This window comes from Sminthopsis crassicaudata, chromosome 3 (assembly GCF_048593235.1).
Source record: "Sminthopsis crassicaudata isolate SCR6 chromosome 3, ASM4859323v1, whole genome shotgun sequence".
NCBI classification, from domain to species: Eukaryota; Metazoa; Chordata; class Mammalia; order Dasyuromorphia; family Dasyuridae; genus Sminthopsis; species Sminthopsis crassicaudata.
The window spans coordinates 498,916,141-498,988,229 of NC_133619.1; positions in this window are offsets into that span (position 1 = coordinate 498,916,141).

A 72,089-nucleotide genomic window follows, 5' to 3' on the forward strand; every position below is an offset into this window, starting at 1 on the left:
ACTGGAACTGAGGATCAATTTAACAAGTGTGATTTTAATAGGGATATATGTAAAGTTCTTCATTTAGGTTCCAAAAATCAACTGCTCTGGATGACAGGATGAGGAAAACCTAGGTAAAAAAGCAATTTATGTGAAATAGACATGGGTTATAATTGACTATAAACTCAATATGAGCTAATAGTATAGTTTGACAGCCAAGTCCCATCAGCATCTCAAACTCAGCACATCGAAAATAGAATTCATCATCATCTCTGCTAAATCATTCCCTCCTATTTCCCTTCCAAATGTTCAGGTTTGCAACCATGGACTCGATCTTGGCTCTTCTCTTTTCATTGCAACTCATATCCTATTAAGTGCCAAGTCTTATTGATTTGACTTTAATAATGCATCTGACATTCATTCCTTTCTCAAACTTACATGCTTATTATCTTAATTCACGCTTTCATCACCTTTTTTGTGGACTATTGCAATAACCCACTAACTGATCTCAATGCTTCCAGTTTTTCCCCTTTATGTTCTATCCTTAGCTTGGCTGCCAAATAGTGTCCCTTAAACAGAAGTCTAATCATGTCACTCCCTTGCTCAGAAATCTTCAGTGGTTCCCATTTGTCTCTAAAATAAAATGCTAACTTCTCAATTTAACTTTTAAAGTCATTCCCACGCTGGTTTCAGCCTAATTTTATAGATTTATTTCATGTCATTTTCCTTTGCATACCCTATATTCCCCAATCTAATCCCACAGTTCCCTAGCTATTGCTATGCCAGAATTCTCTCATTCCTCACTTCTTTTTCTCAAAGTCCTTAGCTTCTTTAAAGACTCATTTCAAGTACCAACTCGTGTTCAGTACAGTCTTCCTTAACCCTGCAGCCCCTTCCAGAGTTTAGCATTCTTCTTCTTCTCAAACTATCTTATATATCTTATCCTTTCCCTAATAAAATGTAAACTCCTTCGATACAGGACTATTTTGTCAGTATCTTTTTATCACAGATTTTTCTATGTAAAATGTTTAATGAAATCCATTGAATAAAAATAAAAATCTAATGTGATCTTAGACAGCATTAATACTAGTGCCCAGAGTAGAGAGTATACAATGACTTACCACTGTTAGTTGGGAAGTTAAAGGTCAGTGACAGCAATAAGACTTAGGAAGAGAAGGGAGGGAGGGAGGAAGGAAGGAAGGAAGGAAAGGAGGAAGGGAGGGAGGAAGGAAGGAAGAAAGGAAGGAAGGAAGGAAGGAAGGAAGGAAGGAAGGAAGGAAGGAAGGAAGAAAAGAAGGAAGGGAGGAAGGGAGGGAAAGGAGGGAAGAAAGGGAGGAAAGAAGAAAGGGAGAAAGGAAGGGAGGGAGGGAGGGAAGAAGGAAGTTACCATATTCAAATTATTTTTAATTTTTCATATGTTTTTCTAGAAGGAAGGAAGAAAAGGAAAGAAGGAAAGGAAGGAAAGAAAGGAAGGAGAAAAGTAGAAATTAAAAAAAATAAAACTATCTCAGGTTTACAAGTAAGGTTGGACAATAGAAAGAAAATATTTCACCATACTTGGATTTGTGCTCTAATATAGCTTCCTTTAAGAGTGGACCATCAAATACTGGCCATACTACCTCTTTACTCCTTAAACAAGTCTGTCATGAATGTAGATGAAGAACAGAATACTTTTTCCACTTTAAGCTCCATTAACATTCATTTTCTGAAACATTGTTCTCATTTCTTTGGACTTTATTTTAAAGAGAATGACAAATGTCCAAATTGGATCTAGTCTGGAAGAGCAGCCATGTTTATTACTAAAAATTATAATAATTATGGAGGGCCTGAGTTGAGAAGAAGAATTAAAAGAGGTTGATCACCTACATTTAGAAAGAAGAAAGAAGTTATTTGTGTATAGTTCCCAAGGAGATTTGAACTTAAAGAAATTGGTTCTGTTCCTAATGCTTTTGTGAATTTAGAAAAATCATTTCACCTGTCTTCAAATGTCCTCATCTTCAAAATGAAGGGAATTAGACTACCAAACATGGAAGTTCCTTTTCAGCTAAATAATCCCTAAAAGGAAGAACAAATGAAAGATTAAAATAGTTTGAACACAATATCTTGTATATTCAAGGGGAAGTAAAGAATATATATTTTGCTTTATTCTTGGAAAAGTTGCTTCAGTTACTTTATCTATAAAATGAGCGGAAAAGGTAAATGCAAACCATTCCAGTGTTTTTGCAAAGAAAACCCCAAGAGGGATTATTAAGAATCAAACATTACTGAAAATGACTAAACAGTAATAACAATAATAAGCATACGTATGTTTATGTATATGTGCACAGGCTCAGAATCAGTGTTTCCATACGGTGTGTGTGTGTGTGTGTGTGTGTGTGTGTGTGTGTGTGTGTGTGTGTATGTGATACTCAAAAAATTTCCATGGTGGACAAAGTACAAGGTTAAAAAAAGCAAAAGCAAAAGAAACTACTATGAGACATTATGTAGAAGCCCAAACAAATGGTAATTTCCCATTTTCAGGTAACCCTATTAGAACCCCATAAGGAGACTTTCTTGGCATATCTTCACTGAGGGAAGGGAACACAAAAGATGATTATAAATGGTATCCAGAGCAGATAGGCTTGATGGGAGCAAAATTTGAGTTCAATCCCTCTTCTGAACTCTTTTTCTTTAGTTCAAAGAGAAGACAACTTTCTCCTGCATTTGCCTGCCTGTTTGCCTTTCATTGTCACCAATCCAGGGTCCATGTGAAGGTTAATTCCCATGGGTCACAGGATCAAACGAAGCAATTTAGACCAAATTGCATTCACTTCATACTTTTGCATTAATCTTTGAACTTCTGGAATTCTACCATACAGAAATCATTATGGATGCAGTCCCAGGGGATTTGCATTCAAAAATTAGAAAGCTTGCACAAGGTGTCCCAAAGCTCCCAGTGCAACCTGTTGGAATCTTATGGGTGCTATCTCATTTTTGACAAAGAACCCTCTCCTCTCAGTCTCCTTCCTCTTTTCACCTTTTCTTTTGATTCATTTGTTGTGCTTTCTCAGATGCCTTCCTGGTTGGCTGAACTATGGGACCAGTGAGCACACAAGGTAACTGGCCTGCCAGGAAATCCTCACTGCTTTGGGAGACTTAAACTGCTGACATTGAGAATACCCAGTCACTGATTTTGAACTACTCCTGAGACTTTTCTGACTCCTGACAGATATAATTTGTCTTCAAAACAATAGCACACCCCACAAAGAAACCAGAGCTATCACAGGTTAGGAACACAGATTTCTTGGAAGCTTTTAGCCAGAATAATTCTACTTAAATTGGTTTCCATTATTCTGTCTAAGAGCAAGGCACAGAGGATTCATGGCTTACCAAGTTTGGACCTTCCATCTTTGAACCATACCTGTCAGGAAGGTTCAATTTCTAAGTCCTTTTCACTCTTGTGTTTGGAATAGGGTTTATCATGGGCAGATAGAAGATGTATCCCAACTTGTGTCAGGAGAGAAAATAGCTTGTACATTCTTCCATTGTGTCTGGCAGGCACTGAAATACTTCATGAGTGGAATTTTATTGAGAGAATCATTGAATCCTCTTTTTCCTTGTTCCAAATGAAGTAAGGTGGTAGTGGGGGGCGAGGAAAATATGTAAGAATTATGCTCTGAGGAGTTCTGTAACAACAAAAAAAAAACAACTTCTTCTAGAGAATATCAGTAACTGAAATTGTCACAAATTATAATTTGGAAAAATAAATCTCTACTTGATGAGAAAAGCACAGTATTTAGTCCTGCATTGCCCTCAAATCATTTTCCCCTACTCCCCAGAAATAACCATCATAAAGGACAGTCTACTGAAGAGTGTGTGCAAAATAGATACAATGGCACCTGGAGGTGAAGATTCCTGATTCCTAGAAAGTCTAGTCCTTGTTTCTATAAATGCAAGATTTTAAAGTTTCTTCAGGAGAGAGCAATGCAACAACAGGATCCTGAGAAGAATTGCCCCACAGAGCAGCATGGACAGTAGGGAACAGCGAGTTTAGATATAGTTTAAAAAATAATCTCTCTTACAGGAAGAGGAGCCTCCTAGATATAATGTTAGAGCAAAAACCCTTTTGGCTCATGATAGTTATGCTCCAGAAACGACAGCTAATGCCTCTTATCACAGTATAATGTCAGACTAGACTAGGAGATTGAAGACCTTCCCATGACAATGAGACTTGAAACCTGTGATCAACCTGAGGCACAGAAAAATGGAAAGGAACTAATTATCAGGGGATATCTTTTCTCACAGAGATATTTTGACTCCTAACATTTATTCAGACCCCTAACGTCATTAAATAACAACTAGCAAAAGTATTCAGGTGATTAAATTAAAACACTTGACTAAATTACACCATCAGCTTTCAATAAATCTGACTCAGAGTCTCTAAGGAAAGGTATAAAAATGGTGCTAATTGGACCTCTTACTGTTAACATCTAGAAAGGGGCAAGAAAGCTGAATTGGAGTAGGTATTCCTTCTGGAGTACAAAAAAAGTGGAAAAGAAGATTTTTCTTAAGTCAAGAGATTTTGTTTTCATTCCTGGAAAAATATGATATGAATGCAAATATGTTAAATGTTTCTACTACAAATGGTTCTCCACCTCTCCTTGCTCCTCTGTAATTTAAACTTGTGTCATCATCAATTATATTTTCTTTCTGTACTGAATTACGTAGAAAACCATTTTTTCCTTTCCTCAAAGGAGGATGGAAAAATATAGACAAGAAGATATATTCTGAATTTTTAGCTTGGAAGTGTGAACATTTCAAATTTGATTCTCATACCTTGATTTTTCTTTCTAAAGTTGGAAAGTGGTTTCATGCGTCCCCAAAGAATGAGATATTCTTGATGCATGGAGGAGATGTATAAAGCAATACAGAGATTACCTTCTGCATAGACTCAGTGGATAGCTGTCTCTGGAACCTGATTTTTGGCCCTAGGGAAAGGTCTTTCTGTCTCCAGAATATTTCATTTACAGGCATATTAAAAATTATTTTAGTAAGGCAGTACTCTATCATAGAAGATGCACTGACAGTGTGTATAAAGCTATCGATTCATATTCATAATTGACCAGTTATTAACGACATGAATAGGGGCAACTCATCTCTAAATTTCTCAGAGCATCATTCTTCTCCTCTATGAAATGGGAATAAAAAATTTACATTTCTTATTGAACAGAGTTGCAGTGATAAGAAAGCTTAGTAAATCTTAAAGTGCTCTACAAATTCTAGTTGTTACTGTTACAGTTTCAATTGGTATTGTTGTTGTTACTGCTGCTTTTTTAAAGTAAAGCATTCATCTCTGAAAAAATGCAAATATTCCCAGGACAAATAGCATTAATTTTTAAGAAGTCAATATCATCTTAATTAACATTATCTTGTTAGATCCTTTCCTGATACCAACTAGTCGATAACAAGTTTGGAGAAAGTAGATGCGAAAAAATATATGAGTTTAGAGCAAAGTTACATGAGCAGCAGAACATAGTTAAGAGTTTCATGATAACCTCTCAGCATTTAAGAAAATATGGTCCCATAATAGTGAAAAGTCCAGAAAGGGAGGTGAAAAGATATGTATGCCTTGACTTTTTATAGTTTTCCCTGGTATTATTTCTGAGGTTAATTTATTAACTGAAAAGTATTTATTGGATTCTCACTATACGAAGGCAACTATACAAAACAGAAGTATAAAATATAACCCCTGATCTCAAGAAGCCATATGGTCTGATTAGAAAAGCAAGATTTATGTACAGGAGATAGCTAAAGATGAGCATAAGATAATATAAAGTCCTGCATTGCATAGAATGGATTAGAATGATGCATAAAAAAAGAAAGAAAAAAAGGAACATGTACAGGTAATATTAAAATTTTAAAAACATCTTATAGAAGAGTTGGAAATAAGAGTTATGTTTTTAAATAAATTTAAATGAATAATTTTGCACTAAGTCATTCATACAGTTTTACATAGTCCCATATTTCAAACAAGAGCAAACAATTTCAACAGTGGCCCAGATTTGTTCTTCTGTCTAATCACAGAATCATAGGATCTTAAAGTTGAAAGGGACCTCGAGGAGTTATCTATTCCAATCAACATAATGAATTTGATGTCAGTGTAAAAGAGAAGAGAAAGTTGGGGACAATCTTAGCTAAAGGTGTCACTTTCTAATCAACAAGGTTTCATTGTGTATTTCAAGTGTAGTGAGTGAGGTAATTACTCTTTGATTTTAATGATTCAACAACAAAAATAACAACAAGGATGACAACAACAAAAGCAACAGTGGTGGCAATCAAAAATCTCTTTTTAAAATCCTGGAAGCAATTTCTCTCATATTTCAGTATATTCTGATACAAGGTAATGAAGATGTCCTGATTATATTTCTTTTTGTTATTGATTTTTGGCATCCCCCAAAGATTTTTGTTCATAGAAGCTGTTCAGAAAAGTTCTTGACTTCAAGGAAATAAACCTCTATTGGGGGCACAAGATGTGTAAGCAAATACTATTAAATACAAAGCACTATATATACTCTGTGTATAAAATGAAACTCAAGTTTTATGAGAGAATAAGAGAATGAGAAAAATAAATATGAGGAAGAGAAAAAATATAAGATCAATAAATAAAATACTATGAGATGAGACATCCCATTGATGAAACTCTTAAGGGAAATATGTATTTCAACGTCATATCTGAGATGTGACAAAGCTTCCAAAGATTTAGCAAACCCCATTACTTCTATGCATTTCTGATAATTTATGAGAAATCTATTGATAACCCTATAATGAACCTTCCTAGAGTTTTTCAGTCCTGACCAAAAAACTGAAAATAATATAAGCCCAGGACATACTTTTAATACAATTTCTAATTGCAGGTAGAGAATTAAATAAAAGGATGGTGACAAATTAATACTGAATAACTATCAAGATGGTATTAAAAATGGAATTTGTATTTCTGAACATATTGGGATAATAAGGTTCTTAGTCGGTAATAAATATATTTAGAAACAGGTTTTTTTGTTTGTTTTCTATATCTCTATAGTTAAATTCAATAAGAACTTATTAAATATTTACTACATTCATGGCAATATGCAAGGATACATACACAAGTAAATTAATATTAATTACTAATAACTGTTATGATCAGATAAGTTTTCATGTTGTGTGTGAACTGAACCTTGAAAGATAATGCTTTTGAAGTATGGATATAGAGTACTTTCCAGAAAGAGACAAGAGTAGGAGTCTGAGGGAAACTTGGTTGTGCAAATGCACTAAGAAAGAGATGGAATTCCAAATTCTGAGAACAAAAAGAATCCATTTTGGCTGCAGGGAAGGGAACAAGAAATAGGGCTAGAAAGCTATATTGTGGCAAATTCCAAATGCCAGACTGAGCATGTTATCATTAGGGAAACATTGAAGGTTTTTCAGTGGGGACCATGTGATCTGATCTTTGCCAAAGGGAAGATGATGTTAGATGGATGGAAGAATGGATAAATTGGATACAAAGGAGCCATCTCAACTTGATTCAATTCAACAATATTTACAACCTGCCATATATTTGAAAGACAAAAATGAAAGTCTTTGCCTTAAGAAACATATTATCTTGTGTAATGTAAAAATTTAAGAAAGTACAAAGTTATCTGAGGATGGAAGGAACACACACACACCCACAAAAAAAAAAAAAAAAATAAAGGGATCAGAAAAGACAGCATTGGAAATTGAGCTTGAGCTAAAAACAAAAGGAAACTAAAGATCTTATGAAGTGGGGGATAAAAAGGAAAAAATGGATTCCTGGCACAACAACTTGATTGAAGATAGAAAATGAATTGCCAAGTTTGGGTAATAGCTAAGATTCCAATTTATCTAGAACATACAGTTTGTGAAGGAAAATGGTTATAAATGAATTGAAAAATATATTATTTTAAGCCCCAATCAAAAATGGGCCCAATAAAGTAAAACCTTTATTCAAGGTAAACTTAAAAGAGTTCATGAGGCTCAATCAATGTGTGGTTGTTTTTAGAGACTAAATATGGGATGAAGACTTTTTTTAGAAAACTTTAATTAAATCAAATAAAATAAATAAAATAAAACAAGAGTACACTCTCTGACAGAATCCCACTTGATAAGTATGAGGGTAAACTGGCAGGGGACATTTTTAGATATCACATATAGCTAGGAACTCTCCAATTATATTATATTATTGCAAAGTCAGAAATTAGGAGAGTGAAATACCAAAGATTAAATAGTAGTTAGGAGGAGGGTCCTCTTCAAAGTTACCACTTTTAGTTTACCCAACTTAGGATTTAAACACAAAGCAGAATAACTTTTAATTAATGAGGAAATATATAAACTCCATTAAATAGATTGCAGAGAAAACAAAGCAATTACTGAGAACTTTATAGACTGGATGTTTAAATAGAGGCCCTGGGAAACAGCTAACCAACCAAGCTCAGTTGTCACAAAATAGCTCACTAAAAAGTATATAAAGCACAGGCAAAACAAAATCATCACCTCTTCTGCTCTCCAAGCCAAATATTAACCAAGAACAGAGAGATAAATACAACCCATCAGCCAGATACAGCAGGCCATACTTCAAGGCATTTTGTTACATAGGGTTTTTAAACTATTGTTTGTGAATTCAGTAGATGATTTCAATGAGTTTCAGATTATCAATGGTAGGCCAGGCATATGACTGCAATAAGTACCTGTGAGTTGCTTGAAATATTTTGTTCCACTGGAAAGAACTAGGATCAATGTATGAGTTACTAGGAGCAAAACTTCATCTCAATCTAAGAAAGGACTTCCTTTTATAAAGTTTTATTAAGTTTTTTATAAAGTTTTTGACATTTAATTATTTTTAACATACACTGCTTTATGAATAATGTTGGGAAAGAAAAGTCAGCAAAAGGGAAAAAAATAGGAGAGAAAAGAACAACAGAAAAAAGAAGTGAATATAGAATGTGTTGGTTTACATTCAATCTCCAAAATTCTTTTTTTCTGGATGCAAATGTCATTTTTGTCCAAAGCACATTGGGATTGCTTTGGATCATTGAACCACTGAGAAAAACCAAGTCTTTCATAGTTGATCATCACATTCTTGCTGTTATTGTGTACAATACATTCCCAGTCCTGCTTGTTTTGCTTAGAATCAGTTCCTGTAAATCTTTCCAGAACTTTCTAAAATCAGTTTGTTCATCATTTATTATAGAAAAATAATATTCTATTATATTCATATATCACAAATTATTCAGCCATTCCAAAATTGATGGACATCTACTCATTTTCTAATTTTTGATAACACAAAAATAGCTGCTGAAAACATTTTTGCACTTGTGGGTCCATTTCTTTCCTTTATGATTTCCTTGGGATATAGACTCAATAATGACACTGTAGGATCAAAGAGTAGGCACAGTTTTATAGCCCTTTGGACATAGTTACAAATTGCTCTCCATAATGGTTGGATAATTTTATAACTCCACCAACAATGCATTAGTGTCCAAGTTTTCCCACAACCACTCCAACATACATTTAATGTAATCTTAGCCAATCGGAGAGGTATGAGATGGTACCTCAGAGTTTTTTCAATTTGCATGATTCTAATTAATAGTGATTTAGAACATTTTTTTTCATATGCCTATACAGGGCTTTAATTTCATTGTCTGAAAATTGTCTATTCTTATCCTTTGACCATTTATCAGTTGAGGAAAGATTCGTATTCTTATAAATTTAACATAGTTCTTTATATATTTTAGAAGTGAGACCTTTATCAAAAATACTCTCTGTAAAGATTTTCCCAGCTTTGTACTTCCCATTTAATCTTTTTTCAGTTGATTTTTTTTATATAAAACCTTTTAAATTTAATGCATAGTTGTCCATTTTGTCTTTCATAATTCTCTCTACTTCTTCTTTGATCACAAATTCCTACTTTCTCCAAAGATATGATTGATAAATTATCCCTTGCTCTCCTAATGTGTATATGTATCATCCGTTGTGCCTAAATCATATACCCATTCCTAAGTTACAAAACTCCTAAGTAGTTCTATGCCGATTTTCTGACACATTATTTTCCAAGTTTTCAGTGAATTTTGTCAAATAGTGAGTTCTTATTCCAGAAGCTGGAGTTAGGGCATTTATCAAATATTACATTACTATAGGTCTTGATTATTGTGTCATGTGTAGCTAATCTATTCCACTGATGTACCACTCTATTTCTTAGCCAGTAGCAAATGGTTTTGATGATTGCTACTTTCTAATATAGTTAGCTTCTGTATCTCTTTTTTCATTTGGTTAATTCTAATCTTGAAGGTGTTGTTTCCTTCAATGGATTTTTAAAAATTTGGCCAATTGTATTTTTAAAGAGTTATTTTCTTCAATTTTTCCCTTCCTTTTCCAAGCAGTTGATTTTCTCTTGCATACCTCTCATTTCTTTTCTCATTTTTTTCTTTTACCTTTCTTATTTGCCTTTTAAAGTCTTTTATGAGCACTTACAAGAAGTCTCCTTGGGCTTGGGACCAATTCACATCACTCTGAGATTTTCTCTGTGAATATTTTGATCTCATCTGAATTGGTCTTCCCTGTTACCATAGTAGGTTTCTATGGTCAAAGTTCTTATAGTATTTCCTCATTTTTTTCTTTTATGGTTGAGCTCTGCTCCTGGAGTAAAGGGGTTCCTGTTCCAAGATTCCTGTACAATTTTGAGCCTTGGCTGTAATGATTAATGGTCAGATTAGTTTATGTGCCACTATTGTCAAATTTCCCCAAAATAACCCCATTCTTCACTTAAGGTCATGTAGTAATATGAATGCTTCATTACATTCCTGCCATGCTTTGCTCTTTGAAATTCATGAAAGAAAAAATTATGCTGTGGTAGAAATTACTCAATTTTCCTAAACTGTATTCCTTTGCACTATCCTCTACTGTCACTGTGATTAGATTTCATTCCTTAGGTCATAGTATTCTATCTCTGATTCTGTGTGATCCTTTCCCCTCACCTCTACCCTGGAATTATAAAACACTCTTTGGAGAAAGAAGAGTAGAATTAATAGAACCTGTCTGTGTCTGTGGATGAGTCATACTAATAAAAGAAAAATTATTAAAGTACTTATATTTTTAACAAATTTAGTGTTATATCAAGGAAAATATCAAAGGGTCATTTATTATATATAACTAGATTAAGTAATCAATTTAATAAATTAAGAATTGCAAAAGAAATAATGAAAATTTTTAAAAAAGAATAAAAGTGCCTAAGATTACTATTATCTCAAATTACATGGTAAAAGAATAACAATCAAAGTTATCTTATGCTGGTTAAAAATAATAGAAAAGTAGTGTTAGGATTACTAAGTGAGAACTGAGGTTGTCTGGACAGTGACAAGGTGAGAATTCAGGTTTTCTGGACAATTACAAGGTGAGAACTCAGGTTGACTTGATAGAGGGGGCAAGCTCATTGGCTGGGGTGGTTCTTCCCAGAAGCCCTTGCATTATCCCACGCCCATTCTCTGGGAGAATAAAAGAGAGGACTCCCAGAGATAGAAGAAGACTCTGCATTGCATCAGGCTTGACGGGGCTCCCTGCAGGAAGGGAAGTCACTTCTCTGGACAAGAGTTAACAGCAACTACATGGAGACAACAGTTCACTACAGGAAGAAGAATCTGTTGGAGAGATTTGAGTAGAAGACACAGCAGATCTCTTCCCAGAGAGCGATCCGGCAGCTTCTGGAGACGACAGCTCGATACATTTGGCGTCCTTGCTGTTGTTTATTGTTTGTCCATCATTCTTGAAGAGGATCATGATATCAGAGAAAGGGATACTATGACATACAATTAGATTTAAGAATTAGATTTAATGAAGAAGGGCTGTGCAAAATCTCCAACCTCACTTTCTCCTTCAAAATCATCTGGATTCAATGGCATTGATTAGGATAACTGGAGATGGCCCTGGATGCTATAGGAGACCTCAGCCTTTTAAGATGAGGTCTTTCACAATACTCAAAACAACTAAATTCAGATGAATTACAATGACCATTGTTGCCTCCAGATGAATATTGCTACACGCTTCTTCCTAAGTTACAAAACAAAAAAATTGTTCAAAGCAGAATTTTGTATCTTGTCAGATTAAATTAAGCAACACCTATTCAGTGATTAAAGCTAAGTATGCATCGAGTCAGATAATTGTCTCTTTAACAAATTAAAATTACCCATCAGAGCTCAAATAATGATCAAATGGGGCTTGACCTGGGACCTATTGTTGGGCAATTAAGAGTACCCAGGGCCATCTCCAGTTGTCTTGGATCTTTATCTGGCCACTGAACCAAGATGGCTCTGGTGGGGAAAATGAGGCAATTGATTTTGCACAGCCTCCTCTCAGTTAAATGCAATTCATTTGCCTGGCATGGCATCCCCTTCCTGATGGGTCCTCTCCAAGAACAAAGGACAAGACATTACTGGTGGACAAAGTACTGGGAGATGAATCACTCGAGACCCAACTAGGAACAATCAGTTGAGTAACACAGTTCTTTTCTTTTCTTTATTCTTTCCCTTCTTCCTGTCCATGTAAAGTATTATACTTTTATTTATAGTGCTCTGCACAAAAGAAAATAAATTTTGGTCACTGAAACTTCACAAGATATCTTAGGGTTTATGGGCTACATTTGTTTCCAAAAGACCCAAATCAGAATAGACTGGATAAATAAGATCAAAGAACAATTAAATATTATATCCCAATGCTTGGAAGGAAGGGAGAAAGAAATAGATGGAAGGAGAGAAAAAGGAAAGGAGGGAGGAAGAAAAGGAGGAAGTGAAGAAAGAAGGAATGAAAACATGAAGAAAGAAAGAAACAAGATTTTATACCTGTGGGAATTTCATAATCAACTAAGGGATCAAGGATATTATAAAAACAAAAAATATATATCATATAAAATTAAATATATATAAACAAAATCATTGAAAGCAGAAGAAAAATATTTGGGGGAATATTAGTTGTGAGAAAATCCTGGCTTAAAACATTTGTGATAAATGTTGGGTAATTAAAACCTTTAGGAAATTGAAATAAATATACAACTAATAGCTGAATTATAAACAAAATCATCAAAAAAGAAATACAAATTATTAATTACTATACAACAATGATGCATCTTATTAACTAATAGAATAAATATAAATTAAAACAAGCTTGAAATATCACTTTATATATATCAAGTTGGCAAAGATTTTAAAAAAATGGAAATAGTCTATGCTACAGGACCTGTAGGAAGAAATACATTCTAATACACTATTGGTAGAGCTATGGTTTAGTCAGATCATTCTGGAAAATAATTTGTAATTATAGGAGAAATTTATTTAAAAGACCCACAATCTTTGATTCTATGATCCCACTACTAGGAATAAGGAGATCAGTGACTCTTTTCAAAAAGGCCTTTGCATACCAAAATATTCTGTACAGCATTTCTTATAGTAGCAAAACAAAAACAAAAACAAAAAAATATATAAATAAATAAATCAGATTACTATCTATTGGTGAATGGCTGAACAAATTGTGTTTTGTGAATATAATTGGATATTATTATACCATAAGGAATGATGAATATGAGTAATTTAGAGAAACATGACAAGACTTGTATGAGGCAGTATGAAGAAACAGGCACAGGAGACAAATAACCATAATGATTGTAATGATGAAAATTAAGACAATACTCAAAACAACTAAATTCAGATGAATTACAATGACCACTGTTGCCTCCAGATGAATATTGCTACATGCTTTTTCCTAAGTTACAAAACAAAAAAATTTTCAAAGCAGCCATAGTGGCTGGAAAGATGGTTTTGTTGTGGCAGATGCTTTAAAGAAAACACTGTTTGTATCTGGGAGAGGGTATTTATTGGAAAATGATTGGGTCAATACAAAAAAACAAAAAAATAATTTTGAAAACACTCTCTCCTGGGCCATTACCATCTCATCTAGCTTATCTTAGCCTTCATTTTCTCTGTTTTAGTAAGTTTGGAATCTCTATTTATTCCCTATTGTTGACTAACATTTGGATAACATTTTTAAGATTTACCAAAACTTTTTTTCCTAATAACCCAATGAGGAAGGCAGGGAAGTACTATTATTTCTTTCATACAGAGAAGAACATTGAAGTTATGAGAGATTAATTAATTTGTATTTTCCATACAGCTAGTAAGGGAGAAAGAGATTTAAATACAGGGTATCTGATTTCAAGTAGAAAGTTCTCAGCTGCCCTTATGACCTTTTCAGGCATTCATAATACAGATCTACATATTTTTAGAAACTCACATTGGTCTTTGGAGTACCCCTATTGACTTCCAAAGCTAGCTGTACAAAAAAAAAAAAAAAAAAAAAAAAAAAATTAGCACTCCACATTCGCTTTTCTTTCACCATTGATACATTCATTTAATAAAGATAGAGTGCTTACAGCATGGGTGCCAATGTGTTCAGTACTAAAAAAAAAAAATAATTAAGAAAAAACAAAATAAATCTTATCCTCAAGAAGCTTTCATTCTAATTTACGGAAAATAATATGTATACTTTCCTATTTGAAGGGGTAAGGTCAGGTGAAATTTACTCTAAATTTACATTTACTTTTAAAGAAGGGGTTATTTAACATTAGAAGACATAAATTCAAAGGAATAATTAAAATGCAATCATTTGCCACGGCTGAGATGGAAGTGAGTAGTCATGTGGTATGGAATGACAAATCAAGTCAAGACCTATGGTGTCTGTCAGTATAACTCTTCTCTTCTATCTTCCTGATTGACCTTCTCCTCCATCTAGAGGTTTACTTGGAGCTTGAGGTTTCTAAAAGAGGAGATTCCTTCCAAAGCTTTATTAGTCTGTTGTTTCAGATACTTATAAACAGAAACAACATGAAGGATTTGCCTTAATATCAACCTTTTTTCTGCTGATTCATGATGTTGTGGCAGTCAGCTCTTCTTTTGACAAAAGAGACATAGGTCCATCTAGGATCCCTGCCACAAATCTCTCCACTTAGAGGAGAGTCTTTATTGCACACTCAGAAAATAACACAAATTTTTGGTACTATGAGACAGATCCCATGCTTTCTTGACTTGAAATTGTCTTCTAGTGAGTATTCACACAGCACTTTTAGATTTGTAGAGCATTTCGCAAAATAGCTTTAGATGCAATTAGTATTCCCATTTTTTAAGTCAAGGAAAACGAGGTACACAGAGCTTAAATAACTTATCTAGAACACACAGTTAAGAAGTATCTGAAGTAGGATTTGAACTCACATCTTCATAACTCCTACTCTAGCTTTCTGTATACCACCACATCTACTAGCTTTCTCAGTGTAACTAAGTTATTTGTCTTTTCAAAGGATAGCCAGCTGATATATTCATGCTAATCAAGAGACACTTGCCATTCAGGTTAGGAAAATAAATAACAGCAGTAATTTCCAGGAAGGTGTTATTTAAAAATCTAGCTTAGTGCATTTTACAAATAAAAAAACTGGTTCTTAGAAAGATGAAATGATTAGACCTGGGCCATACTTTTAAAATTGAAAGAGGTGGTATTCTCACTCATCCTCCAATTGAATTTTCCACAGACATCCCAAATTCTTTTTTTTAATTATTATATATATTTTTATAATATTATCCCTTATATTCATTTTTTTCCAAATTATCCCTCCCTCCCTCTACTCCCTCCCCCCGATGGCAGGTAATCCCATACATTTTACAATATAACCTAGATACAATACATGTGTGTAAATACCATTTTCTTGTTGCACATTAAGTATTAGATTCCGAAGGTACATGTAACCTGGGCAGACAGATATTAGTGCTAACAATTTACATTCAATTCCCAGTGTTTCTTCTCTGGGTGTAGCTACCTCTGTCCATTATTGATACACTGGAAGTGAGTTGGCTCTTCTTTATGTTGAAGATTTCCACTTCCATCAGAATACATCCTCATACAGTGTTGTTGTTGAAGTGTACAGAGATCTTCTGGTTCTATTCATTTCACTCAGCATCAGTTGATGTAAGTCTCTCCAGGCCTCTCTGTATTCCTCCTGCTGGTCATTTCTTACAGAGCAATAATATCCCATAACCTTCATATACCATAATTTACCCAACCATTCTCCAACTGATGGACATCCATTCATCTTCCAGTTTCTAGCTACAACAAAAAGAGCTGCCACAAACATTTTGGCACATACAGGTCCCTTTCCACTCTTTAGTATTTCTTTGGGATATAATCCCAGTAGTAGCACTGCTGGATCAAAGGGTATTCACAGTTTGATAACTTTTTGGGCATAGTTCCAAATTACTCTCCAGAATGGCTGGATTCTTTCACAACTCCACCAACAATGTATCAGTGTCCCAGTTTTCCCACATCCCCTCCAACATTCATCATTATTTGTTCCTGTCATCTTAGCCAATCTGACAGGTGTGTAGTGGTATCTGAGAGTGGTCTTAATTTGCATTTCTCTGATCAGTAGTGATTTGGAACACTCTTTCATGTGAGTGGATATAGTTTCAATGTCTTCATCTGAGAATTGTCTGTTCATATCCTTTGACCATTTATCAATTGGAGAATGGTTCGGTTTCCTATAAATCAGGGTCAGTTCTCTATATATTTTGGAAATGAGACCTTTGTCAGAACCTTTGCTTTTAAAAATGTTTTCCCAATTTGTTACTTCCCTTCTAATCTTGTTTGCATTAGTATTATTTGTACAGAAACTTTTTAGTTTGATGTAATCAAAATCTTCTATTTTGTGATCAATAATGATCTCTAGTTCTCCTCTGGTCATAAATTCCTTCCTCCTCCACAAGTCTGAGAGGTAGACTATTCTCTGTTCCTCTAATCTATTTATTATCTCATTCTTTATGCCTAAATCATGGACCCATTTTGATCTTATCTTGGTATATGGTGTTAAGTGTGGATCCATATCTAATTTCTGCCATACTAATTTCCAGTTTTCCCAACAGTTTCTTCCGAATAATGAATTTTTATCCCTAATGTTGGAATCTTTGGGTTTGTCAAAGATTAGATTGCTATAGATGTACCCTTTTTTGTCCTTTGTATCTAATCTGTTCCACTAATCTACCGGTCTATTTCTTAGCCAATACCAAATGGTTTTGGTGACTGCTGCTATATAATATAGCTTTAGATCAGGTACACTTAGACCACCTTCCTCTGACTTTTTTTTCATTAGTTCCCTTGCAATTCTCGACCTTTTATTCTTCCATATGAATTTTGTTGTTATTTTTTCTAGATCATTGAAATAATTTCTTGGGAGTCTGATTGGTATAGCGACATCCCAAATTCTTCATATCCATCATCAAACTAATCATTTTTACAGTCTTCCTATCCTCTAAATTTCCTTATTGTAGTTTTATCACCATCTTCCTAGCTAATCAGTAACAACTTCTATACTATCCTTTATTCCTCTAGTGTATTCACTCCACTTAGCCAAGCCATTGCCAGATAGTTGTTTCTACCTTCATGACATCATTCACACATGCACATATGTATATAGATATATGCATGCAAACATAGATATATCATTAAAGCATGAACACTCACTCTCTATCTCTATTTCTCTATTCACACATACAGATATACTATATATATATATGTCATATAGATAGATAGATATACTATATATATATACTATAAATATATATATATGACATATCACATATATATTTATAATTTACATATCATTAAAGCATGAATCAGTAGGCTGATATACACATTTACATGCATGCAAGTATGTATACATACATATATATGTATATCTATATCCCTTTTGCCTACTAATATTCTCTCTATGTGTAAACTCTAATTCAAACTCAATATCTCTTGTCTGGATTATTGTAATGGACTCCTAATTGACCCCTTGGCTTCAAATTTCTGCTCATTCCAATCTGACCTCTATTTAATTTCCAAAGTGACTTATAAAGCCTAGGTATAACTATATCACATCTCTATTGAATGATAATGATAATTTTGGGTAAATAATTTCTTTTGATTGAACTCCAGCTCTAGATTCAGAGGAAGCCCTCTTTAGGTCTCATTTTCCTTGTCTGTAAATTAAGAGGATTGAGAAAGATAGCCTTGGGATGCCTTCCAGCTCCAAATCTAAAATATTAAGATTTTTAGATTAGATGACCTTTAATGTCTCTCTCAACATAAAATCTCTGATCCTAAGTCATCAGGAAATGAGAAGTTGCCTGCAAACCTGCAAAGTAGAAGGGTCATCTCCAACACTATCAACATCTGGATTCCTCTGTTATATTCAGTATCTAAGGCTGTCAAAGTACCCTCATCTTGAAATCATTTTAGAGTCAGACATGACTATTCATCAAGCCTAGTTCAGTGGAAGTAATAATAGTATATGGAATTATAACAGACTATGCCCACACAATACTCTTTCTCTTGTCTACCATATACTTGTTAAATTATCTTCACAAACCTTTGTGACCAGAGTTAATCACCCTTTCTATTTCTCCTTCCTTCTTAATTCACTTAGAATTTAATTGGAGCTTCTGCTCTCAAAAATATTAATGATTAGCTATAACATGTGCCCTACATATAGCATATAGAACTGAAAATGTGGAGCTTCTTCACAAAATTAATGAAATTTAGATAAGACATTATGCTAATTTCTATGATCGATGACTCAAAGGTGTCCTGCTTTGCAATGTGAATCAACCATCTTAAATGCCTAGTTTAGAAAAAAAGAATTGAAATGCTAAACGTGTTAATAATGCTTGTGTAATGAATATGTTCATATTTTCCCTTTTTGAAAATTAACTAAATAGATAAAAGGATTAGTTTTTCAGCTCTGAGTAGTTGATGCCATATGGTATATATGGGGGTGAGATTAGGAGAGGGGGAAAAGGGGAAAAAATGGGCTACAAAAAACCTTCCTCAAGACCTAGAAATCCTAAGTTTGCCTTCCTGATATGTACACCAATTGGGTATTATTCTGGGTCATTACACCTATGCCCTTAGACTGTATATGATATTAAGGCATTGCCTATGTTTCTTTTCTGTTCCATGAAGCTGTACATTTGTGTCTGTCTCAAATAACAAGCCTGTTGTCAATATGCATTGCATGTATGGTATTAATCCTCTTTTTTTTCCAGGCTCCCTGGAATCAAATGTTTGCTTATTCCATCTTTGCTCACTTTGGCAAGTCAGGGATATTCCTCAAAGAGGCAGGCACAGTGCTACAACTCACTCTGAAGGTCTTAAGAGTAACCCTGAGAAAATGCCTATCTATAACATATGAGCACAAGTAATGAGCCCCTACCAGTGTACTTTTAATTCACATAAATAAATTACTAAGATACTATTACCTATTTCACATGAAATATTTAATAAATAAGAATGCAAAAGCAAAGATGATCATTTTTGTAATTATTGTTCAATTATTGCAATCTTGTGAGTATCTTCATGAACTCATTTGGGATTCTCTTGGCAAAAACACTGGAGTGTTTTGTCATTTCTGTCCTCAAAGAATGATCACATTTTTTCTGAATAAAAGAAGGAAAAATAATAATTAAAACATAACATTTCATGATCCAAACATTATGGAGATTAATTTGGAACTATGCTCAAAGGGTTATAAAACTGGGCATTCCCTTAGATCCAGTAATGTTTCTACTGGGTCTGTAACTCAAACAGACTGTAAAAAAGGTAAAGGGCTTACATATATAAAAATGTTTGTGGCAGCCCTTTTTTTTTAGTGGCAAGGAACTGAAAACTAAGTCAATGTCCATCTGTTGGGAATATGGCATATAACTCTTAGGTAATATTATTGTCCTATAAGAAATAATCAGCAGACTAATTTCAAAAAAACTTGGAAAGACTTATATAAACTGATGCTAAGTGAAGTGAGCAGAACCAAGAAAACAAAAAAAATAAAAACACTGTACACGATAACAAGATTATATGATGATCAACTGTGATAGACTTGGCTCTTTTCAACAAAGAGGTGATTCAAGACAATTCCAATAGACTTGTGATGAAAAGATTTATCCAAATTCAGGGTCAGAGAATGGAATGTAGATAACAGCATAATAGTTTCTTTCTTCTTTTTCTTGAATTAGTAATTTATTGTTATATAGAGATAGAGGAGAGGATATTTTCGACAACACTAAATTTTCAGACCCAGCTTTGTATAACCACATGGCTTTCATTATTGCAAAAAATTAAACTGTACAAATCAGGGAGATGAGAGGGTGACATTGGCCAAATCCGAAGGCTGGTGCTTTAAGTCTGCATAAGTCTCTAAAAGAAAGTACTCACCTGTGAGGAAAAGATAATATTCTGATTGGAGTGTGTGTGTGTGTGTGTGTGTGTGTGTGTGTGTGTGTGTCTTGTTTTACAATTTCTACAAGGTGAAAAAAAAAGATCATAGTATTTTCAATTTTTGTTTTTGTTTCCTTGTTTGTTTTTTCTTTCTCATTTTTACCCTTTTGATAATAACTTTTTGTGTGTGCAGCATAACAAATATTGAAATATGTTTAGAAGAATTTGCACATGTTTAACCTATATTGGATTGTGTAGAGTAGAAGGAAAGGGGGTAGAAGAAGAAAAAATTGATAAGCATATAGAAATATAAAATTTCCCCTAAGAACTGCTTTGACTGCAGCCCATAAATTTTGGTATGTGGTCTCAGTATTATCATTCTCTTGGATGAAATTATTAATCGTTTCTGTGATTTGCTGTTTGATCCACTTATTCTTTAGAATTAGATTATTTAGTTTCCAATCATTTTGGTCTATTATTACATAGTATTATATTACATGTAATTATTATTGCATCATGACCTGAAAAAGTTGCATTTATTATTTCTGTTTTTCACATTTGATTTTGAGAGTTTTATGTCCAAATACATAGCCAATTTTTATGTGGGTTCCATGTATTGCTGATAAAAAGTATATTCCTTTCTGTCCTCATTCAATTTTTTTCAAAGGTCTATCACATTTAACTTTTCTAAAATTCTATTTACCTCCTTACCTTCTTTCTTTTTTATTTTGTGGTTTAATTTATGTAGTTCTGATAGAGGGAGATTGAAATCCTGCACTAAAAGAGTTTTGCTGTCTATTTCTTCTTGCTGCTCTTTTCACTTCTCCTCTAGAAATTTGAATATTTTACCCCTGAAAAATAATGCTTAGTTTTGCTGGGTAGTTGATTCTTAGCTGCAGTCTAACTTCATTTGCCCTTGGGAATATCATATTCCAAGTCTTCAATACTTTAAGATAGAATTTACTAGATGCTGGGTAATCCTGATTGTGGCTCTTCAACATTTGAATTGTTTCTCTTTTCCACCCCTAGTCTCTTTTTTAAATCATCACAATAAAGTCAAAAAATACATACACTTTCTAAGTATACTCTTAACAAATATACAGTTCTCAAAAGTTAAACGACATTTTTTCATACATGGATGTAAACGTTTTAACTTTTAAAAACATTTTTTCTTTCCTTTTTATCATTTTCATGCTTCTATTGACTTTTATATTTGAAGACAAATCGTCTGTTCAGTTCTAGTGTTTTCATTAAAAAATAATTGAAAATCCCCTATTTCATTGAATGTTTATCTTTTTCCCCCTGAAAGGTAATGCTTAGTTTTGCTGGGTAGTTGATTCTTAGCTGCAGTCCAACTTCATTTGCCCTTGGGAATATCATATTCCAAGTCTTCAATACTTTAAGATAGAATTTACTGGGTAATCCTGGGTAATTACTGGGTAATCCTGATTACAGCTCCTCAACATTTGAATTGTTTCTTTCTGGCTACTTATAGCATTTTCTCCTTGATATGATAATTCTGGTATTTACAATATTTCTTGGAATTTTCATTTTGGGATCTCTTTCAGGAAATGATGATAGATTCTTTCAGTAGCTATTTTGTTCTCTGCTTCTAGGACATCAGGGCAGTTTTCCTGGATGACTTCTTGAAAAATGTCATCTAAAATCTTTTATGCATCATAATTTTCAGGTAGTCCAAAAATTCTTAGATTGTCTTTTCTGGAACTATTTTTCTGGTCATTATTTTTCTGATGAGGTATTTTACATTTTCTTTCTCTCTCTCTCTCTCTCTCTCTCTCTCTCTCTCTCTCTCTCTCTCTCTCTCTTGTTTTGTTTTGTTTTGTTTTATTTGACTGACTTATGAAGTTTTTTTGAGTCATTAACTTTCATTTTTTCAGTTTTAATTTTTAGTGAATTAATTTTTTTAGTTAGCTTTTTTACCTCCTTTTGCAATTGACCAATCAAACATTTAAATGAGTTGTGTTGTTCATTGAATTTTTTCCATTTTGCCAATTCTATTTTTAGGGAGTTGTTATCTTTTTTCATTTTCCCAATCTATTTTAAGGAATTGTTTTATTTTTACATTTCATCAGATATATATTTTAAGGAATTATTTTCTTCATGTAATTTCTGTTTCCTTTTCCAATTTCCTGCAAAGCTCTCATTTCTTTCCCCTATTTATCTTCTAACTCTCTGTTAAGATAATTTTTGAATTCCTCCAAGAGTCTTTTGAGTTGGAGACAACTCATATAATCCTTTGAGGCATCATCTAGAGGTATTTTAGCTTTATTGTCCTTTATTGTTTTTCCCTGTCTCCATAATGGCTATCTATGGTCAGAGCTCTTTTGTTTGTTTGTTTTTTTGCTCATTTTTAGAGATCTGCTCCTAAGGCAAAGAGGAGATTGTCCCTAGCTTCCTCTACAGGTGGCAGGGATTTTATGCTGCCCTGGGCCCAGTTCTCCTGGATTTCTTTCCATACTGGGTGGGTGTGGCCAAGTTCTGCATTATTCTAGGGAACAAGGTCTCACTATTTGCTTTAAATAGTTGCATTATAATTCTCACAGCTATTCTGCTAATCTACTGTCTTCTGAATCAGGACAGAGTTGCCAAGGCTGCTGTATTTTGGCTAAAAGCCTCTAACTAGATTACCTTGGTATGTGGAGACCTTGCTGCCCTGGGCCAACTTGCTCTGTTCCTGCACTTGGCCATGTCTCACCTTTTTCACTTAAGACAGAAATTTCCTGAAATTCTTCCAAAATACATTCTGCTAGAAATTTGTTATATTTCAAATATTTGTGTATTCTTTCACTCAAAAACCTGTTCAGAGGCTTGATCTGGTTTTGATTTTTAAGGAAGTCAGAAAGAGCTCAGATAAAAAACTGTCTTCTCTATCCTTCTTGGCTCTGCCCGTAGGAGAAGAAATTGGAACACAAGGTTTTGCAAAGATGAATGTTAAAAACTATCTGTGTACTTTAAAAAATAAAAAAGATATTATAATAAATAAATAAGTAAACAAACAAATAAAAAGTTAAATTAATAAATAAATGAATAAATGTTTCAAAAAGGCATAAAAGTTCACCTATAATCCTGGGCCACTCTCACAAAATATGTGTTTAAAAAGAAGAAAGAACAAACTTTAGAAACCTAAAAGTTAAGAATATAAACCTTTTCAGTTAAGCATATGAGTAGCAAACTCATGTGTCCAAAGCAATTGTGATGGATCATTGGTTTGGTTTTTTGGGGAACAGCTCTGCATCACATGTCATTGGAACAGTGGCATCTTGTTCACTTATGCTTCTTCCTCTTCTTCTGGAGAAAGCCACTTTTCAGCCACTCGTGACTCGTGGTCCTCTCAATCAGTGTCAAGCTCTTTTAGTTAATAAAAGGATTAGTCCTGGGCTCTGCAGAGCTTCCTCTGTGGAGAGGTAGCAAAGGATAGCAAGATTGCTTTTACAAAGTGATCTCTTCATTCAACACAAAATTATTTCTCCAATTACTTCTGTTCATCAAAATTTTCCTCTACTCAGATCAGTTCCCCATATCAAATTTAGAGCCTTTATGTTTCCAGTCAACTGATTTTAGATGTGTGACACTCCTGACAGCTTCTAAGTTTCATCCATTCTATGATCTGTCTTTTGCAAATAGCTTCTTTCATTGACTTTTCTGAGTCCCTCAAGTGTTTTCTCACATGACTTCTGTTCTAACTCTAACACCTCAAATTAGGACCTCTTCGTGTCTAATGACATACATCCATTTTTACTTTAAGAAACCAAAATGCGGGGGGCGGAGCCAAGATGGCGGAGAAGAAACACACGTCTCTGTGAACGTCCTCACTCCCTCACAACCAATTAGATAAATTAAGTCTCAGAATTAGCCCAGGACTGATAGATACCACAAGGACTGGAAGCACGACTTACCAGCTGAAGAGAATCTGGAGTTTCAACAGGAAAGGTCAGTTCCCAGGGGAGGAATGGGAGAGACCAGCACAGACGGTGGGGTAGTGGCACACTGCGCCCATTGCGCTGGGAGGGGCTCTGGGATCAGAGAGGCCACTGAGGTGGAGGAGTCTGGCGCAGGCTGTTAGCTCTTCTCTGCTGGTTATTTAGCAGTTCAGAAGAGAAAGCCAAAATATTTTAAAACTCAGATTAGATTTTCCCCGGACCCTGGAGGTGACTCAGCAGATCTCGGCACCAGGGGGTGTGGCCTCAGCTACCACCTGAGAATAGTTAAGAGATTGACAAGTGGGTGGATACGGCCCAAGGCAACACACACTGCCTAGCTTAGCTGGAGGGAGTGGAACTCAGCTCCAGGAAGTCCCAGAGAAGCGGAACCTTTGAACTAGGAACCGCGGTTTCTGGCAGACACTTCCAGTTTTAGCACAGGGGCTTTTCACGTCACCTGCTGCAGACATCCACTCCCCACCCGGACACATAGGCTGGGCTTTGTGCTGTCTTTACTATTCTACGCCCTTGAAGCACAGTAGTGCTAATCACCTCTGAGGCACCTCCAGGGAGGGGGTGGGGAACTCTCTCCCAGAGCTCTATCTTAGCTCAGGCTCAGGAGCCACTGCATCCATCCGGTCTGGGAGGAAGCTGGTAAAGAAGTAAATAAATAATTTCCTACCCCAGGGACAGACCCCAAAAGATTTTTTTAAATATGAGCAAAAAAGCTAGAAAAACCATAGATTCCTTCTATACAGAGAAAGAGCGGGTATCCAACCCCGAGGAAGTTAACAGCAGAGAGTCAGCAGATAACAACCCAAAGGGAAACGATCCCTGCCCCCCATCACATAACTCTCTCCTAGAAGAAACTCTTAAAAAATTGAGGGAGATTGAAGAAAAATGGGGAAAGGAAAGGGAAGCTATGATAGAGAATAACAACGTCCTGAAATTGGAGTTGGAAAAAATAAAGAATTCACAGGAGATGCAGGGAAACAAAATTTATGAATTAGAAAAGGTTAAAAAAACACAGGAAAGTAGGATTTCTGAATTGGAAAAGATAAAAAAGTCTCAAGAAAATAGAATTTCTGAATTGGAAAAAGAAAATAATTCTCAAAAAAAAATTAGGGAAATGGAAAAAAATTCAATAGAGCAAAATAATTCATTTAAAAACGAAATTGGGCATTTACAAAAAGAACTGAAAACTGTGAAAGAAGAAAATAACTCCTTAAAAGTCAGGATGGAACAAATAAAAATGAATGATTCACAGAGAACCCAAGAATCAGTCAAACAAAACAAAAAAAAATGAGAAGCTGGAGAACAACGTCAAATACTTACTGGGAAAATCTATAGACCTGGAAAATAGATCTAGGAGAGATAATCTGCGGATTATTGGATTTCCAGAAAACTATGACCAAAAAAAGAGCCTAGATTCTATTTTACAGGAAATTATCAAAGAGAACTGTCCAGAGATAATAGAAACAGAAGGGAAAGTAGATGTGGAAAGAATTCATCGAACTCCTTCTGAAATAGACCCTAAAAAAAGAACACCACGGAATATTGTGGCTAAGCTGCAGAATTACCACACAAAGGAGAAAATCCTGCAAGCAGCTAGAAAAAAACAATTTAAATACCAAGGTGCCACAATAAGGGTCACCCAAGATCTGGCTGCCTCCACATTAAAAGATAGAAGGGCCTGGAACCTGATATTCCGTAAGGCAAAAGATCAAGGACTGCAACCAAGAATGAATTACCCAGCTAAGTTTAGCATCTTTTTCCATGGAAGAAGATGGTCATTCAATGAAACAGAGGACTTCTATATGTTTCTAAGAAAAAAACCAGACTTAAACAAAAAATTTGATCTACATCCACAAGACTGAAGAGAAACAGAAAAAGGTACACAGAACCCTTGAGAACTGTAACTCTGTTGTGGGTATATAAAAAATACTCAAGGAAAATTTGATTTTACTGATATAAAAGAAAAAAAGGGGGGTGTAGTAAAGGGAAGGAGGTCGGTTCAGAAAAAGGGGAAGGAGTGATAAAAAGAGGGAAACTACATCCCAGGAAGAGGCATAGAAAATACACCATATCTGAGGGAACTTAGTGAGGGGGAGAATCATTGTGTGAATCTTACTCTCATCAGGAGAGGCTCAAAGAGTAAATAATTAACATATTTGTTTTTCAGAGAATTTTCTCTCACCTCATTAAAAGGGGGGAGAGGAAAAGGGAAAAGGAAAGGGAGAATAAGTGAAGGGACTTGGAGGGAGGGGGGAGGGATCCTAAAAAAAAAAAAAAAAAAGAGGGAGGGTTGCGCGTCACAAGGGGGGTCTGTAAATTAAATATCGGGGAGGGGGATCAGGGGGGTCAAGGGAAAAAGCATAATCTGGGGAATAATATGATGGCAGGAAATACAGAATTAGTAATTTTAACTGTAAATGTAAATGGGATGAACGATCCCATCAAACGGAGATGGATAGCAGATTGGATCAAAAAGCAGAACCCTACAATATGTTGTCTACAGGAAACACACTTAAAGCAGGGAGATACATACAGAGTAAAGGTAAAAGGTTGGAACAGAGCCTATTATGCTTCAGGTAAAGCCAAAAAAGCAGGGGTAGCTATCCTTATCTCAGATCAAGCAAAAGCAGAAGTAGATCTCGTTAAAAAAAGATAAGGAAGGAAACTATATCCTGCTGAAAAGTAGCATAAATAATGAAGCCATATCAATACTAAACATATATGCACCAAGTGGTATAGCATCTAACTTTCTAAAGGAAAAGTTAAGAGAACTGCAAGAAGAAATAGACAGTAAAACTATAATAGTGGAAGATCTCAACCTTGCACTCTCAGATTTAGACAAATCAAACCACAAAACAAACAAGAAAGAAATTAAAAAAGTAAATAGAATATTAGAAAAACTAGGTATGATAGACCTTTGGAGAAAACTGAATGGCAATAGAAAGGAATATACTTTCTTCTCAGCAGTTCATGGATCCTATACAAAAATTGACCATATATTAGGACATAAAGATCTCAAAATTAAATGTAGGAAGGCAGAAATAATAAATGCCTTCTTCTCAGATCACAATGCAATAAAAGCTACATTCAGTAAAAAGTTAGGGGTAAATAGACCAAAAAGTAATTGGAAACTGAATAATCTCATCTTAAAGAATGACTGGGTGAAAGAGCAAATTATAGAAACAATTAACAATTTCACCCAAGATAATGACAATGATGAGACATCATATCAAAATCTTTGGGATGCAGCTAAAGCAGTAATAAGGGGAAATTTTATATCTTTAGAGGCTTATTTGAAGAAAATTGAGAAAGAGAAGATTAACGAATTGGGCTTACAAATTAAAAGGCTAGAAAAAGACCAAATTATAAACCCCCAACCAAAAATTAAACTTGAAATACAAAAATTAAAAGGAGAAATCAATAAAATTGAAAGTAAAAAACTATTGAATTAATAAATAAAACCAAGAGTTGGTTTTATGAAAAAGCCAATAAAATAGATAAACCTTTGGTAAATTTGATCAAAAAAAAGAAAGAGGAAAATCAAATTGATAGTCTTACAAATGAAAAGGGGGATCTTTCCACCAATGAAGAGGAAATTAGAAAAATAATGAGTTACTTTGCCCAACTTTATGCCAATAAATTTGATAACTTAAGTGAAATGGATGACTTCCTCCAAAAATATAAGCTCCCTAGATTAACAGAGGAGAAGATAAATTGCTTAAATAGTCCCATTTCAGAAAAAGAAATAGAACAAGCTATTAATCAACTCCCCAGGAAAAAATCCCCAGGGCCAGATGGATTCACATGTGAATTCTACCAAACATTTAAAGAACAATTAGCCCCAATGTTATATAAATTATTTGAAAAAATAGGGGATGAAGGAGTCCTACCAAACTCCTTTTATGACACAGACATGGTACTGATACCTAAACCAGGGAGATCGAAAACTGAGAAAGAAAATTATAGTCCAATCTCCTTAATGAATATTGATGCTAAAATCTTAAATAAGATATTAGCAAAAAGACTTCAGAAAATCATCTCCAAGATAATACACTATGATCAAGTAGGATTTATTCCAGGAATGCAGGGCTGGTTTAATATTAGGAAAACTATTAATATAATTGACCATATTAATAATCAAATTAATAAGAACCATATGATCATCTCAATAGATGCAGAAAAAACATTTGATAAAATCCAGCATCCATTCCTACTAAAAACTCTTAAGAGTATAGGAATAAATGGACTATTCCTTAGAATAATCAGGAGCATATATTTAAGACCTTCAGTAAGCATAATATGCAATAGAAATAAACTGCAACCTTTCCCAGTAAGATCAGGAGTGAAACAAGGTTGCCCACTATCACCATTACTATTCAATATAGTACTAGAAACACTAGCCTCGGCAATAAGAGCCGAGAAAGAGATTCAAGGAATTAGAGTAGGAAATGAGGAAATTAAACTGTCACTTTTTGCAGATGACATGATGGTATACTTAGAGAACCCCAAAGACTGCTAAAAAGCTACTAGAAATAATTCAAAATTTCAGCAAAGTGGCAGGATACAAAATAAATCCACATAAATCCTCGGCATTTTTATATATCACTAACAAAATGCAACAGCAAGAGATACAAAGAGAAATTCCATTCCAAACAAATGTTGAGAGTATAAAGTATTTGGGAATCCATCTACGAAAGAAAAGTCAGGAATTATATGAGAAAAATTACAAAACACTTGCCACAAAAATAAAATCAGATTTAAATAATTGGAAAGACATTCAGTGCTCTTGGATAGGCCGAGCGAATATAATAAAGATGACAATACTCCCCAAACTAATCTATTTATTTAGTGCTATACCAATCAGACTCCCAAGAAACTATTTCAATGACCTAGAAAAAATAACAACAAAATTCATATGGAAGAATAAAAGGTCGAGAATTGCAAGGGAACTAATGAAAAAAAAACTCAGAGGAAGGTGGTCTAAGTGTACCTGATCTAAAGCTATATTATATAGCAGCAGTCACCAAAACCATTTGGTATTGGCTAAGAAATAGACCGGTAGATCAGTGGAACAGATTAGATACAAAGGACAAAAAAGGGTACATCTATAGCAATCTAATCTTTGACAAACCCAAAGATTCCAACATTAGGGATAAAAATTCATTATTCGGAAAAAACTGTTGGGAAAACTGGAAATTAGTATGGCAGAAATTAGATATGGATCCACACTTAACACCATATACCAAGATAAGATCAAAATGGGTCCATGATTTAGGCATAAAGAGGGAGATAATAAATAGATTAGAGGAACAGAGGATAGTCTACCTCTCAGACTTGTGGAGGAGGAAGGAATTTATGACCAGAGGAGAACTAGAGATCATTATTGATCACAAAATAGAAGATTTTGATTACATCAAACTAAAAAGTTTCTGTACAAACAATACTAATGCAAACAAGATTAGAAGGGAAGTAACAAATTGGGAAAATATTTTTAAAAACAAAGGTTCTGACAAAGGTCTCATTTCCAAAATATATAGAGAACTGACCATAATTTATAAGAAACCGAACCATTCTCCAATTGATAAATGGTCAAAGGATATGAACAGACAATTCTCAGAGGAAGAAATTGAAACTATATCCACTCACATGAAAGAGTGTTCCAAATCACTACTGATCAGAGAAATGCAAATTAAGTCCACTCTGAGATACCACTACACACCTGTCAGATTGGCTAAGATGACAGGAACAAATAATGATAAATGTTGGAGGGGATGTGGGGAAATTGGGACACTGATACATTGTTGGTGGAGTTGTGAAAGAATCCAGCCATTCTGGAGAGCAATCTGGAATTATGCCCAAAAAGTTATCAAACTGTGCATACCCTTTGACCCAGCAGCGTTACTACTGGGATTATATCCCAAAGAAATACTAAAGAGCGGAAAGAGACATATATGTGCCAAAATGTTTGTGGCAGCTCTTTTTGTTGTAGCTAGAAACTGGAAGATGAATGGATGTCCATCAGTTGGAGAATGGTTGGGTAAATTGTGGTATATGAAGGTTATGGAATATTATTGCTCTGTAAGAAATGACCAGCAGGAGGAATACAGAGAGGCCTGGACAGACTTAAATCAACTGATGCTGAGTGAAATGAGCAGAACCAGAAGATCACTGTACACTTCAACAACAATACTGTATGAGGATGTATTCTGATGGAAGTGGAAATCTTCAACATAAAGAAGATCCAACTCACTTCCAGTTGATCAATGATGGACAGAGGTAGCTACACCCAGAGAAGAAACACTGGGAAGTGAATGTAAATTGTTAGCACTAATATCTGTCTGCCCAGGTTGCATGTACCTTCGGATTCTAATGTTTATTGTGCAACAAGAAAATTATATTCACACACATGTATTGTAAATAGACTATATTGTAACACATGTAAAATGTATGGGATTGCCTGTCATCGGGGGGAGGGAATAGAGGGAGGGGGGGATAATTTGGAAAAATGAATACAAGGGATAATATTATAAATATATATATATATATATATAATAAAAAAAATTTAAAAAAAAAGAAACCAAAATGCACATTTATGACATATAATATACAAATATTTAATATCTAATGATCTTATAGTCCTAAATACTCCTTTAATTCAGAGCTTCATAGAGGCAAACTTAAAGCCCTGAAAATAGTCATATGTAAAAGTACCTGTGGAAAATAATTCACTATAGCCAACTTTACAGAAGGTTTACATCCACAGCTCATTTCAGAAAAATCTATCTCTCAGGGACTTTTTTCCTGAGGGACTGATTTTCTATCTTTTCAAAGCTGCTTATATTCTCTTCAATTTTTTTCTTTATAATTCACACAAATGTTTTGCACTCCACCACCTTCACATGACTTCAAATCACATGACTTTTATTTTTTTCCCTTTCAACTCAATGAAGTTCTTCACTGAAGAATTAGAAAAATAGGCCAGTAATTAAACTAATCAAACAAACCCAAGTATAAATTCCTGATATGTTGGAAGTTTCTGGAGATTGGCGGTAATTTAGCCAGTTATTATTACTCTTTACTTTTCACTTTCTCAAACTCCAAAAGTACCTATAATTTCTCAAATTTTGGAAGGAATTCAATGTTTTTAATCTCCAATTTGAAGCAATACTTCATATAACAGCACCAGACAATTTAATTGTCTTAGTCCCTTAGAGAGCTATCTATGTGTTTTCCTGTTTTTATTTTTTACTGCTACCAAACCTTATTTTATACTTTGATTTTGAAAACTGATCCAGGATTTTTAAGTTTTCCACTGCTTATTAATCATCTGAGGTCTTGTCAGCTTGTTGTAGGATAATTTTGAGGATGCATTATAATTTATGTATATTTGGCCTCTGAATATCAGGATTGGTTAGTTAGGTACAACTGTCCCACTTGTTCTGTAGATGCCTTTTTCAGCCTGGCTGATGCCATGCAGTGCTCTAGAAGGATTCTTAGTATAATATGTATCTATGTGTGTGTGTGTGTGTGTGTGTGTGTGTGTGTGTGTGTGTGTGTATAACCATTCATATACCTACATATATCTATGCCTATATGTATATATATATATACATATATATGTGTGTATATATATATATATATATAGAACATAAATTCTTTGTATATATGTATATACTAAACACAGTATAGCTATGTATATAATTTGTGTTTACATACTTTCAGAGTGCCAAACAATTTTGTCTTACTATATCAATGTTGCTAATTCAGTAATATGTCCCAGGACACTGAGTAGAATACGCAACACTTTGGAAATTGAGTAAAGAAATACCTAAAAATTTTGGGAGTAAGAGGAATTAGAAAGTAAAGATGATCATCAGTTTTTTTTTTTTTATTATTATCTTCATTATCATTCCTTCACAATTTGAAGGCTTGAAAGAAGTAACTTGATTTCCAAAGATATTTAATTTACAACATGTAAAATCATCTAAAAGATCTTCATGTGACAGCTTCTAGATTTATTTTGTGTTTAGATGAAAAGGAGCTTTCCTTCATCTTCCTATCCCTTGGGACCAGTATCCTTGTAGTCTGGGAGAGGCTCAAACACTGTCAGTTTAGGGAAAGATGGTTCTCTCTCTCATCTTTAAGCATGGAGTTGACCAATATTTCCACTTCTATTAAGAACCTTTCCAGAGCCCCCTAGAACATAATTCATTCTGAGAGGGCATTCTGCATGCCAAGTAGAATAGTTATGCATTACTGCCCTAATCTTGGCATTCAGAGCCCAAAGCACTTCCTATTCTCAGGCTCTTCTCTCCAGCATCAAATCAGTTTTCGGTTGTAACATCGACATTAACCTCGTTGCCCTTTGTGCCAAAATGGGAGTTCCCTTGGGACAAAAGACATGGCACAGAACAGACCTGTGTGCACTGAACCTAGTACCACCTTTCTCTCCTCATTTTCAGCCCAGAAGAAATTCCTGTCCTGACTAGATCTGGTGCTTCTCTAAATCCCTATGGCTGAGCCTCTGTTTATATTTGTTACTGTCTTGAAATCACTGAGGTTGAAACTTTGCTCCTCAGATTCTCTCAAGGACATATAATATCCCCATCCTAAGATATTCCTTGTGACCCTGGAGGAAAAAAGGGTTAAAGACAGACCATTTGAATCTATGCTCACTGTGCATGTCAATTCTTGTATCTGAGCCATGTACACAGAGAGCAGTTTTGTTAAAAGATCACAAGCCAGAGGCTTCAGAAGTAATGTGGCTAAAGGCTTCTCATGTTGTGTTATATTAACTGAACTATGGGGAAATGATGAGATAAGTTCATTGCTGCTGAGACCTGTCAAAATGAGTCAAAAGCTCTAATGAAAGAAAATTCTACTTTCTCCCATTTGCCTTTCAGTCTACAAAGGAATTAAGCTCAGGAAAGGAAAACAGTCTCTACCCCCAGTTTCCCCCTTTCAAAAATGCAAAATAAGTTGTATCGGTGCTGTGAGCAAAAAATCCAGAAAAATTATTTCTTTAGAGTATAGGGTGGCCTAAGCCCGGGCCCCAAGCTTAATATGTAAATTTCTATTTATTATCTATGTATTTATGCATCCACCTATCTATCCTCTCCATCTATCCATCCATGTATACATCTATCTAACATATGTTTATATTATATATTATATATATATTATATATATATATATATATATACATAGAAAGAAAATTACAAATATAGATGTGTATATGAAGAAAAAGACAGAGGAAGAGAGAATTTATAAACATGGATATGTGTGTGTGAAAAAGAAGAAGAAGAAGAAGAAGAAGAAGAAGAAGAAGAAGAAGAAGAAGGAGGAGGAGGAGGAGGAGGAGGAGGAGGAGGAGGAGGAGGAGGAGGAGGAGGAGGAGGAGGAGGAGGAGGAGGAGGAGGAGGAGGAGGAGGAGGAGGAGGAGGAGGAGGGGTAGGTAGGGAGGGAAGGAAGGAAGAAGGAAGGAAGGGAGGAGGGAAGGAAGGAGGGAGGGAGGGAAACAAAGAGGGAAGGAGGGAGGGAGGGAAGGAGAAAGAAAGGAAAAAGTGGGATGAATGTAGAAAGTGAGAGATATATTTGAAGTTCATCTCTCGGATTTACTAGATTTATAATCTTAGGCAAGTCATTTAACAACAATGCTAATACTAATAATCACAATTAACATCTACAAAGCATTTGAAGTTTTGCAAATTGCTTTATATTTCATTTGATTTAACTTGGAGTCTGTTTCCCCATCTATAAGATGAGCCTAGTATCCCTTACACTGCTGATCTCATGAGAATATTGTGACGATAGCATTTAGTCAACCATAAAGTATTATTGTTTCTATTGTTACAAATTTCTATGCTTTTCCTTGGCAGATATATTGTATCATTTTTTGGCAAACCATACATTTCCTTCAATAATAACTGAGTTTTTTTCTGAAACAAAGCTGCATATTTATGGAATTCTATGGTTCCTGAAGAATTAAAAGGCATTAAAAAGGTGTATGGTCCATTGGGAAGAATAGTGGATATGGAATCAGAGGATCTGCCCCTGAATCTACCTAAATGATTTGGAGAAAGTCATTGAAATTCCTTTGGCCTCAGTTTCCTCCTCTGTAAAATGAAGATGGACTAGATATGCCCTAAGCCCCCTTCCATCTTTAAATCTGTGGTTTTATATGTGAATATGAATAGGCTTCAACATTTTAATAATGAAATGTTTCATAGAAGATGAGGTAAAAAGGGCTATCAGAGAGATTTATGTGCACAAAAGAAGGCAGATTGGTTATGCAGCAGAAGCAAGGGATAGATGATAAATAACCCATCCAGAGATCTAGAGGAAGACCCCAACATATATATTGCATACAATTTCAACACACACACACACACACACACACACACACACACACATACACACACACACTGTTTAATTTTGAGGTTTTTTTTTAAGAACAGCTTTACAGAAGAGTTAAAAACAACACTTGCCAAATTTTTCAATTATCAAATAAGATAATATTTGCAAAATCTTTAGCACAGTGGCACAGAGTAGTTAATAAATGCTTTTTTTATTCCACCTTCTCTTCCTCTCTCCTTCTCTCTGTCTCTCCACACCCTTCCTTCCTTCCTTCCTTCCTTCCTTCCTTCCTTCCTTCCTTCCTTCCTTCCTTCCTTCCTTCCTTCCTTCCTTCCTTCCTTCCTTCCTTCCTTCCTTTTTTCCTTCCTTCCTTCCTTCCTTCCTTCCTTCCTTCCTTCCTTCCTTCCTTCCTTCCTTCCTTCCTTCCTTCCTTCCTTCCTTCCTTCCTTCCTTTCTTCTCTTCTTTCTTCCTTCCTTCCTTCCTTCCTTCCTTCCTTCCTTCCTTCCTTCCTTCCTTCCTTCCTTCCTTCCTTTCTTCTCTTCTTTCTTCCTTCCTTCTTTTCTTCTTTCCTTCCTTCCTTCTTTCCTTCTTCCCTATTTCTCTTCCCATCATGCTCTCCTTTTTCAACTCTAATAATAAAAATGTGAACAGTAGTCTCAACTAACGGTAATCTGAAAAGAAAAAAAGTCAGGACCATGGATAAGACAGTTCATTTCTTAAAAATAAAATGAAGCAAAATAAAAAGTTTACTGTTATTATGTTTTTTTTTAAGTGAGTGAAGTAATGGGGAGATTAGTGAAATGTTTCCAAGTATCACAATGAAAAAAGGATACTAGATTTAGAATGAGAACTAAGTCTAAATCTGAGCTCCACCAATAATCACTTGTATAACAGGAACCAGTTATTTAGTTTTTCTAGACCTTTTATTACTCACTTATAAAACTAAGAAGTCAAACAAGATGGTCTCTAAGATCCTTTCTCAACATATGATTCTGTAATGAACTTATGTTTAATTGATACTTAATATATTCAAGTAAAAGCAGTTAAGTGGCACAGTGGATAGGGCATTTGGCTTGGCATCAAGAAGACTCATCTTCCTGAATTTAAATATGGCTTCAAACACTAGTTGTGTGACCCTGGGAAAGTCACTTAATCCTGTTTACCTCGGTTTCCTAATCTGTAAAAAGATCTGGAGAAGGAAATGGCAAATCACTCCAGCATCTCTGTCAAGAAAATCCCAATGGAGTCACAGAATCAGACACAATTGAAGAACAACAATGGCAGGTAAAACACATGCATTCACATGTATAATAAACACCACAGATACATTGATTGCAGGGAAATGCAGTGCATATTTTTTTAATATAAACACAATTGCAAGAGACAGTAGCATTCTTGCATACAAGGTCATTGAAGAGTCAAAGCCGGTCTACAAACTCAGACATGCCTATTGATTTGCTCACAGCCCCCTGTGTATTCTCCCTCCCACTCCCAATGAATCATTCGTATGCTATAAGACTGTAGAAAGACAAAATAGCTAGAGAGAAGAAAACATCTTCTCTCAGTGGCTTACCTTGCTGGGTCAACCAAACCCATCCATTAAGAATCTGAAAGCACTTTGCAAGCATTAAGACACTGTTTTCATGTTAGGGGATGAGGTGAAATAGAATTTAGTCAAATATCTCAATAATTCAGGGCTGAAAAACAATATTTTCTCCTAAAATACCCATATAATTCAATCAAGTTTTCTCATGGGAGGTAAGAACTAAAATATCTCATCATCTCACATATAGATATAACCTTCACCTCCCAGTTCAGGTGCTATTTTGGGATTGAAAGCAGAAGATCTAGGTTTAGGATACTAATCTAACTCTTACCAATTATTTGATTTAGGGAAAATCTAATTGGCACAGTGTATAGCATGCTGAAGTTATAACTAACACGTTGAGTCTGCCTCCTTCCTTAAATCTTTACTATCTGTGTGTCCCTTGGTAATTCGTTTAATTCCTCTAAATCCTTTTTTCATTGGGAAAATGAGGGAGCTTAATGGTATCTAAATTCTCCCCAGTTTTCATTCTATGATTATTCAAATTTAATAACTTCTCAGCCTCCATATTTTCATGTCTTTGAAAGAAGTCTTTCTCTTACCTAGCTCACAGAGTTGAGAACAAATGAAATTTCTCTAAAGCATATTATAACTTTAAAATACTGAATATATAGAATTCATTTTATTTTGCTTTCTAGATATCCAATATGTCCTAATCTATCTATCTATTTTGACATGCTATTTCCCTCATTGTTATATTGATATTATCCACTCCCCATATATAGAATTAACTATTTCTTCATCTCTACCTTCGATAATTCTTTTTTTTCTTCAAAGCTCGATTTAGGAGCCATTTTGATCATAAATCCTCCCCTAATTCCTCTCTCCCCAACATGTTTAGAGTTTTCTCCATCCTCAATTTATCTTATATTTACTTTCTTGTTTGCACATTATGTCCCACTCACTCCCACGCTCAGGTCCTTGAGGGTAGGTCCTATTTGATTCTCTAGTGCCACTAAAAGACAACATAATGTATAGAGACCCTCAAATCTGGAAATACTACCTCTGACACATACTAGGGATCCTAGGTAAGTCATTTGACTTCTAAGACTAAAAGTTATGCAGAAGGAACTATTCTGTCTTGGCATAGGGTGTTTATCAGGTATTCTCTTTAACAATGAAATCACACATTAGTCCCTAGTGCTTAGCACATTCTAGTTACTTAACAAATATTATTAAAATGAAATCCTAGGCAGAACATTCTATGGATTAGCATTTCCAACACAAAGTGGACTATCTCTTTTAGATGGACATTACAAGAGTTACCATTTGATAAGAAATAAAAGAAGGAGAAGAAAAAAGAAGATGAAGATGAAAAAGGAGAAGATAAAGGTGGTGGTGGTGATGATGATGATGATGATGATGATGATGGCATCTTGGTGTAGGTTATCATGAAGACCTAAATTCAAATCATTCCTTAGATACTTAATAGCTCTGTGACCATGGTTACTGTTTAAGTGACTCAAGTCACTTAACCTTGCTCATCTTAGGTTTCTTTACCCATAAAGAGGGATGGTAGTAATAGCATCTATCTCACAAACAACTTTAAAGTGATATAAAATGCTAGTTATCATTTTTAAAGGGAAAAGAGAACTGTGATGAAGATATGTAACCTGATTATAGCTTTCTTCCCTAAAGTGTTATCAGTTGTATCAAATGTCTCTTTTTTTTCACCCACTCATCTCAGTAAGATATTAATTTCACACCTACTGAGGTCATATAACTAAGAATATGATTATAAAGCAAATTTGTTTAATATTTTAATAGGTTTTAATTCCAGGATTCTATTTTCATATAAATCTTCCCTCCACCTAAGGTTTAATTAGAATACACTGAGTAAATATGAAAAATTTTTCTCAAAACATGAGTGTATCTAAGCCCTACATGCATAGAAATTCAAGGGACAGAAATAAGTTCATTATTAATCTAAATTATCATTATTATTTCAAAGATTTAACGTTTGCATGCTTTGTCTTGAACAATTTCTTATTTGTAACCTTATCATGGCACTTAGAGAATCATTTTGCATTTGAAGGGAAGAACGATTAATACAAACCAATGTAAAAAATGATATGGTGATGTATCAGGTGCATGAATAATGTACTTGCGGACTGCCTCATGTACCCAGCACATGTTTCATTTTGTCGATATGACAAATGTAAGTAGCTGGCTTTTTTAATACATTGCAATTTTAGCAATGGTGTTAATTAAAACATGTCTACAGTTAGCCTTAAAAAAGTTGAATATTGGTCCCAAAGCTTCCATTTTACCATTTTTCAGTACTTTTATGATTTTCTTATTTTTTATTTATAGCATATTCACATTTTAATAGCATGATTTGTATCAATTTTTCTACCTCTCAAATGCCAAATGACCTCAAGCTGTTCTGGTCATTGTAAGGAAAATTTAACTATTATTATTCTGATTGTTATTGATAACAAGAAAAATAATGAAAGCTTACTCCCAGGAATAAAAATTGACTTGTGGGCTAGGTACTAGCTAGCTATGTGACTGTGGGTAAGTTAACTCATTTAGAGCCTCAGCTTTCTTATCTAGAAGATGAAGAAGTTAGACTAGATAATTTCTATGTTTTCTTCCAGTTCTAAAATTCTATACTTTTAAAATATATTACTTATTATTATTTAGTCTAATTTAAGAGGACAATTTTAATTTTTGATCTCTGAGTTTTTTTTCTCCCACTATTCTAATTATTATTGATCTTTCTGAAGTACTCTCCTTCCAAAGAATCTGGAAACATTTGTAAAATGAAAATGAGTTTCAGGAAAGGAAAATGTATAGAAGTTTCTCTATCATTGTATTTTATTCTATTTTCCCTTTTGGGTCTTTTCCAGAGACCCAAAGCACTATAAGCCACGTGACCCAAGTTATACATATTATGTATTTTGACTCAGAATATCTTCATCATTATTGAGGATCATATTCTGATTATATATATATGGCAAAGAAATAAAGAAGAGAGAGAGAGAGAGAGAGAGAGAGAGAGAGAGAGAGAGAGAGAGAGAGAGAGAGAGAGAGAGAGAGAGAGCATTTATTTACTGAGGTGGAAGACAATGGGTAAGGAGCAAGGCATATACTTTCAGAGAGAGTTTATGTGCTGCTTAAATTTCTTCTTGCAGTTCAATTGTTTTCAGCCATTCAGTGATTTCTTTTGGGGTTTTCTTGGCAAAAATGCTGGAGTGATTTGCCATTTCCTTTTCTAGATCATTTTACAGATGAGGAAACTGAAGTAAACAGTTACTTAGCCAGCTAGTGTCTCAGGCCAGATTTGAACTCTGAAAGATGAATCTTGCTGACTTCAGACCTTATTCTCTCTCCACTGTACCACCTAGCTGGTCAGATTTTCTGAATGGTTTCCTACTCTCCCACACTTTCTGTTTCTATCTCCCCCATTCTTGTTGTTTCTAATATTTGTTACAAGGATCTCTGCCTACCTGTGTGGGCAAGGTAAGAGAAGAAGTGAAAGTTTTGTAAAAACAAAAGATATCAATATTTTTAAATACACACACACACACACACACACACACACACACACACCCCTAAAGGAGGATAAGAGGGATTCAAATGAACTAAACAGTCCTCAATTTAAGATTGATTACTTAAAATGATCTAGGTAGAGAATGTCTTTCTTCTTGTCTTAGCTTTATAGCCCTTCTCAGTATGATTGGCAGATCTTTAGACAACTCTGGTACCCACTTGTTCCTCTTTTGCATCTTTTTTTTTAAAATTAACCTTCTTTTCAGTTTCTCTAGCTTAGAGAAAGAGGATAAATCTGACTTCATGCTCAGCAATTCAATATTAGATGGCAAAAAAAGAACTCAGGAATTCTTGACTTCTCCCTCTGTATCTCTGATGGTGCAGAGTCTACAATTTTTCAAAGGCCTCTTTTTTTTTTTTTTTTTTTTTTTTTTTTTTTTTTTTTTTTTTTTTTACTAGGAGTGATCTCCCTCCCTCTGCCATATTGTATAATGGGCTCACAAATGGTATTTAATTTCTAATTGTTCTTAATGTTTATGCAGAGGTCCCAAGAAGAGGTACTGTGAACAGTTTAACTGATAATTATCAAGTGATTAGCCCTGACATTTTAGGAGAATGAAATGAAAAAACTACTATACTCCAGTAGGGTCAAAAGATTAGGAACCACCATGAATTTCAACAATGCACCATTCTTCTGACTAGTGAAATAAGATCCATATTGGAAAATATCCCTAACTTAAAAAAAAAAAAAAGGTTTTATGCTAATGGACTATTAAACATTTAATGCTCTGTTAACAAATGGTTATTTCTCCATTAAGTACCATCATGACCTATGCATAGTTTATGAACAATCCCTTGTCCTTGAGAAAAAATCACATATTGTATAGACTAAAAATAGCAGCCATGTGAATGCTGAAGTATAATTTACATGGGGAGCTCAGCTTACGTCACCAGCGCCATTGGAAAAACCTCCTGTGATTGATGAGGAGGCTGAGAGCCTCCCCAGCTGAATTAACCATTAAGCCTTCTCACAGGGACTAAGTCATCTGATTTAACAGTATCCAGGCTGTGAAAAGAAGCCCTCCTGTTAAGGTCAATGCACCTGGCCCTATTTATCTCATATTTTATTATCTTGGAGCACTAGCTGGCTCAGTGGATAGACTGTGGAGTCAAAACCATCTGAATTCAAATCCTGTCTAAGATACTTAAACTGTGTAATATTGGGGAGATCACTTAACTTTTCAGCTTCTGTTTATTCATCAATAAAATGGGGATAACCTCATGGGATTGTTCTAAGGATCAAATAAGGTAAAGCAATTTATAGACCTTATAAATGTGAGCTGTGATGATGATGATGATGATGATGATGATGATGATGATGACGACCTCCACTATTTTACCTTAATTACCACCTTCCATAGCATATCCTCAGCTTGGATAGTATAGTCAGCCCAAAACCTTCATGGACCCATTATTCTACCATGAATAACTCCCATTCACCCTAATCCCCATTTTATTTTGGGTTTTTTTTTGTGTGTGTGTGTGCATCCTAATCTTATTAGTCCTTAGAAGTCCCATTTTATACCTCACCTTTTCCATACTTCTTCACTTCTTCTATAGATAAAATTATTTTTTTCTTTTTATGCTTTTGGACACTTGATTACAAATTATTTATATTTTATCATAAATTGTCTTTATTATCTGGTTGTTTCACAATTGGCTCTGCCTTTTGTTTCTTCAATTTCTATCACTTCAAGCTCCTTGGGCTTCATTTCCTTGTCTATAGAATAAGGAGCCTTTGAGGACACTCCCAAATTTAGATCTATGAATCTATGATTCTGGTCTCCAAGGAACTTTTTAAATTGGAATAATGAACCAAAGACTTTCTTTGAATGAACAAAGATTGTTCCCTTCCTCCACAGCGCCACCCTCAAAAGAAAAAATTAAAGTAAGTTTCTTCAAAGTGAGGACCGTAGGCACTAATGTGATGGTATAGAAGGTCTTATCAGTAGAATTTCCTAAACGACCTCTTGGGGAGTTTAGAATTATTTTATAGAGGATATAAGATTTTTATAACTAAAAGAGATCTTAAAGATTATGAGATTAATCTCTTCATTTAACAAAGAAAACCACTACCAAAACTATTCCTCTTCACAGTCTGTTTTTTTAATAGTATTTTATTTTCCCCCAGTTAATATATCAAAAAATTAACATTTATTTTTACAAGCTTTTGAGTTCCAAATTTTATTTCTTTCTTCCTTTCCTCCCCTCTTCTGAAGATGGTAAGCAGTTTGATATAGTTTATAAGTGTGCTATCATGTAAAATATATTTCCATATTAGTTGCAGTTGTGAAAGAAAAAAACAGATCAAAATTTTAAAAAGTAAAATTTAAAATTTAAAAAAATAAAAAGACATAAATATGCTTCCATCTGCAAACTAAGTCCATCAATTCTTTATCTGGATATCAATAGTATTTTCATTTGTGAGTCCTTTGTACTTGTCTTGGATCATTTGTGCTGCTGAGAAAATCCGAATCATTGATCATCACAAGTTTTCCTAGCTCTGCTCATTTCAGTTTACATCAGCTTGTATAAGTCTTTCCAGGTTCTTCTGGAACCTTGCACCATATTATACCAGTATAGTCATATCTCATAGCTTGTCCAGCCATTCCCCAGTTAATGAGCATCCCCTCAATTTCCAATATTGTTCCACCATGAAAAGAAACAATACAAATATTGTTGCACATTTCCCAATTTTTTATGATCTCTTTGTGGATACTAATAGTGATATTGCTGGATAAAGACTATGCACAGTTTGGTTGCACTTTGGGCATAATTCCAAATTATTTTTTCATAATGGTTTGATCAGTCAACAATTACAACAACAATGCCTTAGTATCCCAATTTTTCTATGTCCTTTCCAACATTTATCACTTTCCTTTTTGTCATTAGCCAATCTAATAGGTGTGAGGGAGTTACTCAGAATTCTTTTAATTTGTATTTCTCTAATCAAAAATATTTATAACTCTTCTTCATATGCCCATAGATAGATTTGATTTATTTATGTAAAAACAATCTGTTCATATCATTTGACCATTTATCAAATGGGTAATGAAATAGCTTAAGTTCAAGACAAATTGAACTTCTAGATATTTCAGAATGGTTCACTCTATATGCCCATACTATCTCTTGTGTTCAAAACATTCTACCTTAGAATCTCCATTTTTAAAAATCTTTGTTCTCCTTCAAGGCTCAGCTTCCTGGTTTTCTCTTTTTCTCCTCTTTTCCAGACTATTATTTCCCATCTAAATTATTCTTATCCCTGTACTATGCTTATTTCTTTACATGTTACAGTGGGACTTGTGAGGCAGGATATTATTTTCCTGGATTAGCAAAGTTTTGTGTATTTTAATAGATAGTTTTTAAAATGTTTGTTGAATTGAAATGACTTTCCTATAATCATACATGAGTGAACAAACAGAAATTTGATTCCAGGTTTCTGACTCTTAATTCAGTGCTCTTTTTATTATACTAAGTTGTTCCAGGCTATATTTCATTTTGTTCATGAAATCTTATCTATAAACTCCAGCCAACATTAACATCAATCTGTCTCTTTTCTGACTGCTCACAAATTCACTGTTTACCAGACCAGGCAATATATTGAAAGAATATGGCAGTCCAGAGAAGACTCTATGAGGTTACAATTCAGTTGTCAGTGAGAAGAACATGGAAAACATCAAAAAATAAGAAAGCCCCTAACAAGAAAAAACATTTTGTGAAAAAATTTGATAATTACATTTTTTTCAATTAATCAATTTTTTTCTTCATATTTGAAAAAATTGGCAATATATGTATACTAAACAGATTCCAACATTGATCATGTCCCCAAATTATGTCTCATTTTAAAGCTGAGTCCATCACCTCTCTATTAGGAGGTAGATTCCTTGCTTTATCATCAGTCTTCTGGGATTGTTGTTGGTCATCGCATTGAGTAGAGTTCTTAAGTATTTCAAAGTTGATTGTCTTTAAAATTTTGTTGTTATTATACAATTGGTTCTCTTGCTTCTACTCACTCTATACTACATCAGTTCATGCAGGTCTTCCCATGTTTCTCTGAAATTTTCCTTTTCATCATTATTTATGTCCCAGTTTAGTATTTATATGTCACAATTTGTCAATGGATTTTTTTCAATCAATGGGGAGAAATATTTTAAATAATGGATATGGTCTGGGGGAAAAAAATCTCCAGAGAAAGGAAATCTTTTAGTCACTTAAGAATTTCCAAAAGACTCATAGCTGCTGCCTTTCATGACCCATCTTATCCCTCAGTGACTAATATTTTAGGTGCAAATTATGGATAGCAAGTTTATGATCAACTACTACTTTTAGCTCCTCTTCCCAATGTCTTTATTGGATGTGTCATTTCTAATATATATTCCCAACTTTTCTTCCTCCCTTTTCCCAACAATTATAACTTTATTCTTAAATTTGTACACAGTTGGTGGGAAGGAAAACATGGCCTAGAAAACAGGCATGTTTTTGATGAAAACCCATTTTCTCTTCTTTTCATCCTTATCCCCATTGCTATCTCACTGTTTTCAAGTTCTTTGGTGATATTCAGAGAGATATGGTACTAAGATATTTGTAATTCTATTAGTTTTTTTTTAAATCTTCAATGTTCAGCAGACTTTTGTGAAGGCACTAAAATGACTTTTGTTTTTGCAATGGAAGAGAAGTATTAAGATATAATCCCTCATTTTAAGCTTAGCAAAACCTCCTTGGGGCTGCTACTAACAGATAGGTTGAAGGGGATGGTATGTGATTTATCTTAATCCTATATGGTATGTGTGTGTGTGTGTGTTTGTGTGTGTGTGTGTGTGATTTTAATACATACACATATATGCATATATATTTCATTATTTGCAATTCTCTCTCATAGGAATATATATGTATAGTCCTATGTTTGTAATTTTATGTATTTTAAATATATTTAACATATTTTGAAGATTATACACTTTTGGTACAGTAAAATCTAAGAAAAGTATTATCCTTAAATGTGTATGGATCAGTGTCATGTCAAAACAATTACAGGAAATAGTTTTATTGCTATTATACTTTGGGCCTAACAGTTTATTTCTTGAATTCTTAAGCATAGATAGATAGAGATTTGGGGAGCATCTTCATTTGTAATACGGGAGAGGGGTATCTGCCCTGACATCCTCCCTCAGAAATATACTATCTGTGTTGTCCTAAACAAGAAAAACTTTCAGTGCTGTAGTCTAGTCCCTAAGAGTAAAAGCCACATAGGGGTGGCCAATTTGTATTGCTGGAGAGAATCTCCATGCCAGGAGCTCCCTAATACTGATGAAATCCCAAATGTAGACCAAGAACTTAGGCATTTTTTATTGAATTTCACCCTCCCCCAAACTTCTCCCAGAAACACATGCTCACTTTAAGCCTGACCATAAATGATCTCACATCTTATCCCCACGGACAGGACCAGGATGCTGCCTATTAGACTAACACAGAACCCAGAGAGCTATGCTGCACGGGAGAATAAGCACCTGGATGGAATCACAATGTTTTAGTTGGCTCTCAGACCAGCCACGCATGCAGCAATAGCAATTATGGTACCCCATACAGATTACTCTAGCCTTGCCAGTTTGAATGGGCTAATGGAGGACAGGATCCAGGAGGGAGTAAAATATCTCCGTCATAAACTGAAACGTTTTGCTGTTTGAACTGTTGCCAGTTTTTATAACAATTTCCATCTTAAGCCGGCTCAATACATATTTAATGAAATCTTCTATAAAACCTTTAACAGCCCTCAATTCATTTCAAGTGGCAAATGACTCAGCAGTTTGCAATGATGAGCTGGATGCAGACTCTATATTCATTACTTAAGAAGAGAAAGTGATTTTTTTTTTTAATACTTCTTCCTAAACAAGGTTTTTTTGTTTTTTTTTTTTAACTTGTACAATGCCATTCCCTTAAGATGCAGAAATACGTCTGTCCTCTTAGAATGCAGGCTTTAGAAGGAAATATTTGGCAAGAAAATAAAAATGTTGATGCAACTTTATAATTATCATCACACACCCAAAGACATTGAGCAGTACTCTAATCAAAGGCTTCCCAGTTCTGGGACATTAAGAAGGAAATGGAGAAGGACTTGAATGAACAAGGACCAGCCCAGCTAAGCTCAGGGAGACTCATATGGGGAGAAGTTTAGGGACTGCTGATCAGATGATGAAATGTTTTAGCCACATCAAGTCATTCAACTATTAACAAAAGACATATGAGCATTTATGATCTGGTTTAATAAATTATAAATCCTTTAGATATTACAAAAATATACAGTATTCATGTAATATAAAACCTATGTAACTTTCAAAGAAGACACTGAGCAAAATACCTTGTGTTTTTTATCTATTAAATATACATTAAACTATTTCAGATACAATTCTTAACCCTAAAATTGAGCAATGAAAAATTTTTTTAATTCAAATTGATTAATTTATCCCAACTATCTAAATATTACCAACACTATACATTGTATTTTTCCAATTTAAAATTTTTGTTGGTATCTTTTGCCTTTATAGCATATATATATATATATATATATATATATATATATATATATATATATATATATTACAGATTATAGCTATGTATATATGTGATATACTTTTTTCTATATCTATATCTATATATTTATTTTATATCTACATCAATTGATCTATCTTCATCTAGCTAGATAATTACTCTTCATTAACAATGATAAAAAGGGGGAAATATTTTAGAAAAACTAACATAGCAATGAGTCTATTAGTTTAAATCCATATATCCATATCCATATGCAAAGAAAAGTTAAAAGACCACCACCCACTTCTGACCTCAATTCCTCCTGAATCAATGCACTTGTTCTATCATCCTCTGACAGTCTCTTACCCTGCTCCCAGTTCCCGGTATATTATCTATCCCAAACTCTATCACCCTGTCTGCCCCTGTTTATCCATCTGATGATAAAACTGGACTAAGAAAGATTCAATGTCTTACCCAGAATCACACATTTAGTGAATTTCTGAAGCGGGGCTTACATATATATCTTCCTGACTGCAAGTGAGCCATTCATTATCCCATATTGTCTTCTATGTTCATATCATATTCAGATAGCACAACTCTCACCTACTGTTTATGAGCTAAATGAAGTTTAGCAAAAAAGATGGCCAATATATTTTAGGTTTTGCTAAGTGTCTTTGAAAGATGCAGTATGTGACCTGCATGATAAAAGACTAATTTTTTAGACTAAATGGATTGCTTGTGTTCTTGATGGTATTACTCATTTGATGTAATAACTTATGAAGCCATCTTGGACTTAGTGATCACTAAGGACTGTGGTGTCTTTTTGACCAAGTTAGTGACATTTGTTATTATAGCCTCTTTTTCCACCACTTCCCTCTCATGCTTTATGGATCCAGTCAAACTGACCCTCTTCCTGTACTTTACACACAGAATTGCATCCCCCATTCCCATGCTTTTGCTCCAGCCAACCTCACATCTAGAATAAAGTGCTTCTTTACTTCCATCTCATACAGACCTCTTCCTTTATGATACATCTCAAGAACAATCTTTTTTCCTTTCTTGAACCTATCAAATGCTAGTACCTTCTTTCCCAAACTACCTATTTAACTATTTTGTATGTATATTTTCATTTATTTACTTTATATTTATATTGTATCTATTTTATAATGCATTTATTATTTCCCCTTAACAAGAATAGCAAGGCAAACTCCTCATGAGAAAGGAAAGTTTTATTCTTTATATCTGTATTCCCAATGTCTAACTCGGAATATGGTACATACCAGGTGCTTAATTAATAATTATTGATTAATTAACCAAATGAATCTTTTTCTATGAAGTAAAAATCATTATATAAACATTTTAGATTAGACAATAAAGTAATAGGAACATTTGTTATATATAAGGGACTAAGCATTATGGATAAAAATATTTTAAAAAGAAGTCTCTAATATGAGGCTGTAAGAGGTCGAAGAAAGAATGCTGGTTTTGGAGTCAGTCATCCTGGATTCTAATCACAGATCTGTCATTTGTGGTCTATGTGACCTTGAACAAGTCACTTAATCTTAGACTCACTCACCTCATCTATACATTAAAGAGGTTGGACTAAATGACTTTTAAAAAGCCTTCACTCTCTGAATTTGATGATATTTTGTTCCAAATAAAAATAAGGAAGAGTAAAATGTGATAAAAGCCAAGGAGAATGACAGACAAATTGCCAAGAGAAGGAGAGGAGGAAAACTCTTTGCCTAAGGAATCAGGCAAAACTACATAGAAGTGGTGGCTCTTAGGGAGGCTTTGAAAGAGAGGATCTCAATAGGTGGTAGATATCACAGGACAAAAATCAGGCCGCTAAAGGCAGCAGCCATAGAGTGGTTATTCAGAAAATAGGCTGGTCTGTTTAGCCCATGTTAAAATTCCATTCCAGGATCTTGTGCTTTTGAATTAATGTTGGCTAGTTCAAAGGGAAAGATAAGCTCTCATTTTAATTCTCCAGCCTTCTTCCTGAGTCCCTTTCCCAAAAAAAAGTGATAACCAAAATGTTACACACCTTAAAATTATTTTCCTTTTTGAAATACTGGGACAAAAATAAAAATATATTTTACTGTTATCCCTTAATTCTTTCCCCTTAGGTTAGGTCTATCTAGACCACTAAGGCAAAGACAAAGAGAAGCATGCTTTTTCGTTGTCTGTGGAATTGGGCAGGAAACATGCTCCTTGGAAAATATTGTCAATGCCCAAGCAAGATTGTCTCATTAAATAAGAGAATAATCCAGGATCCAATTTCCTTAGGACTAGAGGACATCCTTATTTCTCTGTCCCATCTTTAGAAACAAGCAAAGCAAAGCAAAACAAACACAAATGCAACTTTGATGTCAATAATCTTACCACTCTCATTTCCTCCAAAATTCCTCCTCTCCTACTCTTGTTGCTCCTTATTATTATATCAATTCAAAATTTTGAACTGATGTAAAAATAAGCCATTAAAATACATCTCTCTTTATAGCTGGTTGGATACTTTCTAGAATGCAAGGATGGGCAGGAACAAAATTTATCTTATTCCAGGTCTAATAAGTTATTCACTGTGAATGTGGTTTCTATTTTTCAAATGTTACCCTTTGTTCTAACAGCCTTGGGGCTCAAGATGTTAGAAAAGGTGTCTTTGTCTTTGCCTGTCTTTGTCTCTGCCTCTGTTTCTCTGTCTTTTTCTGTCTCTATCTCTGTGTTTCTCTCTGCCTCCCTCTTCATCTCTTCCTCTCTCCTTCCCTCCTTCTTTTTTTTTCTATCTCTGTCTCTGTCTCTTTCTGTTTTTGTCTCTCTGTTTCTATCTCTGTCTCTCTGTCTCTCTCACTCTTTCTCTCTCTCCCCTCACCCCCCCCCCCCCACTTCATCTTTTTAGACTATCTGGCTCTCTTCAAGATTTATATCAAATGTTTCATTCTAGAGGAAATCTATCCCAATTCCCCTAGCCATTATTGTCTTTCCCTCTAAAGTCACCTTACATTAATTTTACATCTTTTATGTACTTATTTATATACATAATGTGTATCCTATTGGAAAGTAAACTATTTTTAAAACTTCTCTTTGCATCTCTAGTGTTTACCCTAGTAAATGTTTAACAATGTTTGTTGATAAAATGATTATAGAACTGAGAAGTCTAATATGTTGGTAATGAAAGATCATAATAAAGGAAAATGTTAATGTGCTGGGGCAGAACCATTCTGGAGAGCAATCTGGAACTATGCCCCAAAAGTTATCAAACTGTGCATACCCTTTAATCCAGCAGTGCTGCTACTAGGCTTATATCCCAAAGAGATCTTAAAGAAGAGAAAGAGACCTGTATGTGCAAGAATGTTTGTGGCAGCTGTCTTTGTAGTGGTTAGAAACTGAAAAATGAGTGGATGCTCATCAATTGGAGAATGGCTGAATAAAATTTGGTACATTAATTTTATGGAATAGTATTGTTCTATAAGAAATAATCAGCAGGATGATTTCAGAAAGGCCTGGAGAGAACTACATAAGCTGATGCTGAGTGAAGTGAGGAGAACCAGGAGATCATTGTACCCAGCAACAAGAAGACTATAAGATGATCAATTCTGATGGATGTTCAACAATGAACTGATTAAGACCAGTTACAGTTTAACAATGAAGAAAGTCATCTACATCCAGAGAGAAGACTGTGGGAACTGAATATGAATAACAATATAGCATTCTCATACTTTCTGTTATTGTTTGCTTGCATTTTTGTTTTCCTTCTCAGGTTTTTTTTCCTTTCTTGATATAATTTTTCTTGTACAGCAAGATGACTGTATAAATATGTATACATATCTTGGATTTAATATATATTTTAACATGTTTGGAATATCTGCCAACTAGGGGAAGGGTGGGGGGGAAGGAGGGAAAATTTAGAACAGAAGGTTTTCAGTGTTGAAAAATTACCCATGCATATGTTTTGTAAATAAAAAGTTATATATATATTTTAAAAAGGGTTAAGGGCAGCTAGGTGGTGTATTGGATAAAGTACCAGTCCTGATGTCAGGAGGACCTGTGTTCAAACCTGGACTCAGACACTTAATACTTCCTAGCTGTGTGACCGTGGGCAAGTCACTTAACCCCAATTGCCTCAGGGGAAAAATCTTTTTTTTTTCTTTTTTTTTATAATTTTTTATTGACAGTACATATGCATGGGTAATTTTTTACAACATTATCGCTTGCACTCACTTCTCTTCCGACTATTCCCTTCCCCCCCCTCCACCCCTTCCGCTAGATGACAAGCAGTCTTATACATGTTAATTATGATACAGTATATCCTAGATACAATATATGTGTGCAGAACCGAACAGTTCTCTTGTTGCACAGGGAGAATTGGATTTAGAAGATAAAAATAACCTGGGAAGAAAAACAAAAGTGCAAACAGTTTACACTCATTTCCCGGTATTCTTTTTCTGGGTGCGCCTGATTCTGTCCATCATTGATCAATTGGAATTGAATTAGATCTTCTCTTTGTTGAAGATACCCACTTCCATCAGAATACATCCTCATACAGTATTGTTGTTGAAGTGTATAATGATCTCCTGGCTCTGCTCATTTCACTCAGCATCAGTTGATGTAAGTCTCTTCAAGCCTCTCTGTATTCCTCCTGCTGGTCATTTCTTACAGAACAATAATATTCCATAACCTTCATATACCACAATTTATTCAACCATTCTCCAACTGATGGACATCCATTCATCTTCCAGTTTCTAGCTACAACAAAAAGAGCTGCCACAAACATTTTGGCACATACAGGTCCCTTTCCCTTCTTTAGTATTTCTTTGGGGTAAAGCCCAGTAGTAGCACTGCTGGATCAAAGGGTATGAACAGTTTGATAACTTTTGGGGCATAATTCCAGATTGCTCTCCAGAATGGTCGGATTCATTCACAACTTTACCAACAATGCATCAGTGTCCCAGTTTTCCCACAGCCCCTCCAACATTCATCATTATTTGTTCATCATCTTAGCCAATCTGATAGGTGTGTAGTGGTATCTCAGAGTTGTCCTAATTTGCATTTCTCCAATCAATAGTGATTTGGAACACTCTTTCATATGAGTGGAAATAGTTTCAATTTCATCATCTGAAAATTGTCTGTTCATATCCTTTGACCATTTATCAATTGGAGAATGGCTTGATTTCTTATGAATCAGAGTCAGTTCTCTATATATTTTGGAAATGAGGCCTTTATCAGAAATTGTTTTCCCAGTTTGTTGCTTCCCTTCTAATTTTGTTTGCATTAATTTTGTTTGTACCAAGGCTTTTTAATTTGATGTAATCAAAATTTTCTATTTTCTGATCAATAATGATCTCTAGTTCTCCTTTGGTCACAAATTCCTTCCTCCTCCACAAGTCTGAGAGGTAAACTATCCTATGTTCCTCTAATTTGTTTATGATTTCATTCTTTATGCCTAAATAATGGACCCATTTTGATTTTATCTTGTATATATATGGTGTTGTGTGGGTCCATGCCTAATTTCTGCCATACTAATTTCCAGTTTTCCCAACAGTTTTTGTCAAATAGTGAATTCTTATGCCAAAAGTTGAGATCTTTGGGTTTGTCAATCACTAGATTGTTATAGTTATTGACTACTATGTCTTGTGAACCTAACCTATTCTACTGATCAACTAATCTATTTCTTAGCCAAAAGCAAATGGTTTTGGTAACTGCTGCTTTATAATATAGTAGTAGATCAAGTACAGCTAGTCCACCTTCATTTGATTTTTTTTTCATTAATTCCCTTGACATTCTTGACCTTTTATTCTTCCAGATGGATTTTGTTGTTATTTTTTCTAGGTCATTAAAATATTTTCTTGGGAGTCTGATTGGTATGCACTAAATAAACAGATTAGTTTAAGGAGTATTATTATCTTTATTATATGTGCTAGGCCTATCCAAGAGCACTTAATATTTTTCCAGTTATTTAAATCTGACTTTATTTGTGTGGAAAGTGTTTTGTAATTTTGCTCATATAATTCCTGACTAGGAAAAAAAATCTTAATGTGTTAGAACTTTGGGCCAAATTAAATGCAATGAAGTTCTAACTTTTTTCAAATGTTCTGATTGATCTGTCATATCTTTGATATGAATATCACTGTCAATGGTGTAGATTACAGCCTATCCCAGCCTATCCATAATTCATCATTGTTCTCATATAAATTTGCTATGGAAGGTCAACCCAATATTTTGCAGACTGCATTGTGAACCTTTTAGCACATCTGTTATCTAATAGGATGAAACTTAATAGAGAGATATGTGAAGACCTTAGGTTGATAAAACAAGCTACATAAATACAGTGAGAGGACTGTGTAAAGATAAGGAATTATAACAATATAACCTCAGGCCTCATGTGACCACAAGCATAATAAAATACTTGTAAGATGAAGTTGAAAAATAAGCAAACAAAAAAGGCAATACAATATTAGTGCAGGCTTTATTAGTAGTAACCTAATATAGTTCTAGTTTCTTAAACTGTGGTTTGTGACCTCATATGGTGTATTATAACTGAATGTGGGAATTGGAAATTTTGATTTATTATCAATAAATATTTTATTTGTATACCTATTTTAATACATATATATTCAGAATCACATAAAAAATTCTTGGGTAAAAAGGGCTTATGAGAAAAAAAAATTAAGTAGTTGTGGTTTAGATCTAGGGAAATAAAGATTTGACTTGTACTCCTCTCTAGATGTTATACAGTGAAGAAAAAAAAATCCATTGGGCTTAAAGTCCAAGGAGCTGTGTTCAAATTCTAGCTTTGCTACTTACTGCTTCTGTAATCTCAAATGAGTCATTTCATCTGTCCCTGGTTCTCATTTTCTTCATCTGTAAAATGATGGAGTTGAACTAGGTCTCAAAGACTTTTTTCAGTCTTGAGTCTCCCAATCTCATCTAAAATATGATGTTATCAACCATATTAGCAAGCAAACTACTCCTCCCTCTTTTTAAAGGAAAGGAAATTATTAATTAAATAAAGATAATGACAAATTAAGAGCAATAAAGTCTTTCATAGTTCAGGATGAGAGGTACTCTTTGCAAATTTATGCAACCATTTTATTGCTTCCTTTTTAACAATACCTCCCCCATCCCCACTCCTAGAAGGGAAGATTTCCCAAAGTACTTTAGTGTCAGTCAAGGTAATGGTTTGCCTTCTAGAGAACATGGTACTCAGTATACTTACATGCCCTACATTTTGTTACCTATCAAGGTAAAGAAAAACCTTAGACCCTTGCGCAACAGCTGTGACCAGATACCCATGAAACTTGGGTGGCAATATCTTTGTATACCAGCTTCCTTTCTCCTTCCCATTCCGCTCAAATGAAAGAATCCAGGTTTCCAATCTTGTGGCCCATCTGCTGGGTTGCTGCCTCCATTCAACCACAAGCAAAGAGTATGTTTTATAATGAGCCAACAGCTCATTTAATGGAATCAGAGCTGCCAAATAACTCCCCTATAAAAACCAGACAAGGTTTGCAAAGTCTTTCAGCTCTATGGAGCTTGCTAATGTCTGGCCATGTGCCAGAGGGAGCACCAAGGCGGGTGAGCGCAGCATTAGTTCTGTGGATAAAGGAATGGGCAAGGGATGTTCAAGTCTAGTCCCATTCACTTATGTGCCTAAGGCATTTCCTGGGGCCCCATGCTTGGATTTCTTCTGCCTCATCAGAGCAAAGCAGAGGAGCTATAGGCTAGGGCCTCACTTCATGAGCCTTGTGAATGAAATCAAGTGGATTAAAAGGAAGATGAAAAGAACTCCCTCCATCCTGTTGCTAATTCTTTTTCATGACTTGCATGTCCCAGAGAACAGATTGAAAATACCTTACTGACAAGATACCTGTATATGAGCTAGGCTACCTTTTTCCATTTGGAAGCCAGAGAACAAGGTACTCAGACTTTGATTTGAATCATTAAATATGAGGATTTCAATGAGGTTTATAATCTTTCGGCAACAATATAACCCTGTATTCCCCCTAGGAACAATGGCACATATATACTTGGCAGATAGAAGATTCTTAATAAATGGGTATTGAATTGAATTGAATGGAAATAAGAAGCCATCAGATACCAGATGTGGATGAATACCTTTTAATCCTTCCGCCCCTTGTCCCTTCTCTTCTTGATTAACAATCCCTTCAGAGAAATGATTTTCACACTATCCCAGAATCTGATTCATGAGTAGCTCCATGGCATGATCCACCTCCATCTGAGAGCATGCTTCCTCCCACTTATCCCAAGTTTAACTCATGCTATTTACTCTGTTACCCTGCTTTCTTAGGGAGCCTCTGAGACTCTGGGAATTCATTCCTTTCCTCTATTCTTAAACACTCAAGTTAGCCTAAGCAGAAGTCTAAAATAGTAATCTTTAAACTTTTTTATGAACTGCTTTCAATAATAAAATTTTGATTACTATCTTCAATATATACATCATTTATAAATTCCATGCTACTATACTAATAATTATTGATATTGTAAATTTTACTCCAAAAGAGAAATTTAAAGATGAGAGAAAGTTGAAATAAAACTGATCCAAAACTCAACAGGGAGCCTTTGGAACTTATTGAGTAGGGGAATAGCATGATTGGTCCTATGCTGTAGAAAAATTACTTCTTCAGTTATGTGAAAGATGGATTGAAGTGAAGAGTAAGTAGTCAGGGAAAGCAATTAGAAGGCTATTTGTAATAACCCATATGATGAAAGCCTGAACAGGATAGTGATGTTATGAGTAGAAAGGAGACAAATGTTACAGAGATAGAAATGATGATATTTGGACTAGATGAGGGGGAGGAAAAGATTAAAAATGATGCTGATATTTTCAACTTTGATGTGCAACAGACTTCAAGAAAAATAAAAAGTTTGGAAAAGTTTTTGGTGCCATAATCCTGATTAGGTTGTTACTTTCCCAAAGAGCTTATACCTGGGATATTCAGAATTTGTACAGTGGAAAAGGGGTTCAAAGTAAGGACATGTTGGGAAATGCATGGAAATTATATTTTACTATATTTTCTATCATCATTCCACTGATTAGTATAGCAAGCATATAGTAAAATACCATTCAGTGTAATTATAAATAGGAAATAGGAGTTAAAAGTATAAAGGAAAACACAGATTACCAAATCTGGATAGTCCATCAGCACCATGCCAGGAAACTGAATTGCTCCCATTTGAATTGTCTTAGAAAGAGTCTGAAGATCACCTGGCAGGATAAGATATCAGACGCTGAGGTGCTTTCTTAAATTGAACTGCCAAGCATTCAAACTCTATGAAGGGAGCACAACTCCATTGGGTTAACCACATCGTTCAAATGCCAAATATAAGCTTCCCAAAAAGACTTTTTCATAGAGAGCTCATGTAGGACAAATACTCACAAGATGGCCAGAAAAAAAAATGACACAGGGACATTCTCAAAGTATCTATTAACAACTTTGTAATTGATTATGCATCACAGAAGATGCTAATGTAGAATCACTAGGGATAGTTTCTCCTCATCAGAGAAAGTGCTATGCTCTATGCACAATACAGAATTGAAATACCTCAAAAGAAGCCCAAGATGCACAAATTTAGAGAATCCACCCCAAATGTTCTCACGGACTGTCTGTGCCTGACCTGTGGTAGAGTTTCTGAGCTTATATTGGTCTGATCAGCCTCAGTTGGACACACTGTAACAAATCTAATATAGTGATATGATTTTGGTCCTCTTCAAGAATGGAGGATATTATCCACCAAAAATCACCTAAATTACGCAAGACCAAAATCTATGTGCTAAAATAAGAAAAAACAACTAGAATCCAATAATAGTCCTCAGCCTGCTACTGATAAGCACCAGACATACCCAGAAAAAAAAAAAAAAAAAAAAAAAACAGAAAAAAGTTATGTCAGTGAGTCAGTCCTAAAGTGGTTAGACAAGGTTTAGTCCATTTCCTTCACTAGATCCCTGTAAGAACTGGACCCCTAAATTCTTGAGTACTTCTCCAACTGCTCAGATCCATGATGTCTATGTGATGCTCAACTCCTACCTGTAGTTAAGGAAGTCATTCTATATGACTCTCTCCCTTCCCTCTGTCTGCCTCTCCTCTACCTCATTTTCCTACCATCCTTATGCTATCTGCCTCTCTACTATCTCTGCCTTATTAAAGTGTGGATGATGCAATATCCCCTACTTGCTGTCAGTTTGATTTTTCCTGGTGAGTAGCTAAAGAACCAAACTTGTTTGCCCTCACCCAACTGGGAGCCCCTTGTTCTCCCTTTAAGGCATAAACTGAGCATGTGCGCTAGGACTTAATTTGGCATTCACACCAACTGTAGAAAACTTATCATGAAGACCTACTAGCACTAAGCAATATCTGATGGTTCAGTTGTGAGACTTGTCTCCAATATAAGTTCACTTGCCCATTGTTCTATTAATTCCTACCCATGACAGAGAATCCCTATTTATATATTTATGGGAAGGGTAGAATGAAACCTATCTTTAAGCTTTCTGTTTGGTTGATCACATGCCTCTTAGGATCAGGCTATGGATGGAACTTTGTACCCCATTGCAAGACCAATGCCCTAAATCCTAAAAGGGGTGAATGGAAAGATGAAGAGTTTTAAAGATGATCAAACCTAGGGTTGTAATTGGATCTGAGAGAAGTGAAACTACTAGGGACAAGATCCATAGTGAGTTGAAAGGCCCTGTGGAACTGTCCAGTGTCCACTGATCCCTGATTTTTTGCTCTTAATGCATCTATTCCTTAATCGCAAGAGATACCTTGCACTGATAATATATGATTCTTTATTGGCTTGTGTATCCAGAGTTTGTCTTTTTACCATATGACAGTTGTTGAAATTTTTAAGTGTTTTTTTGTGTGTGTAATGCAATTGTTGTATCATGACAAAAATGGATACTTTAAGCATTATTCCCATTTTAATGATAAGAAGACTGATTATTGGAGGGGCAAAATTGACCATCCTTACATAAGTATTTGAGTGTTAAAATAAGATTTTAAACCTAGAACTCTCCATTTTTTAAAATTTTGAGTTCCAAATTCTCTTTTCTCTAGTTCTTTCTCCATTCAATGAGAAGTCAAACAATAAATATGATATACCTTACATATGTGAAGTCATGTAAAGCATTTTCATATTAGCCACGTTACAAGAAAGCAAGAAAAATAAAGAGAGAAAAATATGCATTACTTTCTCTCAGAGTTCATCAGTTCTCTGTCTGAGGGATAAATAGTATTTTTCATCAAAAGCTAGGGGCTCTCTTGTTTCCAAGTATAGGATTCTTTTGGTGGCACTGTTATCTCTCTACCATACCATCATAAGTGAATAAAATAATCACCACATGACTAAACTATATTAGAAACTTCCTAAGTCTAACTCTATGACTCAGATATTAGGATACAGAACATATTTCCAGTCACAAAACATAAAGAGAATTTGAATAAGAATTGAGTGTCTGCAGATATATTTGTTTCTCAATGAATTAGACTGAGAAAGCCTTGAAGTCAGTGGAACTCAACCTTGAAGACTAGAAAGCCAATTTTTCATCTGGCCAAATAAATGAGTCACTAAATGCTCCATTTATAGATGTTTCATTTGATTTTGGCAACACTTGAAAATAACGAGTCAGCGGTTGTGGGACAGAAAGGAGACTTGTCATGAAGATTCCATAACAGAGAGAAAGTTCACCTGTCAACTGCTTAAGTTTAGTATGGCATTTGTGTGTTGATTTGGGATTTATATCTGAAAGGATATATTTTTACAAATTTCAATCCCACAAGCATTTATTAATTCCCTACCATGTATGAAATGTTATACTAGGAATTAGAAATACAAATAAATGCTCAAAATTATCTCTTTCCCTCAAGAGTTTTACAGAGAATGATAAACCACAAAAATAGAGAAATATATCCATGATGCTTTGAGGAGAGACAGAAAATACTAACAACTAGGGATATTAGAAAATACCTCCTCTATGTCTTTAAGGAGGCAAAACTAAAAGGGAGAGAGTTTATTTTAAGCATGACAGAAAGTATGGGTAAAAGGTATGGAGATAGGAAATGAAGTGGTAAGTTTGTAAAATAACCAGTAGTCTATTTGATATAATATAGAGCATATGAGAGAAAGTTGTATACTCTAAATTATAAATGTAGCACAAAGAGTTATTGTGAAGGGATAGAGGCAATAGAGAACCAGTAAAAGTTTTTAATAAAGACAGGGACATGGTCATAATTCTGCTTTAGGAAGATTGTTTTGGTAAATCTCCACATTAGATATATCTAATTAAATGTACTTCGAAAGAGTAAAAATATTTTAAGGTATATTGTCAAGGTGTCCAATAATAGGATTTTGGTTTGATTCTTCCCCAAACTAGAGCATGGGTAATCCCTTTCATCTTATAAAGCTTTGGAGTATTTCATATTTTAGTAAGCTTGTACATCGATTTGAACAAATGCTTTTTAATTACCTCCTATGTACATAACACTGATCCAAGTGTTAGTGAAAATACAAAGATTAAATCAAACATAGACCCTGCCCTTATGGATGTTCTATTTGAGGGCCATGACACATGACTAAACAAATAAAATACAGTAGGAAGACTGATCATAGCAAATGAATAAAAATGGTACCCATTGAGTGTTCTCTGAGGTCAAAGGAAAGAAAAACCACTACTGACTAAGTAAGTAGGTTTGTATCTTTGGTTGTAGAGATGGCATTTGCTTTGGGCTATAAAGGATGGTTATATAGATTTTCAAAGGAAGAGCTGGGGAAGTAAATTCCAGGCATCAGAAAGAGGAAAGATTCTGGGTATCCATGGTATGAGCAAAAGCAGAGTGGGAGGAGAGAGCAGGATATGAATAAAGCATGAAAATTAGTTCAAGTTCAATTTGTTAGGAATGTTGAGTATGGGAGACAAAATGTTATGAGAGGAGAAAAAAGAGATTGCTACTAATGACAAAGACTTTGAATGCCAGGTAAGAGAATGAGAATTTGTTGGTAGGCAAAAATGAACTATTGAATGGTTTTGAGTAGAACATGAAGGTTTTTTAGTGAAATAATAGGCTTTGAAATGCATATAATAAAAAACTAATAGCAATAATAAGTAATATTTACATAGTGCTTTAAGTTTTGCAAAGTGCTTTACATTTATTATCTCAGTTTGTTCCTCTTAACAACTCTGTGAAGTGGATATGCTTATAACTCTCATTTTATAGTTGAGGAAACTGAGGTTGGGAAAGGTTAAGTGACTTGCCCTGAGCACCTTGCTAGTAAATGTAAGAAGCAGGATTTGAATTCATCTTCCTTTCTCTTGGTCCATCTTTTTACCCAACACACTATCTAACAGACAATAATAGTATAATTAGGCAGTAGTATAAAGGATGGGTTAAAAAAAAAAGAGGAGGGGGATGGGGTAGGATGGGGAAGTGGGAGTGGGCAGACTGTTGTCTTTGAACTGGAATAAATAGAAGTAAAACTTTAGTAACAGTTGACTTATCTGCATTCATCTTCCATACATTCATAGGTCTTGTACCTACCCTTGTTCTCTGAGTTGATTCATACTTTGTAGTGAGAAGTGATATATCTATCTTCATATAGAATGGAATGGCTAGAGCTTTGCCACAGACAAGATTGAAGAAACAGTATCCCTTAGCCTCACATTTCCATGTTGGATACAGGATACTGAAAGAGAACAGTAGGCAAACAGCCTTCAATTTTTGCTAAGACTCCACTACCAGCTCTGTGGATTGAGTTGAATACTGATAAGCCATTTAGAGAATTGGATCTTCACCTCACCCAAACTACAGATTTATCAACACAAGGCACGTCTTTTATAAATCCTTAATCTTCTCCCAAACAAATCAGCTACAAGTGCATTTGTTGAAATCAGTTGAATCCAAACCCATAGCATTTATTTTTTATAGGGAGAGAGACCATAATATCAGGTAACCCGCCATATTGAATTGGGGCATGTCATTTTCAGGAGACTTTCTAAAAATCAACATGGATTTGGTTGAACAAACCCTATCTCAAGCTGTTATCTTCTACATATCTCTTCCAGATTACATGGCACTTAATAGAATAATGAGTGACTGGGGATAACATATAAGAAAAGTTCATTAAACCTTGTTAAAAATGAATAAAATTCAGAATCAATTCCCATTAGCAAAAAGTACTGGTATTTTATATGTCTTGCAGAGATTTATTATAAATTCATGCAGAGTCTGCATGTAATGATAGTTAGTCCATATCTCCTTTCCTAATAAAAAAGAGCAGGGGACAGCATTCAGTACTTTCTTACTGTATGAAAAATTTAGAAGACGTCATCTTGCTTCTCATGGCTATGCCCTGATTGTGTCAACTCAAATTAGTTAAGTATATAAATTCAAGTAAATAAAAGTGACAGAGAAATAAAAGTCATGGTGACACCCCTTTGGAAGTAATCGATGGACCACTCCATGGCGGTTTCATATGCCACCATCTGGGTACCCAAAAGGAGAGAAATTAAGTTTTGAAATGGTATTGTATCTGTGCCAATACTGCACTTTTATCTTCCCCTAGTCTGTCACTCATTCTCCTTTTCCATTTCAAGTCATATGGCAAGCTCTATGAAGATCAATGCAGGAGTCAGAGAACTACTCAATCTCCTTCCATTAGTTAATTTCCTGTTTTCATTAAACAGAATTCTAGGCTTTTTTCTGAGGGGCAGACACACTATCTTTGAGATTTATTTATTTTTCTAGTACTCACAGTATAATGATGATTACAGTCAGTATTGGCATTATAAGCAACATCAACCAAGCAATCCATCACCAAATATAAATGGTTTAAGTGATTATTATTATTAAGGCACAATTCAATTCAATTCAATTCAATAAACATTAACTGCATAGTATGTGCCAGACATTGTGATAAGCATTAGGGGACACAAAAGCAAATATGAACTAGTGCCGATCTCAAGTTGTTTATTGTTCTATCAGGGAGAACAACTATACGTATATTAATTAATAGAAATAATTGAAGTTTAGTTATCAAGTACCCAAGACCAGGAAATCTGAGGCAAAGATGGCAACACTCAAAACAAAAAAAAGAGGCTTGAGAGCAAGCCAGAATCTGGGAATAATGATCATCAAACTAGTCATGGCAAAAAACCTGAAATATAGTTGGCAGTCCTGAGTAAATAAGTAGCCAGGTAATGAAATTCAGAGCAAAATTACTGATGTGAACAAGGTAGGCAAGCTGAATTAAAGGAAAACATTCAATATCTGACTAGACAGATAAATAGAGACTAGGAAGACACAAATACCTGTTGGCAAAGCATCTATGACAACAATCAGGAAAATTATTAGAAGGAACTTAGAAAGGAAGAGAAGGCATCTGTTTTCAAGTATTTGATAAGCAAGCTCATGGGAAGAAAAAAATAGACGTTTTAACTACCTATCTCCAAAGGGTGGAATAAGAAGAAATGAATGGCAAAAAATAAAGGCACCTAAATTCACGTTTGAATTTGATATATAGAAAGACTTCCAAGCAATTAGAGTTAAGATAAATTGAAATGGGATGCCTCATTAGTCAATAGGTTCTTCCTAGGTGGAAATCTCCAAACAGAGATTCAGTTGAGGATATTGTAGAGAGGATATTTGCTGAGATATCAGTTGGGTTATAAGGTTTTTTCCCAATTCTGAGATTCTGTTATTATTGGAAATGATACAAGGAATTGGAGTCAAGAGACAAGGGTCTTTGCCTTGGGAGTAGAGCTTTTAAATGCTTCCTGTGGAGGCAGGGATCTCTTCTCTGTTAAGTCAGGAATCTTTACTTATAGCATAAGTTTTGTATGAGAGGTTTTAAAGGACCTGGATGAGGTGAATAGTGTGTGAGCAGGAGAAAACAGCAGCTTCTGGCAGGTCAGTGGTGACATTTACCAAGCCTGTGCTTAATATATAGTTTAATGACTTTATGGCTGAACAGGTGGTGAGCTTATTCATTATATACTATATGTGATCACAGCAATAAATAGTAAGTGAGGAACTCAAAAGGATAGGAATTAGAGATTCCAGCAAAGATCTGTTTGATAGGGGAAAGAAGATGAGCTGTCATTTGGAAAGGAGGAGGGTTGACAGTTAGACTGGGTGGGATTCCTATGGGAAAAAAAATGGTACCATCACCATCATAGGGTCATAGTCCTAGAGCAGAAAGGGGCCTTAAAGGCAAGGAGGTATGCCAGAGTTAGCTCTAATCAGCTGGCAAGAGCAGTTTGTGAAATTTTCCGTGTGAGTATCCCATTCCTCAGAAATCAGCAATTGCTACAGATTAGGATTTAATTTTTGTTTGGTTTGGTTGATTTCTAGTCTTAAGATCTTAAGTGAAGAAGAAAAGGTTAATAATATATAGCAAACTTAAATATGTATTGTTACATCCAACCATTCTGCAGGGAAATTTGGAACTATGCTCAAAAAGTTATCAAACTGCATACCCTTTGATCTAGCAGTGTTACTACTGGGCTTATATCCCAAAGAGATCTTAAAGAAGGGGAAGGGACCTGTATGTGCAAGAATGTTTGCCCTCTTTGTAGTGGCCAGAAACTGAAACTGAGTGGATGCCCATCAATTGGAGAATGGTTGGGTAAATTATGGTATATAAATGTTATGGAATATTATTGTTCTGTAAGAAATGACCAACAGGATGATTTCAGAAAGGCCTAGAGAGACTTACATCAACTGATGCTGAGTGAAATGAACAGGACCAGGAGATCATTATACATGGCAACAACAATACTATATGATGATCAATTCTGATGGACGTGGCTCTCTTCAACAATGAACCAAATCAATTCCAAAAGAGTAGTAATGAATTGAACCAGTTACTCCCAGTGAAAGAATTCTGGGGAATGACTATAATCCGCTACATAGAATTCCTAATCCCTCTATTTTTGTCCACCTGCATTTTTTATTTCTTTCACAGGTTAATTGTACACTATTTCTAAGTCATATTCTTTTTGTACAGCAAAATAATTATATGGAGATGTATACACATATTGTATTTAACTTATACTTTAACATATTTAACATGTATTGGTCAAGCTGCCATCTGGGGGAAGAGTTGGAGGAAAAGAGGAGAAAAATTGGAACAAAAGGTTTTGCAATTGTCAATGTTGAAAAATTACCCATGTATATATCTTGTAAATAAAAAGTTATAATAAAAATAAATAAATAAATAAAGATAAGCCATGCCAGACAAACTTTTTTTCTCTTTTTTTTCTGACAATTTACTAAACTGGTAGCTCAGGAGAAAAAAAAAAGTGGCAATCCAGCTCTCTAGACCTAAGTTTATTCATCTATAAAATAAGGGTGTAGAACCAGATGGTCTCCAAGGTATCTTCCTGTTTTAGACTGATACTGTGTTTCTGGGATCCATGAATATGAGAGTGAAACTTGATGAATAATACCTACTGAGTCATGAGCCTAGTCCCTTCCGCCACTTAGAACACATCCCATTATATCTGAAATGATAATCCAGAATTAAAAAAAAAAAATCAATATTCACCCCTGATAATAGCCAAACTCTTCTTTTTCCACTTTTAAGAAGTGAGAGAAAACACAAGCTGTCCAACATTTTCCACATTCAGAAGGCTTTCTTCTTGCTGCCTGTGCAAGACAAAAAGTTCTGAATAAGCATCTCCTCGGAGTAACAGCTCCAGATTCCTGGACTGATGTGTCCTCCTGCATTCCCTCGGCTGCCCGTGGCAGCACAGATGCTCAGCCCAGGGTCCAGCTGGTGGAATCTAACTTCCACAACTTTGCTGAGTGCCTGCTTGAGGACGCTGGCCTCAGCATGTGGCACTCCCTATTTGCTAGCTCTAATAGATACATTCTGCCTCAGGCAAAAAGTCTGCTAATAGTTAATAAGAATAATGAGCAGTAGCAGAGAATTAATGGCCTCTTTATTATGAGAGATGGAGCCTGGTGTTCAGTAGTTTTGAATAGGAAAATTGTTTTATAGGCACTATTAACTGGAGAAAAGTTGTTTAGCCAATTTTAAGGTAATGGATTTTGGCTCCAAAGTGTCAGTAGACAGAGAAGGGAAAATGACCACTGAAGGGCTGAGTCACTCACATTTTTCTTCTGCAAATATCAGACATTCATCTATGGCATGAGGTAATAGGGAAGTTTAGTACAATAGAATCAGGGATCCTAGAGAATCCAGCTGTCCAGGTAGGAGAATTTGGGCTCTTTCCAAGGTTATTTTCTGAACAGCAGCACATTTCTATGTCCTGCACATTCAACTTGTCAGCCACCAAGCATTCACTCTTGTTAAGAGCTTACTGTGTGGAACCACTGTGCTACCCAATAGGGAAAAAAAGCAAATGCAAAGTTTCTGTCCTTAAGGATCTCTGATTCCTATTAAGGAGACAATATGCAAATTATGACATAAAAAACATATACAGAGTCAACAGACATTTCAGAGGGAAATCACTACCTGGGATTGGATGGGAGATGAGGAAAGGACTCCTGCAGAAAGGGAATTTTAAGCTAAGTCCTGAAGAAAGACAAGGAAACAAATAGACCAGGAAATCTTAACTATTTTTATATCCTAGATCATGTTTACAATCCAATTAAGCTTATGAACTCCACATAATAATGTTTCCAATTCAAAAAATAAAACCCAATACTTAGTATTATAAAATAAGCCAAACATTTACACCTGTACATGCATGCATATGTGTATATATACATATAGATGTATATGCACATGTTCATGTTTTTTGTCCTTTGTTTTCTAAGTGAACCAATGACATCATGGGGTAATATCTTGACTTGCACATGAATTGGATTTAAGTGAGGTAGAGTTGCACAAAGTCAATAGATAATAGAATTGCAGTTTTATGTGACACCATCTTTTAAAAAATATACACATCATGTTAATTTTTGTTTTATTTCATAAATTAAAAATAAAATAAGTAAAAAAAATTAAAAGATTGATTAAAGTCCAGTGAACTGGGCTACAGCTCTCTTCAATGTTTGACCACTTCAACTACTTTCCTGGACATGGAAAAAATTGTTCTTATCCACCCATTCTTTCAGGTGAAGTCTTCACATGCTTGGGTTAGATGTATTCTTAACTCACTACAAGTATTGGACCTGTCATTTACCCTCAGCCTGATTTGATCAGTTTGTGGAAATGGTAAAGCCACTGGTACACATGTGCATAGATCTGTACCACATACATGTGTACATGTACACAATGTACCAGTGTGCTTATTATGTACATATATGCATATATGTATGTGCACACCAATGTTCACACATCTCAGGTGGAAGCATGGAATAAGGAAGTAGGTTAATGTGTGTGAGTTCATCAGGAAGGCCACTCAATTGTGAACGGATCCAACCATTCTGGAGAACAGTCTGGAACTCTGCCCAAAGAGCTATAAAACTACAAACTCTTTGACCCAGTAGTGCCATTACTGGGTCTGTATCCAAGGATATCATAAAGGAGGGAAAAAAAATCATATGTTCAAAAATGTTTGTAGCAGCTTTTTTTGTGGGAACAAAAAACTGGAAAAAGAGTGAATGCCCATCAGTTGGGGAATGGCTGAAGAAGTTGTGGTACATGAAAATAATGAATTATTATTGTTCTATAAAAATTATGAAAAAGCTGATTTTAAAAATATCTGGAAAGATTTACATGAACTGATGCTGAGCAAAACAAGCAGAACAAGGATTATATTGTGCACAATATCAGCAAGAATGTGTGATGATCAACTATGAAAGACTTGGTTCTTTTCAGTGGTTCAGTGATACAAAGCAGTCCCAATAGACTGAACAGAAAATGCCATCTGCATCCAGAAAAAAGAACTAAGGAGACTAAATGTAAATCAAGATGTGCTATGTTCACTTCTTTTTTCTGGTTTTCTATCTCTCCCGTGGTTTTTCTTTGCTCTGATTTTTCTCTCCCAATATGGTTCATAAAACAATGTGTATTAAAAATAAATAAATTTACTATAAAAAATAAAAGAATTATAAAAAAGAAAGAAAAAAGGCCACTCCAGCTAGTTTATAAAGTGTGTTGATGGGAACAATGTGTAGGAATGAAAAAGCAGGAAGGAGCCAAGTTATGAAGGGGAAGATAAAACCATCAAGTGATTATCAAATGTCAAGTTATGTCATCTAGAAATCAACCAATCCAGTGCTGGAACCCTTGAACATTGTGAACACATGGTCTTTTTCCAAGTCAGCCATAGCTCTCAGGATTACCTTGGATGGACCAGAGGACTCATTCACAGAAGCTACCCTGGGAAGTCCAGGCTGGTTCATTAAAAGATCCCCAGGTGACTGTGTGAGCTCCAAACCCCCTCTGTTAAGGAGACCCTTAGGAGGCTGGAGCAGACTCAAATTCTGTGGGCATTGGCTATGCATGTCTCAAAGCCAGGTGTGAGCTACCCTGGCACACATGTTAGGCCATATGGTATACCTGCAGCCTTCTGTCTCTGTGAATGCAGCTCTTCAGGCAGATTTTTTTTCCTAATTCTCAATTCCAGTAACTGAAAGATATAGGAACAAGAACCTAGGATACTAGAAACAGGTGGCTGAAGCTAACTCATGGATAATAGTCCTGAAAAATACTCAAAACAAAGCACAACCAAGAACACTGTAATAAAATATATATAATCCTTTCATAAAGCATCATCTTACTTATGAAGGCTCTTTCTTAACCTCCAGTGATAATATGAGGGGATCAAGGCATTCTTAATTTACCCATAGTACAATGCAGACTTGAACCAGAGCCTCAAATTTCATTTTCAGTGCTTTTTCCTTCTCCACATTTGTCTCTTATAACAGAATTCTTATCATTGATAAATATCATCCCTAACACCTTCTCACTCTTAGTTTTGAGAGGGGAGCAGATTGTTGCAATGATAGAGCAATGAATTTGGAGTCACAGGACTGGAGAGAAAGGAAAAACTGTCCCATCTGAAATTTGGATGATCTTGAGAAAATCAACTAACCATTCTGGACCCCACTTTCCTTATTTATAATATGAGAATGTCATTTTACGTACAAATATACACACACAGCACTTGCATAAACATGTATAATAACAGACTGATTATAACCATTATAGCAAAAGAATTGGATGATGCTAGAGAGCTGGATCTAGATTCAAGAAGATCTGACCTGAATATAAAACTGACCTCAGACACTAGATTTTTAACTTTGGCTTGTCTTGGTTTCTTCTTTCTTCATACCCTGCTATGCTCCAGGCTCTGCTCTTTTCATTTTTTCTTTCTTTCCTTTGTTCCTTTCTTCTATCCTTTCTTCCTTCATTCCTTCCTTCTACTTGGGTTTTTCCATGGAAAGAAATTAACAACAAAGCAGTGGCTTCTGATTTAATTTCTATCACCAAACAATAAAATAAAGTAAAATAAAATGTGTGATAGAGTAGTGTCAGTTTCTTCCTCTTTTGGTTCCATCTTACCCATCACCTGGGGATCTAACCTCCATAACTCAGATTTGTCATTTGCAAAATGCAAATAAAAATAGCATCTACCTCTTAAGATTGTTTTGAGGATCAAATTAAATATTTGTAAAGTTCTTTGCAACCTTATGTAATTAAGCCCTATGTAAATCCTAGTAAATGCCATTGCTGTTGATGTTATTGGTGGTGGTGGTGATGATGATGGTAGTAATAGTAAAAATAGTGATAGTATCAACCATTCTAGAGAGCAATTTGGAATTGTGTCTAAAGGGCTAGCAAACTGTGCATACCCTTTAATCCAGCAGTGTTTTTATTGACTCTATTTCCCAAGAGATCATAAAAAAGGGTAAAGGATCCACGTATACCAAAATGTTTATAGTAGCTCTTTTTTTGTAGTGGCAAGGTCTAGAAACTGAGTGGATGCCCATCATTTGGGGAATGGCTGAATAAGTTATAGTATATAAATGAAATGGAATATTATTGTTCCATAAAAAAATGATCAGCAGGATGATTTTAGAGAAGCCTGGAGAGACTTACCTGAAGTGAGCAAAATTAGGAGAACATTATACATGTCAACAAGATTACATGTTGATCAATTCTAATGGATGTAGCTCTGATTTTTCTTGTGTAGCATGTGAAATCCGGTAATATGTTTAGAAGAATTGCACATGTTTAACCTATATTGGATTACTTGCTGTTCAGGGAGGAGAGAGAGGAAGAAAAATTTGGACACAGGGTTTTGCAAAGTTAAAAAAGTTGAAAAGTTAATCTTTGCATATAATTTGAAAATAAAAAGTTATTATTTAAAAAATAGTACTGATGGTAAATAACTGAAAATGGTATTTTCATATCACTGTTTAATTGAATAACATATTTCTTTATTAGCCCTTTATGCCTTAGTTTTTTCTTTTTTTTCACAACTTGCTATCTTCCCTTTTCTCTTTCTCCTTTCTCTTCCTTTTCTCTCCTGCCAAAAGACTCCCCTTTCTTTTTTTCTTCCTGTTTTTCCCCTTTCCTTCTTTTTTCTTTTCTTCTATCCTTTCTTCCTTCCTTCCTAGCTCCCAGTTGGGCTTCATTCATGAAAAGAAATTAACAGCAAATCAGTGGCTTCTGATTCCATTTCTACCACCAAATACACACAAAAAAGTGGAATATAGTACTCTCAATTTCTTCATCTTTTATTTCTTTCTTACCCATCACCTGGGGCTCTACGAGAACCCAAGTGAAACAGCATATAATAATATGATTTTCAAAGGATAAAATCTCTAGTAAAGTTTCTATTATCAAGGAAACCAGAGTGTCCCATTAATGCAAAGACAGGCAAGGATCAGGAAGACTTTATTCTTCCATAAGTTTGGAGAAAGGCTCTCTAGCCACAGCTTCTCAGAAAGCTAAATTCAAATTCAGAAATGGCACAGAGCTAGATTCCTATTTGGCTCCAAATTCAAATTGTACTTGATTAAACCTGAAGAGCACAGCCTGGGGACTTAACAGATTTGTTCATCTCAGTTAGTTGTATCTTCTTCCTCTACCACCTCTGCCTCTTATCTTGAAATGTTTTTAAAATGAGTTTGGACAAGGAACTAACCCAGGCAAGAGTTCCCTCAGGAATAACTTCACACAGGGAGGTAGGAGATCAACAGATTTCTACCAGAATTTCCTTAATCTTTGTGACTTCTGGAATTGCCATTCCAATACATTAACCCCATTCCCAGCTCTGGATGGGGATGATTTGACAAGGTGGCAAGAACTCTGGGATATACCAGTAGCAAGTTGGCATCAGGCCCTTGGGCTTTTCAACATCAACACGAGGGTGACACAGAAGTGACTGGTTTGGAAGGATACTTGCAGAGATAATCAATCTGATCTCCTAGCCTGCCACTAAGGTATTTTATCAAAATGTCGGGGTTATGGATAGTGCCAATGCATTTGCTTTTCAATGCATTAGTCTTTTTTTTTATTAAAGCTTTTTATTTTCAAAATATATGCATGGATAATTTTTCAACATTGACTCTTGAAAAACCTTCTGTTCCAAATTTTCCCCTCCTTCCTCCCATCCCCTCCCCTAGATGGCAAGTAATTCAATATATGTTAAACATGTTAAAATAAATGCTAAATCCAATATATGTTTATATATTTATACAATTAGTATGCTGCACAAGAAAAATCAGATCACAAAGGAAAAAAATGAGAAAGAAAACAAAACACAAGCAAACAATAACAAAAAGAGCGAGAATGTTATGTTGTGGTCCACACTCAGTTCCCTCAACCCTCTCTCTGGGTGTGAATGGCTCTCTTCATCATAAGATCAATGGAACTAATCTGAATCATCTCATCCCACGTCCATCAGAAATGATCATTGTATAATTCTATTGCCATGCCCGATGATTTCCTGGTTTCACTCATTTCACTCAGCATCAGTTCATGTAAGCCTCTCTCAGCTTCTCTGAAATCATCCTGCTGGTCATTTCTTACAGAACAATAATATTCTATAATATTCATATACCATAGCTTACTCAGCTATTGCCAAACTGAGGGGCATCCACTCAGCTTCCAGTTTCCTGCCACTACAAAGAGGCCTTCCACAAACATTTTGGCATATGTAGGTCCCTTTCCCTCCTTTAAGATCTCTTTAGGATATAAGCCCAGTAGCAACACTTCTGGATCAAAGGGTATGCACAGTTTGATAACTTTTTGAGTGTAATTCCAAATTGCTCTCCAGAATGTCTGGCTCCATTCACAGTTCCACCAACATGCATTAGTCTTTTTTAAAAGTCATAGTATGAGATTGGATGCTGCTTTTCTGGCTATTATAGCCTCTCAGTAAGATTATATGTTATTTTTATTGCTTGTTTTCTAAAATAGGTTTAGATACACTTATTTGCACACAAAGCGGTGGTTTCCTCCCCACCTTAGTTTTTCAAAGGAAGTATAGGGCCATCAGGACTACCACATAACTGACAAGCAGCCTTGTGATCCAATTTTGGCAACTACTTGAAAAAATAGCATTTATCACTTTTGTCTTTTTATTCTTCCTTATATATTATTCTTCCTTGTCTATTTATGTCTTCCTTATAAAACCTGCTAAAAAGTTTGTTTATACTTTTCTGCCCTCTACAAATAGTTTCCAAAGATATTGCCTTTTTTTGTTTTTCCTCTCACATGGCATTCTATCTTCACTTTATGTCTTTTCAGTGGCTGTCCCAAAGGACAGTCAGTAAGTTAGTCAATAAGCACTTAATAAGTGCTTACTATGTTCAAGGTCCTGTGCTAAACATCAGTAAAACAAAGAAAGAGGAAAAATCCAGTTGATTCCTAGGTTAAAATGTGGAAGTAATTTTAGAAGGAAAGTCCTAGCAACAGGGAAACTGCTCCCTCCTCACTTCTGCTTCTTAACTTCCTTGGCTTCCCTGGAACTCTGTTTAAATCCCACTTTCTACAATTTCCTGAGCCTACTTACTACTAGTTCATTTTCTCATAAATTATTTCCAATTTGCAAAATGTTATAGATAGATAGATATATAGATAGATGGATAGTTGATAGAAAAATATAGATATATATCAAGATGGTTGCTTTTGTATTTTCTGCCCCAGAAGAATTTGAGATTCTTAAGTTCTGAGACTATGTTTTTTTTGCTTTCTTTGTAGTCCCCCCCCCACTTTAGCCTGGCATTTAATAAACTTGTTGACTGACTGATTGTCTCTTCTAAGGAAAAATATAGCAAGTCTGTGCCTTCAGATTCCATTACCACTGTCATACAATTCAGACATAGTAGAAAAGCTTGTTTCTTTGTCCTTTTTGTTCTATCTTTTGTCTGGGCTCTATTAGGACTCGGTGAGTCAATATACATAAATGGTGTTTACAGAGTATAAAATACCAGTAAATGCTGAATTAGATGGGAGAGAGAATGGAGTGAAGTAGACAGCATAAGCAAGAGCTTAGGGCTATGTATGATAAGTGTCTATGAAAATACAAAGGAAAAAGTTTTTAGAAAAAGATTTTTAGAATGGATTTTAAATTTCCTGATAACTTATTAGATGGGAAGAGGGATGATGAAAATAAAATAGAAGATGAAAAATGGTTCAAACTGAGGAATATTGGGAATCATAGAAGTATAATTTTATATAGGGAAATTAAGGGGAGAGTGGGAGATAAAATCTCACATACTAAGTTTGAATTGCTAGCAGGAAATTCAGGAAGAAGTTACAAGGTCATAGATTTATATTTGTTGTTTGGTTGTTGTGGTGGTTGTTGTTAATTTTATAGATGAGGAGCCCATAAAGTTGAGTAGCTTGTCCAAGGTCACAGAGC